The sequence below is a fragment of the Oenanthe melanoleuca genome, chromosome 9 (genome assembly GCF_029582105.1).
Source record: "Oenanthe melanoleuca isolate GR-GAL-2019-014 chromosome 9, OMel1.0, whole genome shotgun sequence".
In the NCBI taxonomy this organism is placed as follows: Eukaryota; Metazoa; Chordata; class Aves; order Passeriformes; family Muscicapidae; genus Oenanthe; species Oenanthe melanoleuca.
Window position 1 is genome coordinate 13,037,334 of NC_079343.1, and position 70,724 is coordinate 13,108,057.

The following is a 70,724-nucleotide window of genomic DNA, read 5'->3' on the forward strand; positions in this document are numbered from 1 at the left end:
AGTGACACCTCTGAGGGGGCACGAGGCTCTGGCACTGCCATTTTCCTCTGCCCTGAGCCTGGCTGGGCACTCCCTGCCTCTCCTAAGGGTCACCAAAGCCACCACAAGTGTTTCAGTCCCTCTGGTCACTGCTGTACCTCAGCCTTGGTGCCTTTGGGATCTGCTTCTCCTCCAGCAGCCCCCTGGGCTCAGGAGCAAGGAGTGGTGGGGATAACCAGGTGGGAAGTGTGGAGCAGCAAAGCACTGAGTCAGGAGCACTAACTCCATCACTCTGTGAAAACCACTTAACAGGGATGGAAACTTTCCCTGACAAACCCAATACATTTGTCTTGGTGCCAAGTGACCATTAAATGAACGTGATCCAAAAACCCCATTAGCCCATCCCAGTGTGGGTGCCAGGGATGCCCAGGGTGTGTGTGAGCTGCAGCAGCCCCAGCTCAGGGGCAGCACTCGTGGTGGGCACAGCAGGGTCACCCTGTGCCAGCAGGGACTCTCCTCGTGGCCTGCAGCCCCAGGGTGATGCCACAAGGCCTGGTGCTCCCACAGCCAGGCACCAGCACAGCCCCTGGCTCTCCCGTGCTCACAGAACTGAGATGCTCACTGTTGGGAAGGATGAATCATGAAATCCTTATGAATATGATTGCCTAGCAAAAGATTTTGAGAATATGGAAACCATAAATGATTTTGAAATGAAAGCCACCTTTGAGATCCCAAACCTTAGTTACTAAATAACTAGAAGACAATAGGATGGCTGGCCAAAAGTAATCCCCTCTTGATAGAACAATGGTCCAAAGGTCAGAGGAGACCCTGCTGGCTTGGCAGAAGGGCTCCAAAGAGTCGATTTTAGGGTTTAAAGTTAACACATGATGGTAATGTAATGATTCTTATAGGCTGTGTGTAAATGCTGTAGGATTTGTATCTTGTCGTAGATTGGTTAGTGGGAATCAGAATATTCAACATAGAAGAAGATTTATTGTGTTGTAAACGGGAAGATCTGACTTCTCTCTCTTACTTCCTTCTCTTACTTCCTCTCTTACCTCCCAGAACTCTCACTACCCCCCTCTCTCTGCCCTGCTCCGAGCTGTGGCTGGCAGCTCCCAGCAGGGCCCTTTTCACCCAGCCCTGTGCAATAAACCACGAGTTTCAAGAGCTGGCTCGTAGAGATCTCCCCGTCTGTCACGACTGTCCCGACCATCGCAGCCTCCCACACTCCCGCGATGCCCGCGGGGATGGAGATGGTGCTGGCGAGGCTCCTGGCGCTGCACGGGGCTGTGGACAAACCCTGCACAGCCCCCGCGGCGGGGCAGGAGCGGAGAGGAGCCCGGAGCAGCGCGGGCAGCGGCACAGAGCTGTCCGTGCCCGCCGGGCGGCACCGGGCGCTGCCCCGCACCCGCACCCGGGCGGTGATCCGGGCGGTGCATCCCCGCAGCCCCGGCGGTGCCCGGCGGTGCCCAGGCGCTTCCCGCAGCGATGATCCGGGCGGTGCCCGGCGGTGCCCAGGCCGTGCCCAGGCCGTGCCCAGGCGCTTCCCGCAGCGATGATCCGGGCTGTGCATCCCCGCAGCTCCGGCGGTGCCCGGCGGTGCCCAGGCGGTGCCAGCGCTGCCAGCGCTGCCAGCACGGCGCAGGAGGAGCTGCGCTGCCTCTCCCGGCCCCCAGCACTCCCAGTTCGCTCCGAGGTGTGAACTGGCGGCCGCCCCTCCGCAGCGCTCCCGCTTCAGCCTCCCCCCAGAGCCCTTCCCAGCCCCGCTGCTGTCGCTGCTCCGCGCTATATTTGGCCGCTGCTCTCTCTCCCAGTCCCCTGGTTGAGGGATGGGAGGGCTCGCAGGGAGTTTACAGGGCTGGGTGAGCGCCTCGGGCAGGGTCACGGTGGCCCGGCAGCGGTGGCAGGAGCTGGCACAGCTGTGCCCATCTCTGGCACCCGGTGCTGCCGTTCCGCAGGGCACGTCCCCAGCCAGGAAAAACCAGGATTTTCCTTACTGGGCTGCACTGGGGGAAAGAGAAGTGGCCCGGAGCGGAGCTCGGTGCCCGCGATGCTCAGAGGGTTTCCCGGGGAAGGCAGAGCTCCCCACGCAGCCCCAGCCCTCCCTCCCTCCCACCCCCGCAGCTCCGGGGCACGGCACGGCCGGGAACGGGCGGGGATCGCCCGGACAGCACCAGAGGGCGGCTGTGCTACCGGCACGGCCATCCAATCCAGGGTCGTGCAGGGAAATACTGACACAAGTGTCAGCTCCCTTTTCCAAGCCACTTAGAAGTGTATTTTTAAAAAATAAACAGCCAAAACACCAACCAAGTCCTAGCCCAAGTGCTTCCTGACAGAAGCAGAGCTGTTGGAGTGCAATCCACTGTCTTTCCACCTACTTAGTTAGAAACAGGACACTGCAGGAAATTATCATACTCTTTAATTTCAGTAAAAAGCTTTTCAATAAAAAGATTAAAAATGTCTCTAATGTGTGAAGATATGAGCAGGTTATAATTGCTGTTGACCTCACCTCATCAGCAGTATTTAATTGATGTCAGGGTCTTTGTCTGCCTGTGCAAGTTAATCAGCATCCCTGGGCCTCCAAAGAGCACATTTATAACCCCCTGAGGGAGGAGGAATCTTGCTGGGTTTGTTTCTCTCTTGGCTTTTTTCCCCCCTTCCCTTCCACACGTCCCTGAGCTGCTCCATCTCAGCTCTGCTGGGGCATTCCCTGCCTGAGCCTTGAAACCCAGCTCTGAAAAGCTGCTCCTGCACCTCCTGCTTCCCAGACACTGCAGCAGGATCCCTTTTTCTGGAGATGGATTTCACACTTTGGGAGGGAGCTGTTCCTGAGCAGCCTGTGGGGTCTAGCAGGGCTTTGCTGAGCTGCTCTGCCCCCAGCCCTGCACACCAGCAAGGGGCTGGCACCAGGCTGGTGCTTTCCTAGAGTGCACATATCCAGGGGTTTATATATAAATATATATAAATATATCCAGGGGTTTTAATACTCCAGCAGCCAGGAATGCACTGGAAGGGCTGGAGCAGTGCAGGAGGGGTGGGTGCTGCTCCACTGCAATATCCATATTTATCTGCTGGTTTGTTAAGTGCCAGGCTGGTTTTTTCCCTGCTGGCCACCAAGGAGCTGCTGCAGTGCCCAGGCTGCTCCCAGAGTGCTGCTGCAGCTGGAGGACAGGATCCATGCTGAGACCCAGGGCAGGGAGCTGGGAGCACACAGATCATGTCCAGACTGCAGGAAGGAATGGTTATAGGCAAGCTTTATTTAAATTAAGCAGATTTCTACCAGAATCAAACAGTCCAGGACCAGGACAGATCCCTGTTTGCACTGATGTGCCTTTACCACAAAACCTGCTCTGGAGAAGGCCCAAAGGCAGCAGAGAAACGTTTCCCTTGGCTGTGAGCAGGGAGCTCAGCTCTCTGCCCCCCTGTGCTGGGGAGACACCCCAGGATTTTGGATGCTGCCTTGGGGTCCCCATATCCATCCCAGGGGCATTGGGACCCCCACCCAGGGAATGTCCCAGAGACTGGGAAGGACAATGTGTCCCTCTCCATCTCCTTCCCCTCCCACTGCTGACACAGCTTTGGAGACAGCACCCTGGGGTGATTCCACACTGAGGTCAGGATTCCAAGGGTTTCTAAAATTACAAAGCAACTTCTCCATGGTTCTTTCACGGTGTTAAGCTGATTAGTACCATTTAAAAAGGAAAAAAAAAAAAAAAAAAGGTAGCTTAATTTTACATCTTAGCAAAGCTTCTTTGGCAAATGCATTGGGGATAAGAATCCCTCTTCCCACAGGAACTGAAACCATTAGGGGAGATTTGCTGCTAGAGCCAGTTCCCTACAACCACTGTGTATTCTGCACTTGTTATTTATAAAAACTCAGGGAAAATATGTCAGAGCTGTAAGGAGCTGAAGCAAGGAGATGTCAAGGTAGTTCTGTGTCACCTGCACAGACACAAACCCACTGCTGGTTTAGGCAAACCCTAAATCCTTCACTTAGCACAACTGAAGGGCTTGTGCCTCTCCTGCTTAGAAACCTCCTGCATTTCACTGATCTCCAGCTGGACTTCATGAGAAGCAGCAGCTCTGCCAGGAAAGCTCGTGGGCTGGAAGCGAGCCTTGGTGCTGGATTTCACATTCCAGGAGCAGCCCTGGGTGGGCTGGGCACGGTGCTGGCAGCTGCCAGCCATTGCCACTTCTGAGCCCCGTGTCCTGGCCCTCAGGCTGGCACAGCCCACAGGAGGCTGGAGCTGGGGGCTGGCAGGGGCTGTGGCTCCAGTGTGGGCAAACACGGTGTGACAGAAAGGGGAGGGACACCAAGGAGTGGCCGAGGCTCAGGGAAAAGCTCCTGCTGCAGGCACAGAGCCGCTCTGTGCTCGGCAGGATGAGCACCCCCAAACGAGGTGGGTGGAACGGGGCTGAGAAAGGAGTCGTGATGTTTGGGAAGTGCGAATTGGAGCTCTGGCAGCACACTCAGCAAACAGCGATCCGAGGTGAAAGGAAATCCACCGGGATGGGGCAGGGAAAAAGTCACGTTCTCCCAGAACCTCGGGGAAAGGGAGAGGCTCTGGGATCATGGGCTGTTCACGTGTGTCAGTAACAAGAAGTCACATTAAAATCATGAGGTGTTTTATTTTTGGAAAGATGATGTATTGCTCCTCCTGATCTTAACAATTTCCTAACCATACTAAAAGAATTATGGTCTTATGATGTGAGCTCCTAAATAATGTATCACAAATCAGTTTACAAAGACCCGACAAGGCACGGCTCAGTGTGGAGGGGTTTTTCTCGCTGTGGGGATGGGGATGCATCCCTTGGCTTCCAGTTCTCAGGTGCTGAGTGCCTGCTGCCTGCCCACCACTCACAGATCTCGGCAGCAGCTGGGCTTGTTGTTTCTGGTGGGCCCGTGCTCCCAAAGCAGTGAGGGAGCTGTGGGAACAACAGGTTATTTTGCCAGTGCCACTTGCACTCTGGTTCCCCTCAGATCTCCAAGAGCTGTGTTGGGCAGTTCCAGGCAGCGTTATCTCCTTCAAAGTGTGGACAGAGAATGATGTGTCACTACTGCACGGAGCTGGTCTCATCCTGACTCAGATTTTCAGTGGGTTTAGCACAGCACAGAGTGGCTTGTTCCCTTCCTACAGCCACTGCAGCCAAATGCCCCACGGGTAGGGATCTGGGTAAATCCCGGATGAACTCCTGCACCAAAACACCTTGGGGATGGGGTGGCTCAGGGAGGGGTGTGAAAGCCCCTGATAAACCTTTCCAAGGAGAAGTAACTGCTGAGAAATTACAGTTCTAGAGATTCACCCCTTCATGGGAGCAGAACCTCGTGCAAAGGCTGTGAGGGACTGGCTGGCCCTGGCTGCTTCCCCTCCTGAGCCGCCGGGCTGGGACGGGCAGAGCAGCTCTGAGGGACGGGCACAGCTGGGGCCAGGCTGGCACAGGCTGGCAGTGTCCTTGGCACCGGCTGGCAGTGTCCATGGCACAGGTTGGCAGTGTCCATGGCACAGGCTGGGTGGGCACAGGCTGGCAGTGTCCTTGGCACCGGCTGGCAGTGTCCCTGGCACCGGCTGGCAGTGTCCCTGGCACAGCTGGGGCCAGGCTGGCACAGGCTGGCAGTGTCCATGGCACCGGCTGGCAGTGTCCCTGGCACAGGCTGGGTGGGCACAGGCTGGCAGTGTCCCTGGCACAGGCTGGCAGTGTCCCTGGCACAGCTGGGGCCAGGCTGGCAGTGTCCCTGGCACAGGTTGGCAGTGTCCCTAGCACAGCTGGCAGTGTCCCTAGCACAGGCTGGGGGGCACAGCCCGGCTCTGGGCAGGGCAGGGGCTCAGCACGGGCACGGATATCCACCAGTATCAACAGAGGACAAGAAGGGGATGAATGAATATAATAATTTAAATGGAAATTAAAATTGCTGCTAATAGTTTGGCTGCCGAGCAGCCTTTCTGCTGCTCCCCGGAGGACGGAGCGGAGCTGCCGCATCTCCATGGTGACTGCGCGGCACCGCGGGGCGCTCGGCGGCACCGGCACCGCCGGCCCGGACAGGAGCGGGGCTCCCTTCCCTTGGGACTGGCCCGCAGACCCCTCCCAGCAAGTCCCAGTGCCGGCCAGATGTGCCAGGGCACGGGTGGCTTTGGCCTCGGTGCTGGCACTGACCGTGGTGGTGGCACCGCAGCGACGCTGCCCTGCCCGGCTCCTGAGCACCAGAGCCGCTGTGGCAGCGCAGCCTCCTTTATACCTATTTTTAAGTTGCTGATATTGTCTCTGCACCGGCTAAATATAAAAGTCTTGTAGCGTGTGGTGAGTAAGGTTTGGCGGGGAGCCACGGCGAGGCAGCAGAGCCCGGGGGCTGCCGGCGTGGGGTGGGGAGAAAAACCACCCAGCAGCCGGAGCGCTGCTCTCCCATCCTGCACGGAGAGCCCGGCCGTGCCCGGGGCGCGGGCATGGAGCAGCACAGCTCGGGACCCCGGTGCCCACGGAGCTGCGGGGCGGCTCTGCAGGACCCGGGCACTCGCCAGGCTGTGGGTGGGGGCTCTGCCGCCCCCCGCCCGGCCCCAATCCTTCCCAAAATCCCATCGATTGGGATAGAGCTGCCTTCCTGTCCGTGGACAGCCCGTGGGGACAGAGCCCGTGGGGACAGTGCCGTGGGGACAGCCGTAGGGACAGCCCGTGGGGACAGAGCCGTGGGGACAGACTTGTCGGGACAGCCCGTGGGGACAGGCCGTGGGGACAGGCCCGTGGGGACAGAGATCCGTGGGGACAGAGCCCGTGGGGACAGAGCCGTGGGGACAGAACCCTGCGGGTGTCTCCAGGCCGGGACAGGGGGCACGGTGCCCACGGTGCCCACGGCTGTGGGTGCTCTGCGGAGCGGAGCAGTGTCCCTGGTGTCGCCCAGCCCGGCGGGTCAGTGGCTCCTGCGGGAATTCTGCCGGCGGCAGCCCCCGAGGGCGGTGACGGACACAAGCCCCGCTCCTCCCCGCACCGACGGTGAAATTCCCAGCGCCAAGGAGCTCAGTGCCATCGGACCGTGGGGTCGGGAGGAGCCCGCAGCTTTTGGAGCTCCCGGTTTCGTTCTGAGGAGACCCGGCTGCTCCCGTGGGGGTGTCCGGGGGTGGGAGCGGCTCTGCGGGGACTCGGCCCCAAAGCCCGCGGGTGGCACCGGCCCCAAAGCCCGCGGGTGGCACCGGCACCAAAGCTCGCGGGTGGCACCGGCCCCAAAGCCCGCGGGTGGCACCGGCCCCGCTCCCGCCGGCACCGAGAGCGCCAGAGGGCGCCCGGAGCCGCTGCGGAGAGAGGGAGAGAGGGAGAGAGGGAGAGAGGGAGAGAGGGATGGAATGGGATTGGAACGGGGGGAGAAGGGGATGGGAACGGGGGGGGAAAGGGAGGGATGGGACCGGGAGGGATGGGACCGGGAGGGAAATGGGAGGGATGGGACCGGGAGGGATGGGAGGATTGGGAATGAGAGGGATGTTCGGGATGGCAGCCGGCAGGAGCGGGGCTCGGGGTGCTCGGGATGTTCGGGGGTGAATGCTCCGGGAGCCCCACGCGCAGCGGGACAGGGACAGTGTCCTGGGGACAGCGCAGCGGGGCAGCTGTGGCTGCCCGGGGTCCCTGGCAGTGCCCAAGGCCAGCCCAGCTGTCCCTGCCCGTGGCAGGGTGGCACTGGATGAGCTTTAAGGCCCCTCACAACACAAACCAGCCTGGGATTCTGTGACACTCCTTGGATTTCAATGTCTTTTCTGCCTCAGTACCTGGAGGATTTGTGGCTGGTTCGAAGGTGCTTCCAGCCCTGCTGGCCCAGGATGTGATTCACCACACCTTGGCAGGATGGAGCAGGCTGACGAGCCCCTGCCCGCGGGGTGGGGCTGCTCGGAGCCTCGGGACACTGAGCTCTGCACCCTCCAACAGCCCCTGGCTGCATCACTCTTGCTGTGCTGCCCCAGGACCCTGCCTGCACTTCTGCTTGCTCTGGACTCCAAGTTACTCCCAAGGAATCCAAACCCAGCAGAAATCGCTGAAGGTTTCCAGTCTGACCTCCTCTGACCACAATCTGCAGCACTCCTCCAGTGAGTCCCTGCCCACCTGCAGCAGCTCCTGCAGGGAAAACCCTCAGCTCTCACAAGCCCAGGAGGGGCAGGAGGCTCCTTCCAGTTTCCAGGAATTGTTCTGTGCTGGGTTATCCTGGCTGATCAAATTAGTCCCACTCTGCACTCTGGAGCCCCAGCCTGTCCCAGCTCACACCTGCCAGCCAGGCAGACCTGGGGCCTCTCATGTTCTCCTTGCAGGTGTAAGCTGTAATCCAATTCTGCAATGATCTTCCTGTTAAACCCAGCAGGTTAAGCTCTTTACTTCAGGGTGTGAATGTTGTTTAAAACTGGACCCTCATTTTTGATTCCCTGACTACCAGTTCTGTGTGAGGAGCAGCAGCTTGTTTGTGGGGCCTTGTTCTTTTCATTTTTAAATATAACTGAATCTCAAACCCATTGCAGACTCAAATTAAAGGCAGAGATTTTATAACACAAACAAAAATACACTCATGGCGTTGCTGTGCTAAGAATGTTGTGAGGCTGCACGTGGGCTGTCAGTGCTGCCCTGCCAGAGAGCAGCACCCTCACCCTGAGGGTCCAGCCAGGAGCTGCACCCAGCCTGGAAAGGGATCTCTGGAAGTCCAGGGTATCTCCCTAACTCCTCTGAAGATGCAAAAACCCCCATGGCAGACCCCTCTGAGACCCCCAAATGGTGCCCAAGAGCTGCAGGAGCTAAATTTAGCTCCTTGAGAGAATTTGCCAACACTGAGGAAAAAAATCACAAAACATGAGAGCTAGCAAAGTGTAAATTAAAATATTAAAATGTAAAATAAGTAGGTTTTTGGATTATTTATATTAAGGGCCATGTAGTCAAAATAGAAGAACCTGGGTGTGGTGGGCTCCTTCCTTCTTCTTCATGTTATCCATGTTAGAGATGCATCCTGGGAACCACAAATTTTAGATGGAAAAAAAACTAGACATTGTAAAGAGATTGCATGGCATTAAAAAGAGTCTGTAAATATTGTACAGGTAGTTTTAGGTATAAAAAATTGGGCACAGCCCGCCCGGGGGCAGTTCTGTGATGGTCGCCTTGCAGAGCAGACCTGAGTCGGGCTGATTGAAACATTGCAAAAGATAAAATAAATAAACAGCTTTGCAACAGCACAAGGTCGTCTGGAGAAGCTTTCTTGCTAAAAACTCCGAGAGAACCCAACTCCTGCCCACCTGCAGGTCCTCTCTGAGGAAATGTCACTCCTAGAGAGACCCTCGGGGTGGGACAGGATCCAGCTCAGGATCCTCCTCAGTTCCACGGATCCAACACAGCCTTTTGTGCTCACAGCAGCACAGGGGCTGAGCCAATTAGTGCCACCACAGCTGGCTCTGGAACCTTTATGCATTTGGAGGAAATAATCTGCATTTATTCCTTGCTGCAGAAAGTAATGCTACCTCTGGCTTGCTTTCCTGATGATTATTTTTCCTGTTTGGTTCTGAACTAATGAACAAGCTCTGGCTCCTGGTGCAGGCAGAACCTGGCCCAGCCATTTATCTCTCCTGTAGCAGCCAAATGGCATTTGCTGTCTCGAGCAGGAAATGAGCAATTAAAAGGCAACAGGAGGTTATTTTTTTTATTTCCCTCTCTCCCTTCCAGAATAATAAACATCTCCAAGTGAATGTGCTGTGTGCACTGATTACTCGGACAGTTTGGTGTGAGGCAAATTGTTCTTAAATAGGATGGCAATAAATGTGTTACAATTTGAAAAATCCCATTACTTTTTCAAAATAATTGGCTTTATATCTCTTGCAGAGCGCGGGGTAAGCAAAAAACCTTTTAAACTAATCAATAAGAAGCAAAATAAATTAATTTTCCCAGAGTGTGAAGGGACCCAGCAGTGCCAGTGTGTGCAGTGTGGTTCAAAGCTGACAGCTGTGGTTGCAGTGGTCACCACATCCCCTCCTGCCCTGGCACAGGCTGCCCTGAGGAGCTGGGGCTGCCCCATCCTGCCTTGGAGAGCAGTAACATCAGCACTGACAAAAAAGGGATTCATCATATCTAATGGCTCATTGTTAAAAACTGCGTGAATAAAATTACAACTTTTCACAGGGCAACTTACTCAAATACAATACTGAAATGTCAGCTCAGGCATTAATTAATAGATATTCATGGGATCTAACCAATCAAACTGCTTCTCAGCTGGGCTCCAGACAGCAGTTCTGTTGTTTCTGTTGGGCTGCAGGAGCTGAAAGTCTCCCCCTCTCTCATCTGTGTCCCAGCCAAAGCAATTCCCTGCTCCTGGGGCAGCCAGAGCTGCAGCCCTGCCTGATGGCAGGGAGGGAGGGCAGCAGAGCCTGTCAAACTGGATTATTCACAAAAAACCCTGCTAAGTGGATTTAAAATTGCAACCTGTCACTGCCTTCTGCAAGTCATTTAGGAAGAGCTGGAAACTGGAATAACAATTTTATCAGGAACAGAAAGCCTAAGAAAGAAAGAAAAAGAGGATTTGTGGGAGGAGGGAGCCAGCCTGGCTGTGGGCTGAGCTGTGGGTGGTGGGCTCAGGTCACACAGTCCCTGGGAAATAAGGTGGGGGGGGATGATGCCTGTAATTCCCAGGGCAGAACAGCAAAAACTGTACAGAATACAGAATTTTAGATGTATTTTTAATGTGGGATAGTTGTATTCTATTAGAGAGAGAAGTATGCATAGCATGTGTTACACACAAAACCACATAATCTATATTTATATATTTAAATATCTATTCAAAATCAGCTCCACCCACAGCGTTTGGGGTGCCTGGGGTTCAGCACAGCACCCAGGAATGGTTTGGGTCCCCTGCTTGTGTCTGCAGATGTGCTGGCAGCAGGGACAAGCCTCAGGCCTCTCCTGCTCCGTTTGAAGGTGCAGGAACAGCAGAAACTGCTGAGGCTGCTGCTCCTCCCTGCAGGGACTGCTCCCACCCTGGAGCCTCTCTGGCCCTGCTGAGAGGGGGTGTCAGTCCCACAGGGGTGTGAAATCCCTGAGAGCTCCAGGGATCTGCCCAAGCCAGCAGGAAACAGGGGAGGAAAAGAGGAAATGCAAATAACCAGTACCAGCAGCCCTTGGGTTGGGGTTACTTCTTTCTGGGTGAGATTTTATGGATTTTGTCCAAAACAATGGACAAGGAGAGCTTGTTCTGTCACCATGTGTGTTGCCATCACTTTCTCCATGAGCTCAAACTGTCACCTTCTGGTGACAAACACCCAGAGCATTGTCACCAAGTTGCAAGATACTCAGCACAGAAGAAAAAAAGGCAATTTATTGAATTTATTGTACTATTTAGCTATTTGAGTATTAACAATACTTCATAAAATAACATCAGGAAGAAATTTTCTGCTGTTAGAAATTTCTGCATGAGTCTGTTTTAGGCCGTATCAGGCCATTATTTAATCCCAATTTCCCATTTTTCATTGGTAATTGCTGTGCTGAGACTATACTCCACAATGGCCCTCCAGTACTAGGCCCTAAGAACTCAGATAAGATCAAGAGTAGAAAAGAGAAGCAAACCCAGAAGGGATAAACACTGTCTCACTTTGATGGAATGTCAGAAAAAATTCTAGGACAGTTTGAATCTGGCAGGACCACTCAGGCCTGGCTGTATCTCACAGCTCCTCATTCCTCTGGGCTGGCTCAGGGCAGGATCAACTCTGGGAAAGGATCAACTCTGGGACAGGATCAGTTCCAGGACAGGATCAGCTCTGGGACAGGATCAGTTTTGGGACAGGATCAGTTTTGGGACAGGATCAGCTCCAGGACAGGATCAACTCTGGGACAGGATCAGTTTTGGGACAGGATCACAGGACAGGATCAGTTTTGGGAAAGGATCAGCTTTAGGACAGGACCAGCTCTAGGACAGGATCAGCTCTAGGACAGGATCAGATTTAGGACAGGATCACAGGACAGGACCAGCTCTAGGACAGGATCAGCTCTGGGGCAGGATCACAGGACAGGATCAGATTTAGGACAGGATCACAGGACAGGACCAGCTCTAGGACAGGATCAGCTCTAGGACAGGACCAGCTCTAGTACAGGATCAGCTCTAGGACAGGATCAGCTCTAGGACAGGATCAGATTTAGGACAGGATCACAGGACAGGATCAGCTCTAGGACAGGACCAGCTCTAGTACAGGATCAGCTCTAGGACAGGATCAGATTTAGGACAGGATCACAGGACAGAATCAGCTCTGGGACAGGATCAGCTCTGGGACAGGATCAGCTCTAGGACAGGATCACAGGACAGGATCAGCTTTAGGACAGGATCAGCTCCAGGACAGAATCAGCTCTGGGACAGGATCAGCTCTAGGACAGGATCAGATTTAGGACAGGATCAGCTCTAGGACAGGATCAGATTTAGGACAGGATCACAGGACAGGATCAGCTCTAGGACAGGATCAGCTCTGGGACAGGATCAGCTCTAGGACAGGATCAGATTTAGGACAGGATCAGCTCTAGTACAGGATCAGATTTAGGACAGGATCACAGGACAGGATCAGCTCTGGGACAGGATCAGATTTAGGACAGGATCAGATTTAGGACAGGATCAGCTCTGGGACAGGATCAGCTCTAGGACAGGATCAGCTCTAGGACAGGATCACAGGACAGAATCAGCTCTGGGACAGGATCAGGTCTCAGGTTTTCCTGCTCAGCCCCAGTGGTCACTCCCAGCCCCTGGCTGTGCTGTGGGCACACTGGACAGTGTCCCCTCTGTCCTCTGAAATGTTCCTTTGTCATTAATCTGGTTCAGCTGGATGCCTCAGCTGCTCCCTCACATTCCCACCCGTGAACTATGCAGCAGCAGTGGTTATCTGCTGAATTAAGTAGTTCAGCTAAAAGAATCCCATATATTGTTTCCAGTCAATGGGCACTATGAATAGATTTTATGTAAAATTACTGGGAATGCATAAGCCATTTTGCCTAATGTTATGGAATTTCTTCTCCCAAACCCTGTGTGAAATGTAATTCATGTTCAGATACTGACAACTGAATCATACTCAGCATTCATATATAGTGCTTTATATATGCAAACTGCCATGAAACATTAATTAAGCAATAGATTTCCTAATGCTGAGAAAGTGTACTCACACCAGGCTCGGTGAGTTAAATGTTTAAATACTGTCAAGACTTAAATACTATTTACAGCGTTTCATTGTGCTGTGAGCTCGGTTATTGGCAGAGCTGTAACAGGCAGTGGCTTCTCCATACGGTAAGTAGGAGTAGGAACGGTGGCTTGGTCTTCATCTGCACCAAACTTTACTTTGAAATTGTACTTTTGCTACCAGAGTGCTATTTTAGAAGTGCAGTAACTGTAGTAAGAGCACAGGCTGTTTGCAGGCTGCTGCTGCAGCTACAACACGCAGGCAATGCTTTTATTGAGGTTTTTAATGCCCCAGGTGAGTTTTGTTCCCTTTTCCCCATCACTGCTGCTGGGCCGTGCTCTGGAGCAGCTGGGTGCCCCAGGGGTGTCCCAGCCCCAGCTGGAGCAGGGTTTGAGCTCAGTGCTCCTTTGGATGGCACAGGGACACTCAGGGCAGGGTTTTGGGTCGCTGCTGATCCATTCTGCTCACTGCTCAGGAGAACGGCGAGGCTGGGCTGCCCTGGGTCAGAGCACACCTGGTGCAATGCCCCAGCCCTGCCTGCAGAGCTGAGGGGCAGGAAGGGCTCTGGTGCCCTCCAGGAGTGGCTCACAGCCCAGGGTGTTTGTGTACAGGTGTGAGCAGGCACACACAGCACACCCACACCGAGTGCCCCAGTGCCAGCCCTGCCCAGCTCTGCCCCAGAGCACAGCCACCCTCCCTGCTCAGCAGAATAACAGCAGCTTCAGAGCCATGATTTAAACAGTGACAGTGCAGACTGAGCTCTTGACAGACTGACACATTCCTTCTGCACCCCAGGAATCACGAGATCACAAACCTCTTCCAAGCTCTTCTCCAGGCCGTGCAGACCCCAAACTCTTCTTTCCCTGCACTACAGGGGTGGGTGCTTCGATTTAAATAGCCAACAATAGAAAGACTCTTTAATTGATGAGTCACTGCAGCCAGGAGGGTCACAGAGTTTACTTTCTTGCTCCATGAATGTATTTGTTTATATTTGCAGAAGGATTCAATCTGATGTAAACTATGAAATGTGTTGTTTACTGAACAAAGACAGGTTCCAAGGCACTTGTTCACACCGAAATCAAACCCAGCTCTCAGATACCTATTTGCATTAGTCAGTCACCTCAGAGCCCACAAACCTGGCTGAGCACTGCAGCACTTCATCACCTGGGAGAACACCTAGAAGATAAATAACCTGTTCAAAAACTTCTGATGTGTCAGTAGTTCGCTATGAAACTGGAGGACATACCAGAGCTCTGCCCATGGTTTGTATTTGTGTCAGTGCCTTGAAAACCAGAGTGCAACCCAAAATTTGCTGATGCTATCAAGTTTGCTGTCAGCACTCTGGAGAACAGAATTAGAATTTTCAGTGATTTTGATAAACTGGTTTTTGACAGACATTTGTGCCTGGATGCCATCTGTGACAGTGCACTGAGTTTTAACTTCACATCACCCAGATCCTTTCTGGCAGGGGAAGCAGCTACAGGCTTTGCTGCTGGGGGAAAACCAGGCAAAAATCCTTCAGGGAGGAAAACTGAAACTCTGACCATCCTGACATTTTGTCTTGCTGACGGTGTTAAAATGCCACATCTGTCTCAGTGATACTGAGAGAGCCTCCAACTTCACCTCTGCTCGAGCAGCCAAGAATAGAATGAAAGGCAGCATCAGCAGGATTAATTGAACAGGTCCTGGGATCAGGGATCTTGCTGCCTGTCTGCAAGTGGGCAAACAAGTTAAATCCAACTCTGTCCTGGGAAATATGCTTATTGCAAATAAAGTAACACGTGTTTTCTTCCCCAGTTACCATGGGCCAGCTCCTGATTCCACACTGCTCTGCTTCTCTTCAGCCACGATTGCCAGGCCAGGCTCCACCCTGCAGGACCTGTCTGAGACTGCTGCAGGTCCCTCAGCCTTGGGAAGTGATGGACAGACAGAATCAATTCGAGTTTGGACAGGTTTTACCCAGTTTTTCCTGGTACATGACAAGACAATATTCCTGCCATGACAGGACTGCTTTGGGTGTTCTGCTGGGAGCAGTTTGGTGCCACCAGTGGACAGTGGGGTCCTCTTAATGGAACTATTAATGACAAAATAAAGTCTAGAGGAATGGAAACACATCTCCACTCAGTTAATATTTCCTACTCATGGCTGCAGCTGTGGCTGTGCATGCAGAAGGGGCCCCAGGACCTCGAGCTGGGGGCTCTGTGTGTGAGGAGCCTGCAGGGACACAGGCTGTGACAATCCCCAGCCCTCACACAAACCCTCCATGGCCATTCCTGAGTGCCCTGCCTGACAATGTGGAACATCTCAGAGCAAGGGGCATCAACATCCCTGAGCCCATCTGAGCCCAGAGGGCTCTCAGAGCTCCTCAGGCTGGCTGGGTTATCTGTGTTTGCTCCCACCTTGACCTGCCCAGCAGCTGAAGCCTGGGAGATGTCACCTTGGGCTGGTGACACACCAGTGGCCAGGCACAGTGATCCCTCAGCCTCGGCAGCAGAAACAGCAGCAGCCCTTGTGAAGCAGCAGAACACACAGCCTTGTGCTCAAGGACTGCAGGTCCTGACACCAGACTGAGCCCAGCAGGGCTCTCAGAAAACCCTTATCTCCCTCTTGATATGGTTAACATGCTCAAACAGAACTGGTATTTAACCTGAATGCTTCCAGGGAGCCCAGGCAGCTCAGCTGCACTGCAGGAGCTGGTCTGGGCACAGCCCACAGCTCAGAGCTGAACCTTCCCAAAATCTGCTCTTTGGATCCTCCCAGCTGCCTGCAGAGTGGGAACATCCCCAGACCTCACCAGAGCCCCAGGCAGAGCTGTACAGCACAATCCCAGCCCCAAAGCTACAGTGGCTCCTCACACAAGGAAAGGTCCAGCACCTCTGGGCCATGTGCTGGTTTTTGGGACCTCTGGACTCCCATCCCACCCCCAGAGACCCCAGCTGGACCCCACTCCTTCCACCCTGACAGCACACTGGCACCAGAGCTCCTTGCTCCTGCTCAGGAGAGGAATTAAATCCAGAGTGAAAACCCCAGATGGGAATGATCTGCTGTGTCTGGCACTCCAGCACAGGGCTGAGGCTGCATGTGACACAGAGGCACGGGGCACTGAAGAAAAGGCATTTTCTGCAGAGGGTTTTGCTGCAGACAGGAAGTTTGCCGTTTGAATTAGTCACCAGTTTCACTCCGGGCTGATTGCACCAGTTTCATTTCCATACAATAGCCCTGTTTCCATGCAAGTGCTATCAGATCACTTTTATGGTTCCAAAAGTTGTTCCAGCACACCTGCAGAGCCCGAGTGCTGCACACAGGAGCAGAGAGGGGCTGTCCCTGCCCTGTGTGCTTCCCAAGCCCCACAGCCTCCAGGGAAACTGCCCTGGCTGAGTGCAGGGGGCTGACCACCAATAATGAACACAGAAACAGACCTGAACCGTGACAATTATGCATATTTTGAATATAAACATCACGTCTAGGAGTGGGATATAAGCATGCCATGGAACACATTCTTTATATAGAAATATAAAGTGGCATTGTGACACCAATTCAAGGGAAACATCTGATAAGTTCTGGCAGCACAGGCTACTTCTGCAATAGTGACAAGATCTCTGGCAGGACTTTTGATGGAAATAATGAATTTTTTTTTCTGTCCATGTGTGCCACTTCTTTCTTTCTTTCTTATTTTGTGTACTTTATTTACACCCACCACCAGCTGCGATTATTTCTTAAAAAAAAAAAAAAAAAAAAAAAAGAAAAAGAAAAAAAGCAAGCTTGGTATTTTGCATTTGAGGATCTTTTGGCAGAGGAAAGTCCCTGTGGGGCAGCACTTCCCCAGGAGCTGGGCAGGAGCTGCAGAGCCCAGCTCAGCCTGAGCTCACCAGGGTCCCTCTGCTGCCTGGGGCTGCCACACTCATTTCACTTGCAGTGAAACCTGGAATTACCCTGGCTCATGTCCCTTGTACTCCCTATGAGCACACCCTGCTTGGAATTACCTAGAATTACTCTGGGTGCAGATAAGTTAAATATTATATTTAAATGCTGTTGGATGCCAGGTTATTTTTGTTATTTTTGTTTGTTATATTTTGTTATCTTCTCTGTCCTCAACTCCTCCAGAGCAACCTAAATCATCCTGCTGCCAAATCCAAAATAAAGATTTCTCTGTACACTAATGCACTAAAAACTAATTTAGGCCTCAAAATCTTGCTCAATTTCATACATTCAAAATGAGTAAGCATTGAAAAATTGCTCCAGATTTGTTCAATGCCAGAAAACATTTGGTGCAATTCTGTTCTTTGAACTCTGAGATTATTTCATCTTCTCAGTTTCCCTTGGTACTTATTCTCCCTTTACCTTTAGATTTACCATTAATATTAATGCCACATACTGACAGCATGGGAGTGACAGAACAGCAACTCTTCCCCAAATGATTTTGAATTTTCTCAGTTTAACAGTTTTATATTGGGCTGGGAGCCAATTTAGGCTGAAGTGAGTGTTAAGGTGTGTCTGTTATACCCAGGGAATGAAATGATGTGCAGCATCTTTACCTGTGACTTCCCTTGGCATTTTCTCAGCAGCAGGGCTGAGAAATTACAATACAGCATTTAGTATGATTTGTAGTTTAAACTTCAATTATCACCCTGCCTAGCTAGTGGCTGGCAGGGCGCTGTGATCTCAGGAGCCTCTTTCAGTCACAGGAGCCTCCCACGTGCTAATGAACTGTATTTCCATGTGCAGTCTCTGGCAGGGGCAGGAGGGGAAGCAAGCAGCTCTGGCTGCAGCTCCACATCTCACACACACATTCTGTCACCCACTGTGCCCCCAGTGCCCCCCGGCAGAGCCCCTTCCCCAGGCTGCAGCTCAGCTTCGCTCTCAGAGCCCCAGCAGCAAACCCGTGCAGAACCACCCAAAGATCCTGCCAGGGCTCCCTGCCTGGGGCAGGCACAGCTTCTCCAAAATCTCCCCCTGGAGCCCCTCAGTGGGGCTCAGCCAGTCTCAGGGGTGACATCCCCTGCTGGCACTGTCCCCACAGCTCTGAGGGTTTGAAGAGCAGGTTAGAAAGTCCCTTCAGGAACACCTGGAGCTTTTCACTCCTTCTTGCAGCATTAAATCATCAGGCACTGACAAACCTGCATGTTCCTGATCTAAACCACCCTAGTTTGGGCTTTGCCCACAAAGAACAAGGCATTAAAATCCCCCCCAAAGCCCTGATTTACTGGCACACAGCATCTGTGGCAGCAGCAGCTCACAGCTCTAACCATGCTCAGGAACAACCTCAGCCTGTACCAGCAGTTTTACTGAACAAGCAGGGTTACTGAGCACAGTAAAAGCTGCTTGTACATGTAAATATTGCATGGTGAACTGCTTAGTAACCAAATTTATGCTTTTCAGATGAATTTTATTTTGGCATTTTTAAGATAGCATCAAACCATCCTGTAATTGTTTTTAAAATATGCTTGATCATTTTGAAAATCAAATTAATACAGCCAACTCTGATGATTATATTTTGCCTAGACCCTGCTGCATTGTCATGCCTTCAAGTTGCCCAACCACAGCTAGTTTCAGGAAAACATTAATTTTTTCCCCTCAGAATCTAAACCACTACCATTCATGAAGCACAACCACCCAATGCAATGTACACTTCATAATTCAAATATTATGTGCTGCATCCTCTCATCATTTATTTAATTTCTGTGTCTAAACCCTCAGCCAGGGATTTTCAAACTCCAGCCCACAGATCTCTCAGTGGTCTGTAGCCATGCATCAGAATTCATTTCTAAGGAAATCAGATTTGATTCTTTCAGTTACTTCCTACAGACTCCTTGCACTACAAATTTCTTAGAGCTGGCTGGTAATGAGAGATTAAATTAATACATGTACTAGGGCACTGGAGAAATCATATTCCATATTTAAACTCAACAGCATAAAGATCAATGGTTACTTTGAACAAAACACATTTCCTTCTTCAGAAACAACAGCAATTAATAGCATAGTGTATAATTTAAAAATTGAGAGTAATTTTATTCTGTCACTGAAAAAAAAACCCAACACACATCACTGAGTTGGGATTAAATAGATAGGATTTAAACCAGTATTACAGTCTGGTCTTTATAGAATTGGCATGCTGGGAGAAAGTGCACTGTGAATAATTCAGATGTGAGTTTGCTACAGAAGTGATGTGTTTTTCAGTGTGCCAGGATCTGCAACAGATGTGGAGTCTGCCACAAGGTAAGGGTGACCTGGGGAGCAGGCAGAGCTGAGATCAGGGGGGAGCCAGGAAAAGTCAGGTGGGGGCCTGGCAGAGCAGCAGCTCACCTGGGGACACAGGTACACACAGGGACACACTGAGCAAAGCTGCTCCAAGCGCTGCCTGCCCACAGCAGGCTGCTGGACACAGCTCTGGCTCCTCGGGACAGGTTTGGCTTGCAGACACACCCCAGCAGCAGAGGGGCTCAGCGGGAGCTGCAGGGCATCGCCGGGGGTACAGCACTCAGCAGAGGGTCTGTGACATCACATCAATCCCCACTTGAATGCTACAGGAATAATTCCAGCAGAATTTAGCGTCTGTGAAAATTGTCCAGGAATAAGAGAACGTTATTTGCAAAACTTATGTCAAACCCTTTAGACCTTGCCCGGCCCAAGAGCTGTGTTTATACTGGGCTTGGAAACAAGGTGTGGCAGAAAGGATCTAAACGTCACCGTTAGGTGAACAAATACCGAGAGTTGTAAAGATACAACAGCAAAGACCGGAGAGTGCCAGAACAACTAATGACACTTTCTCGAAAGGAATGTCTCACAGAAAGTCCAAGGGACGATTTCTACAAACAGTGGCACGTAGCCAGTCCCTGTGACTCAGCCCTGCTGGTCACGGGCCACCAAGTGCCAACAGCAGCAACATCTGGGACGGCCACATGTCCCGCCGGAGCCACCGGGGGTCCCGGCACGGCTGGGGGGCACAGGGCACGGCTGGGCTGGCACAGGACACCCCGGGCAGAGCTCCCCGTGTCCCGGGCACGGCTGGGGGACACAGGGCACCCCGGGCACGGCTGGGGGACACAGGGCACTCCGAGCACGGCTGGGGGGCACCGGGCACGGCTGAGCTGGCACAGGGCACCCCGGGTACGGCTGGGGGACACAGGGCACTCCGAGCACGGCTGGGGGGCACAGGACACCCCGGGCACGGCTGGGGGGTACAGGGCACCCCGAGGCCGGTTCCCCGTGTCCCGGGCACGGCTGGGGGGCACAGGGCACGGCTGGGCTGGCACAGGGCACCCTGGGCAGGGCTCCCCGTGTCCCGGGCACGGCCCGGCTGCAGGCAGCGATAGGGCGGGAGCTGCACACACCGAGCCGGGCAGCGCCGATAACGGGCGGGGCAGGGGCACCGGGACTGGGGCACCGGGGTGCGGCACCCGGGCTGCCGCTCCAGCGCTGGCCCCATTTCCGCGCTGGGGGCGGGACCCCGGGGCGGGAGGGAACACGAGGTGATCCCGATCCCGATCCCGATCCCGTTCCCGATCCCGATCCCGATCCCGATCCCGATCCCGATCCCGATCCCGATCCCGATCCCGTTCCCGATCCCGATCCCGATCCCGTTCCCGATCCCGATCCCGATGGACCCGGACACGCGCGCTGATCCCGCGCGCGCGCGGCCCCGCGGAGGGCGGGGATCACACGCGCAGGGCGGGGCGCTGCCGCCGGCAGCCAATGGGAGCGGGCGGCGCCGCAACGCAGCCAATGGGCGGGGACGGGCCGCGCGCAGCAGCCAATGGGCGGGGACGGGCCGCGCGCAGCAGCCAATGGGCGGGGACGGGCCGCGCGCAGCAGCCAATGGGCGGGGACGGGCCGCGCGCCGCAGCCAATGGGCGGGGACGGGCCGCCATGGGCCGCGGCAGCGCCGTCCCGCCGGCGCGCCGGGAGCGGGGCCGGTAGCGGCAGCGCCGCCGCCCTCTCTCCCTCTCTCCCTCTCTCCCTCCCTCCCTCCCTCCCTCTCTCCCTCCCTCTCTCCTCCTCCTCCTCCTCGGCGCTGCCCGGCCCCGGCGCTGTCCCCGCGCCGCTCCGCCAGGCGCGGCCGCCGCTTCCCCGCCCCGCGCGGGGCCGCCCCTCGTCCCCTCCCTCCCTCCGCCCCGTCCCCGCCCGCCGCGGCAGCCCCGAGCGGGAGGCGGCGGAGGGAGGCGGGAGCCATGCGGGAGTACAAGGTGGTGGTGCTGGGCTCGGGCGGCGTGGGCAAGTCCGCCCTTACCGTGCAGTTCGTGACCGGCTCCTTCATCGAGAAGTATGACCCCACCATCGAGGACTTCTACCGCAAGGAGATCGAGGTGGACTCGTCGCCGTCCGTGCTGGAGATCCTGGACACGGCGGGCACCGAGCAGTTCGCCTCCATGCGGGACCTCTACATCAAGAACGGGCAGGGCTTCATCCTGGTGTACAGCCTGGTGAACCAGCAGAGCTTCCAGGACATCAAGCCCATGCGGGACCAGATCATCCGCGTCAAGAGGTACGAGCGGGTGCCCATGATCCTGGTGGGCAACAAGGTGGACCTGGAAGGCGAGCGCGAGGTCTCCTTCGGGGAGGGCAAAGCGCTGGCCGAGGAGTGGAGCTGCCCCTTCATGGAGACCTCGGCCAAAAACAAAGCCTCGGTGGACGAGCTGTTCGCCGAGATCGTCAGGCAGATGAACTACGCGGCGCAGCCCAACGGGGACGAGCCGTGCTGCGCCTCCTGCGCCATCCTCTGAGGCGGCGGCGGCCCCGCGCCCCGGCCCCGCTCGGGGAGACGGCACCGGGGAGAAGCATCATCGTCTTGGAAATGTGGCTTTTCTCGGCGTGTACGTTTCGTCCAGTCTTGGTCATGGCATATTTCCTGTCGGTGTCGGCGACGGGCGCGGGAGCAGCCGGTCCTGCCGCCCGGGCAGCGGAGCCACGCGGGGAGCGGAGCCCGCACCCGGGACAGCCGGACCCGTACCCGGGAGAGCCCCGGGACAACGGCGGGACAGCCGGACCCGTACCCGGGACAGCGGAGCCCGCACCCGGGACAGCCGGACCCGTACCCGGGAGAGCCCCGGGACAGCCGGACCCGCACCTGGGAGAGCCCCGGGACAACCGCGGGGAGCGGAGCCCGCACCCGGGACAGCGGCGGGACAGCCCCGGGACAGCGGGGCTCGCACCCCGGGGTACAGTCTCAACATCTCCAGGATGCGGTTCTGATCCCCCCGGTGCCCCGGGCCGGTTCTGATCCCCCCCGGTGCTCCGGGCCGGTTCTGATCCCCCCGGTGCCCCGGGCCGGTTCTGATCCCCCCGGTGCTCCGGGCCGGTTCTGATCCCCCCGGTGCTCCGGGCCGGTTCTGATCCCCCCGGTGCCCCGGGCCGGTTCTGCCCCCCGGTGCCCCGGTGCGGTTCTGATCCCCCCGGTGCCCCGGTGCGGTTCTGATCCCCCCGGTACCCGGTGCGGTTCTGCCCCCCGGTGCCCCGGGCCGGTTCTGATCCCCCCCGGTACCCGGGCCGGTTCTGATCCCCGGTGCCCCGGGCCGGTTCTGATCCCCCCGGTACCCGGTGCGGTTCTGCCCCCCGGTGCCCCGGGCCGGTTCTGCCCCCCGGTACCCGGTGCGGTTCTGCCCCCCGGTGCCCCCGCCGCTCCCCGCGGTCTCTATGCAAGAGAGTTGCACATGGAGCTGGGACTGCCCCGCTGGTGCTGCCAGGCTCGGGGCGCGGGCAGCGCCGCCGATTCCCTGGAATAATGCTCTATTCTGTTTACCTGCTGTATGCGATGGGAGTTTGCAGGAGAGTGGTAGCGTGGTGGTTTTTCTCCTGGTTCTGTTTGTTTGTTTGTTTTTTTAAATCAGCTGTGAAAATGTTACAGATCTGCACAATTTTTTAGGTGTGCGTGCGTGTGTGATTTCGTTGTGGTTTTGGTTTTTCCTCTGGCGGGGGGTGGGGGGCGGTGGTGCTGTTTGTGCCGGGGGTTTGGGTTTGGGTTGGCAATACCTGATTTTGATGACTAGCTCTCTCAAGTGCAAAGACTTCCCATGAGGGATGCAGGGCCAACAGCAGCCCTGTGTCTGTAGAGTGCCTTCAAAACTCAGCTGTTCCAGCCGGTGCCAACCTGTGAAAGCTCCACAGAATCCCATTATCTACTACTCCAAAAACTACTTAACAGTTTCCTTGCAGTAATCACACCGAGCAAGCCAGGACAAAAGGGCCTATTGTTAGTGGAATTTATTTCTTCTTTCCATCTGAGCCTTTTAACTGTTATTTCCATGTCTTGCAAGTTCTGGCTTTATTTACTTCAAATTGACAAGAATTTAGCCTTTTGGGATTTTGGGGGGAAGGGCTTTTTTTTCTTGTTATTGTTTGTTCTGTTTCCCTTTGATTTTTGTCGTGGGATGTGCCTCCAGCCAGCAAAGAAGGAAATTTTATCGTTGTGATGTACCAAGAAAATTCTAAAAACTGTCATTTTAACTGCGGCCATGCATTGAAGAGATGTCTATCCGTTTTGAGAATTTTAATACAAATGCTGTTTTTTAGAAAACAACTTTGTGCATTGTTATGTATCACATGAAACACTGACTTTCACACAGGCTCTTAATCCAGATTTATATCTCATAGCAGTGAAAGGTGGAGGGGTCGATTGAGCTGAGAGCAGTGGTTAAAAAAAGGCAAACCACAAGGTTGCTGTTTTACCTGATTCTGAGTCCTTTTTGGTGCAGGGTCTTGCTTGTGTTCAGGTCCTGGCCATGTGATGCCAGGCTGTGGGAAGGAAGCTGTGCTCAGGGCAGCTTTAGGCCCTTTTCCCCTCCAGGAAGCAGCATGGTTTATTGGGGTGAAGTTCTAAAGGTCAATTATTTATGAAATTTCAGTTTTTAGTCTCACTGCATTATCACTTTAAAATTATAAGCCAGAATTTGTTGTTTCCTGGTTGGCAGAGGGGCTGGGGTGGAGGAGAGCTGTGCCTCCCACCAGCTGGAAGATCCAAGGAGTTTGTTTGCCTCTTTCCTTCCTCTCTTTGCCCCTTCTTTAAAGGTGTCTGAATTCAAAACCTGCAACTCTTTTCCCTTCTCCCTCTATCCCAAGAAGTCTTGAAATTATCTTCATCTCAAAAACAAAGGTTGAGCCATGATGTGTAAAGGGGTTTTTAATCAGTCTGTCTGAAAAGTACCTGCCACAATTCCTCTGTGAATCTGGTAAATTCTCCTGTTTTGAGCAGGAAAACTTTGTGTTTCAGCACAAAGAGCAGTGTGCAGTGTCAGTGTGATGCTACCTTTTGAAATCCACTGACTGGAAGGAAAATTGCCATTTATCTTTTAGTCAGAACTCGATACTTGGTGTAGCAACATCAAGTATCCCCTGGAAATTTGGAAATGGTGTTTCTGCTCCTGAGCTCAGGTGTGTCCTTCCAGCCAGGACCTGGGGCTGTTCAGTCTCTGCTACAACCACAGTGAAAAGCAGAGAGGGCTGCAGGAGGCAGCCCCAGTGCTGGTCCCTGTAATACATTAATTCACCCCAAAACTGAGAGCATGGCTGCAGCTCATCTTCCAGAAATTCCTAAAAATTCATTAGAAACCAGAGGACTCCCATGCTGGAAAACAGGGGACTATCACTGGCAGAAGAGGTTTCTTCTCACCCAAGTACTGCATTGAAAGCTGAGGAAGCTGCTGCCACATCTGCAGCTTACAGACTGCATGTCCAATGTTAAAAAAAATAAATGTACATCTCAGTTACTGCCATGCTTCAGTTTTGCCTTAAATTCAATGGGAATGTGCAGTTTTCTGCACCCACCAGGCCTTGCTCTAGACCAGTGCACTGACATCTTGATGTGGTTGGTAAAAGCAGGTTTTTATTTATTGTGCCCTCCAGGTCCCTCTCGTTCCCCAGTGCCTCTTTCCCACTGCCTGGGCTGTGCTTGAGGGATGAAGCAAAAGTGGGTGTTGGTGGCACAGCACCCAGCTGTGCTCAGCCAGCTGAGCTCTGTGTTGTGCTGGGCCTTCCTGAGGTACATTCTGCTTTTGGCCAAAAAAAGGTGCATTTGTCAACAGTGAAGCATTGAAGCAGCTGTGGCACTGTCTGGTCAGGGTTTTGAATGTATTTAGGCATTCCATGTTCTCTGTGACTGGCAAGGACAGTACAAAGTGTAGAGCTCAGTAGTCTGATCTTCCAAATATTCTGAAGTGTTTTGGTGCTTGTTAAACATAGGCCTTGTCTATAAAAAGTCTGAAAAAACTCATCCTGCTTTAACTTGACTGAGTGATGAAAGCTATATTAGCTTGGACACTTGAGGGAAATGTTGTATCAATATAAAGGTACTCTTTATTCCTTTTCCCTGTGGGAATATGTTACACCCGTGTCAATACAGAGGTGGTATATCACTCTTTTCACAGTGAGAATTGCAAATATTTACTTGTTTTGGAAGAAAAATTACATTCCCAGCCAAAATACTTCCTGACATTGCAGAAATTGTGTAAACAAGGCCTTGGTTTAAGGCCAGTCTTGTGACCACATATTTTGCTGTACATAATGATTGTATTTTGAAAATCCGAGCTTGTTGTGTTGCACCCCGGTGTCCTGGTGTGCCCGTGCTGTGTGCTCAGCCAGCCCAGAGCAGTGTGCTGCTGCCCAGCATCGTGGCAGGACCTGCTGATGTGATGGTGCTGCAGCTGCTGTGGGCTCTGTGGGATCCTGGGGGCTCTGCCTCTCTCGAAAGAATGTACGGCAAGTTGTGTGCAAAGGGCATTTTAAATAAAGGGCAGCTGGCTCTTTATGACTTCCTCACTTGGGTGCTCATTGTGTGCAGGTGTTCTTGGGGGTCAGATTTCCTCAAGGAGGGGCAGAATGCAGAAGCTCGTGTGTTCTCTCAGAGTTTTGTGCTGGGAGGAGTGGCACAGTGCCCGGGGTGTGTGGCTGCCTCCCACGAGGTGAGTGGAAGCAGGGGCTCTGTCCTGAACAGGTTTGTATTTTGTACAGGCTCCTCTGAGCAAGCCCTCACTGCACCCTTGGCCAGGGCAGTTCCTGGTCTGGTCACACCTGAGACCTGCTCTGGGAGCAAGTGTGAGCTCAGCTCCAATGGGAAATGGTTTAAATATTGATATCCACAGCTTACAGCCTGCTCCTGCACACAGTGTGAGTGTCAGGCTCTCCTTCCTGTCACATTGCCACAGCATGTTGGAGAAGCTCCTCTTTGCAGGAATCCAGCAGCTGCCCAAACTGCAGAACTTTGTGTTTGGGGCTGGCAGTCTGTGTGTGCAGCAGATGAGAGGGATCTGAGAGCAAACTTAGTGCAAAAAACAAAAGATGTTCAAGTGAGTTGTAGTGATGAGAAATGGAGTGCAAGTGTGGTGCTGAGGCTGTGTGTGTCGGGGTTTGGGTTGGTTTTTTTTAATTTTGTGTTTTAATTTGTGTGGAGTTTGTTAGTCTGTAATCAAAAACCTTGCTGTGTTTCCCAAGGAAGAGTCAGAATGTGTATGTGAGTGTGTGTGTGACTTCACTGGGGCTGGAATCAGAATTCCTCCCTTCCCACAGATGATCTCCCCTCGGTGATCTCAGTTCTGGAGCATTCCTTATTGTGGGACACTCACTCATTGTGGGACACTCATTGTGGGACACTCATTGTGGGACACTCATTGTGGGACACTCATTGTGGGACACTCCTTATGGTGCTGAAGGAACCCTCAGGAAATCCTGCTGGATGCTGATGAGCAGAGATGTTCCTGCAGAAAGCTCCAGAGCAGCCATCACAATTTCTGTGTGGCTGTTCTGAATTTCTGAAGGGTCCAACTGCTCCAGCCAACACTGCTCTGCTGCTGTCCATGGCAGAGATGCACTTTGTGCTCAAAGCAAGAACTCAAATCCTTCATCTGCACTGTCCAACAAGTGCCAGATCCTGCCTAAACCTCTGTAAAATTAGAAGTCAGTTAACCAGAACTTACAAGTCATTCAAGTAAGTCTTAAAATATTGAAAGCAGCTGTTCTGTATTTACTCTGTTTTAGTTTTGGCAGTCTTGGGTCTTTTGGAGGTTTGAAGAACAGACTGATCAAGAAGCCATAGCTTTGTTTTGTGGTCCTTAACAGAGAGAGATTTTTAGGAAAATGGTGTCTGACATGTAACTTCAGTGATTTAAACCCCATTTATTTCTACAAAGTTCTGCAAGGGAATGCTGTAGACAGGGCTTGGTTAATAGATTTGGTGTCCAGGTACAGACAGACCCCAGATGCTTCTCCTCTGCTTGACAGACCTATAATGATTGCTGCAGCAAAGACACCAATGAGAATGATCAAAAGATTGTTGCAGTTTTTGCCTTTTGATGCAATCATGGTCATTTGTTACACTGGGGTAAAAGGGGATGTTTTAAGTTGCTTTTGAGAATGGTAGTAAATGGATTTCTGGGTGGAAACCAATCTGAAATGGAAGTTGGCTATTCTTTCCTCTGAATCAGGTGTTGCAAAAGGTGCAGGTTGGTGTTTATAGAAGGTGTCCCTTCCCAGTTTCTCATTCGTGGGCACATTCATCTAAGTTTTTTGGTTTTATAGTATTCCTAGAGTTATCCCAATTCCAGCAATCCAGGGGACATGTACTGTATCCACTCTTGTCCAGAGAGGCAGTTGAAAGAGAAATCTCTGCAGATATTCCAAAAACACTTTCTGTAGGAGCAGAAAACAGGCTCATTTTGGAGATTAAAAACACAAAATGTGCCTGTGCTGGGGGGTGGTTCCTGCCCAGCTGTGCTGCCTGGGGCTCCTTGGTGAGCTGGGGCTGGAGGAGCAAGGACTGATGAAATCCTGGGCAGGGTGGGTTGTGGGGCGGGTTATGGGGTGGTCTGTGGGGTGGGTTATGGGGTGGTCTGTGGGGTGGTCTGTGGGGTGGTCTGTGGGGTGGGTTGTGGGGTGGTCTGTGGGGTGGGTTATGGGGTGGTCTGTGGGGTGGTCTGTGGGGTGGTCTGTGGGGTGGGTTGTGGGGTGGTCTGTGGGGTGGGTTATGGGGTGGTCTGTGGGGTGGGTTATGGGGTGGTCTGTGGGGTGGTCTGTGGGGTGGGTTGTGGGGTGGTCTGTGGGGTGGGTTATGGGGTGGGTTGTGGGGTGGTCTGTGGGGTGGTCTGTGGGGTGGTCTGTGGGGTGGGTTGTGGGGTGGTCTGTGGGGTGGGTTATGGGGTGGTCTGTGGGGTGGGTTATGGGGCGGGTTATGGGGTGGTCTGTGGGGTGGGTTATGGGGGTGGTTATGGGGTGGTCTGTGGGGTGGGTTATGGGGTGGTCTGTGGGGTGGTCTGTGGGGTGGGTTATGGGGCGGGTTATGGGGTGGTCTGTGGGGTGGGTTATGGGGGTGGGTTATGGGGTGGTCTGTGGGGTGGGTTGTGGGGGTGGTCTGTGGGGTGGTCTGTGGGGTGGGGCTGGAAGCAGGACACACAGTGCAGGCTCCCCAGGAGCCAGGCATGGTTGTGTGGCAGGGCAGGGAGCTGGGGAGATGGGCTCCATTCCTCTGGTTTGGGTGTAGAACATCCTTTTGTGTGTGTGCTATGGATTTACTGGGGTTTCCCTCCTTACATTGCTAAGCAGATTCAAAAGTGCAGAAACCATTTGTCCAACGTGTGTTCTCCACCAGGGATGAGTTTGGTGTTTGGGCTGAGCTTCCCTAGACACTAATCACCAAAATCCCTTTTAAGCTGTGTGGAACTTCATAGTGCTGATTGCTGCAATGTGACTCAGGGTTTGGGAGCTGTGTGTGCTGAAGGATGAGATGAGTGATGATTTTATCCCCTGGATGAACTGCAGCACTATCACCTACCCCCATTTCATATGGGGACTTTGCTGCCAAGTTTTTACTGATGATTACCAAAGTTAAGATGAAAGCATGCTAACCAAGCGCTGGAGTAATTGATTTTCTAATGTTTGCAATCTTGATTTCCCTTCTCTTTGGGATACTCTGCTGCATCCCAGATCAGCTGCCTGTTTTCCACTGGGTTTCTTGTTTCAAATGTTAGGTTTGCTTCAGTGTGGGTTTTCCTTTCCCTTGGGTTGTTGGATCTTTTGGTTTCTCCTTTAATTAAAGTTGCTGTGTAGCACAAGCTGCACAGATTCCAGAAACACGTGCCATGTCTCCACATATTTTTGTAATAAAGTTTAAGGAGAACACTGTATGTTTAAGGTGTTTCTGAGGCCTGGACTCTCAGCAGAGAAACAGCTCAGAAAAGATTATTTCCAAGAGAACTGGGTCAGCCTGGAGTGAATTAGAGTTCAGAGATACTGAGGCATTTATTCCCTTACAGTATTACTGCACCACAGCCTCTGCTGACAGTTACAGATTGCTGAGCATAAATATTTATGCACATGTACAAAGTTGTATCTGGTATCCACAATTTGGGAAACATCCACATTCTTCTACTTCTAGCACAGAAAATCAGGAGCTGTGTGCCTGCACTCGCTGAGTATCAGCCCAGTAACACAGAAATTGAGGTGTGTGCTGGTAATTTAGCCAATTCTCAGCACCTGAAAAGAGTTCTCTGGGTTCTCTTCAAGCACTTTTGGCCTGGCACAGATTAGTTCAGCATTGCTAAGCCAGCAGGTCTCTGTGGTGGTGAGAGGTGAGGCCTTGACCTGTCTGAGCTCTCTGGTTTTGGGCAGCTCTGTCTGTGTGGGAAGCCAGCCTTGTGTCACCTCTGTGTCCCTGTGAGGGGCACAGGGAGCCAGAGCTGAGTGTGAGAGGCAGGACAGACATTCCTGGCTCCTCACAGGCTCTGGAGGCTGGGCCAGCTCCCTGTGTGCAGCTGTTCCAGCTGTGCTGAGGCACCAGCCACGGCTGGGCTTTGCAGCACTCAGCAGCTAACAGCAATGGACTGGTGAGGAGCTGGAGCTCGTTTGGAAAACACGTTTGTGCATACTCACGTGGAGACATAAATGTTATTGCAGCATGTACACACACCTAGGCAAATGTGTGAGGAGTCCCCAGTGCCAACAGTAGAACAGTTAATATCAATTCATGACCAAAGTTCTCTTTGTGCACTGACTTAACACTGTTTGAATTAGAACCTGACATTTTCTCTGATTCAGTGGATGTGTGTCCCTAATTCTTCATTCTTTTGCAACCCCATTGGAATCAGAGCCTTGTTTAAGCTAATTAGAGCATTACTTGAATTTAAATATTTCACATGCACGAAGTGTGATTTTTAAAGATGTAACTTCATTATAAAAGAAAGCCCCCCTTCTCCTGTGCCTTTAGCTGAATTCTCAGCTGTCTATAGTGTAAACTTGAACTTATTTTTCCCCTTTCCATGGGTGATTTTACCCTGAGGTGACCCTGTATGTAAATTGTGACTCTATCCTGAACAGCCAACAGGTGAATTATAATGTTTTTACACTGTTGTTTCAACAGCCAGAGGTCCTGTGGAGCCCTGGCAGTCGTGGCCAGCCAGGAAGAGAAGGGTTTGGAGCTGTGTGCCCTGAGGGGGCTGTGGGATGAGCAGGGTGAGGAACATCCCCAGCACCTGCAGCAGGCTGGGGCTGCACCCCAGCGCTCCCTCTGCAGCTGAATCAAGGGGCAGAAGTTACACAGAGCCTTCATTTGATGTTTTTGATTTTTTGGTGGCTGCCAAGAGCTGCATAAGCCCCTGAACTATGTCAGAGCTGGAGGGAGAACAAAGGTGCCCCGAGTTTGCCTTTCCCTCCTGCCCTGCTGCCTCCACTGCACTCTGGAGCTCTGTGAGCCTCCAGACTGTGGCTCACTGCAGGGACGTGTGGTCACACAGATGAAAACATGCATGTTCCAAAAGTATAAAAACCACAATTTTCAGCTTTATACTTCAGGAAGCAAGAGTGCTGCCTTGCCTTGGTGTAAGCACTAGACTGTAGAAACTTCTCAGAAGGAAGGATGAGTTCCTTTGGGTGGCCCCAGCCTCCCCTCTGAATAAAACTGGATATACTCTGGGATCCAGAGCTTGGATGGAAAACTTGTGCTGTGAGCACGCTCAAAATTGAATTAATTAGAAACTCTTACAATTTTTAGTCACTTGAAATGGGGTCAATTTCAAATCAATCTCTTTGCAAGATGAAACACACTGACTTCAAAACAGGCTTTTATGGTGATACATCACAGCACTTATCAAATTAACAAAGGGCTGAGCCAGCAGGTAACGAGGTGCTCAGCTGGGGCTGAGCTTTCTTCCAAGAGCAGGTATTATTTTTAAGCCTAATAACTACCCTTATGGAAAAAGCAAATTTTTTTAAAGACTCAGGGAAAGGTTCAAGCTGAAAAACAGTGATTGCAGGACTCAGGGAGGATTATGGTAATTTATTTCAATTAATTCAATGTGAAACAGATTATAGATCACTGTGCTTCACCATCTTGTGGAAAATCTAGCATTCAAAATGTGGCATAATCAGATTTTGATTTATGCAAACTCTCTCTGGAGCACACTACCCCAGTCTCCTGTTTTGCAGCAGTGGCAAGGCAATGTTTCCCTGAGGGAGGGTTTCTAGCAAGGCTGGCATCAGCTCTGGCTGCTGTGGGAGCAGGACACTGTGCCAGCTCAGCCAGGGGTGTGCCCTGCAGGGCTGCGGCCGCCGGAGCCACAGAGGGTCAGCCCGAGGGGCTGTGCACGGCTCACAGCCAGGGCAGTGCACGGCTCACAGCTGCTGTGTCCTCGGTTCTGGGTTCTGTGCCCTGGGTTCTGTGTGCTGTGCCCTGCGTTCTGTGCTCTGGGTTCTGTGTGCTGTGCCCTGCGTTCTGTGCCCTGGGTTCTGTGTGCTGTGCCCTGCGTTCTGTGCTCTGGGTTCTGTGTGCTGTGCCCCGTGCGCTGTGCTCTGGGTTCTGGGTTCTGTGCTCCTTGTATTGTGTTCTGCACGAAGAGATCCGAGCAGGCGGCAGCTCGCGTGTAACCAGCAGAACCTCGGGAAAGGAACCTGGGCAGGAGCAGAGCGGGGAGAGAGCGGTGCGGGGACAGAGCAGAGAGGACACAGAGCAGAGCGGGGACAGAGCAGAGAGGGGACAGAGCAGAGCGGGGACAGAGCAGAGAGGGGACAGAGCAGAGAGGGACAGAGCAGAGAGGGGACAGAGCAGAGAGGGGACAGAGCAAAGAGGGGACAGAGCAGAGCGGGACAGAGCAGAGAGGGACAGAGCAAAGAGGGGACAGAGCAGTGAGGGGACAGAGCAGTGAGGGACAGAGCAAAGAGGGGACAGAGCAGAGCGGGACAGAGCAGAGAGGGGACAGAGCAGAGCGGGGACAGAGCAAAGAGGGGACAGAGCAGTGAGGGACAGAGCAGTGAGGGACAGAGCAAAGAGGGGACAGAGCAGAGAGGGGACAGAGCAGAGCGGGGACAGAGCAGAGAGGGACAGAGCAAAGAGGGGACAGAGCAGTGAGGGGACAGAGCAGTGAGGGACAGAGCAAAGAGGGGACAGAGCAGAGCGGGACAGAGCAGAGAGGGGACAGAGCAGAGCGGGGACAGAGCAAAGAGGGGACAGAGCAGTGAGGGACAGAGCAGAGCGGGACAGAGCAGAGAGGGGACAGAGCAGAGCGGGGACAGAGCAGAGAGGGGACAGAGCAGAGCGGGGACAGAGCAGAGCGGGGACAGAGCGGTGCGGGGACAGAGCGGTGCGGGGACAGAGCAGAGATGGGACAGAGCAGAGAGGGGACAGAGCAGAGCGGGGACAGAGCAGAGAGGGGACAGAGCAGAGCGGGGACAGAGCAGAGAGGGGACAGAGCAGAGCGGGGACAGAGCAGAGCGGGGACAGAGCAGAGAGGGACAGAGCAGAGAGGGGACAGAGCAGAGAGGGGACAGAGCAGAGCGGGGACAGAGCAGAGAGGGGACAGAGCAGTGAGGGACAGAGCAGAGCGGGGACAGAGCGGTGCGGGGACAGAGCAAAGAGGGGACAGAGCAGAGCGGGGACAGAGCAGAGAGGGGACAGAGCAGAGAGGGGACAGAGCAGAGAGGGACAGAGCAAAGAGGGGACAGAGCAGAGAGGGACAGAGCAGAGAGGGGACAGAGCGGTGCGGGGACAGAGCAGAGAGGGCAGAGAGCAGAGAGGGCAGAGAGCAGAGCGGGCACAGCTGCTCCCATCAGCCTCTCGCCGTGTGCGGGTTTCTCTGTGTGGTTCATTTTGTTTGCGGGTCCCTCTGTATGCGGGTCCCGCCGTGCCCCTTGCTCTGCTCTCTGCTCGGTGCTGGCGCCCCTCCCTCAGCTGTAGCAGGGAAGCGGCTGAAGATCTCGGGACAATTCTCCGTTCTCAGTCTCCTCAGCTCTCCCCCTTCACTCACACACAGTTCTGCTTCCCGCAATTCCAGCCCAGCAGGAACAAATGCAATGCAATGGTTGCGGTGGCATTTGGGGGCGCTGGGATGGAAGCCCACGGTGTCACTGCCCTCGGGGTGGGTAAATGCTCCTTTTGGCTGCAGCAACCCCAGATGTGGGATGGGAGTGCAGAAGTGCCCCCAGAGCTGGGCACAGCTTGCCCAGCAGAGCGCAGGGTGCAGGAGCCGGTGCTGGATGATGCTTTGAGGTTTCCACAGGGATTATCAGCAATGCTCATTCCCAATCACCGGCGCTGCAGTCCCTGCTCGTTTCAGGGCTGTAGAACAGGGGCTGTGTGACAGCAGCTCTGCCTGCTCTGAAACGTAACCCAGGGGATGAACCGCAATACCCTCCCCTGGCTGGGACCTGAGGTCCTCAGGCTTTGTGCTGTACTGAGGGAACTTACAAAAGCTAATTTTAAGCAATCAATGCTGATTAATGTTCAGGGTTTTACCTATTTAAAGAGTGTTCTGATGAGAAGCAGTCAGCACGTTGCAGACTTCCCTTTGGCTGTTAAAAAGTTTATGGTTATTGAATTACTTCTAACAGAATGATAGACAACTTTATATATTTATTGTTTATGGGGTACTATTTTCGACTCTTTGTTGATCATGTTGAATACATGCGTCTTCTGTGTTTTCGGGCATGTCTGAGGGAGCAGGGCTGGTACTCGGCTATCACTCTGAGATTTCACTCCCAGGTTTCCCAGATGCGATTCCCTGTGCCCGGGTGTCCGCAGCCCTTCTGATGCTTCAGCCCGGTAACATCAGGATCCCTCCCCATGGGCTCCCTCCCAGCCTCTGGGCAGCAAAGCCCGGCTGCAGCGGCTGGATGGACCGAGCGGGGCTGCCAGGGCACTCAGCTCCTGCTGCCAGGGCTGCCAGGGCTGTGCGGGCACACAGATCCTGCTGCCAGGGCTGTGCGGGCACACAGATCCTGCTGCAGGGCTACCAGGGCACACAGATCCTGCTGCGGGGCTGCCAGGGCACACAGCTGCTGCTGCCAGGGCACACAGATTCTGCTGCGGAGCTGCCAGGGCTGCCAGGGCACACAGCTCCTGCTGCCAGGGCACACAGATCCTGCTGCCAGGGCACACAGATCCTGCTGCGGGACTGTGCGGGCACACAGCTCCTGCTGCCAGGGCTGCCAGGGCTGCCAGGGCACACAGATCCTGCTGCCAGGGCACACAGCTGCTGCTGCCAGGGCACACAGCTGCTGCTGCGGGGCTGCCAGGGCTGCCAGGGCACACAGATCCTGCTGCCAGGGCACACAGCTGCTGCTGCCAGGGCACACAGCTGCTGCTGCGGGGCTGCCAGGGCTGCCAGGGCACACAGATCCTGCTGCCAGGGCACACAGCTGCTGCTGCCAGGGCACACAGCTGCTGCTGCGGGACTGCCAGGGCACACAGCTCCTGCTGCCAGGGCTGCCAGGGCACCGAGGGCGCTCCCAGTGCCCCGCACAGCTGCCCAGATCCCGCAGAGCCCGGCACAGCCCCGGGGGCTGCCGGAGCAGCTGCTCTCGGGAGCTTGGCAGCTGCTGCGCTCAGCCCGGGGAGCCGCACTCATTGACTTCGGAAAATAAAATCTTTGTGTGTAGTCTGTCCTTTCTCTCAGCTGCGCTCGTTCCCTAATGTGTTTAGGAGTCGGCATTCATGTTTCACCATTTATGGCTGTCTCTTCTGAGCCCGTTTGGGTAAAAACGGAGAGGAAACATGGGTTTTAAAAATTCTTGGTTATTTCTTTTAAAACTTAGATCAGTGCCTACTCCCAGTTGTTCTTGAATTGGCAAGTTCCAGGTTTGATTCCTAAAGGGAGTGGGTGCATTAACTCGTGTCGTTGGCCCATCACCTTCCCCGAAGCCACAGGGGAAGGATTTCAAGAGGAAGGTACTTGATGTTTCTCAGCTGGAAAGTGCCAGCCAGTGGCTTAGTCTGGATCGATTAACGAGGTTTGTCCTGTTGCCAGGGCTCATTTTTATTATCCAGACTTCCCTTCTGGGAATAGCCTAAATAGATGGAATCAGTGCTTCTGCCTGAAGCGTGTGGCAGCTGAGATTTGAGGTTGTTTCTCCACCAACCCTCTCTCCCTCACTTTCTGATTTACAGGTTTGTAGGGAACTACCACTTTATTATAGAGACAAGGATTTGTGCTATAGTTCATGGGGACAGTGAACACCAACTCAGAACCTTCTACAAGGGTTATACAATCACAGTTACCAAGTACAGGAATTGAATCCCTTTCTTTTCTTGGCAGAGGTGCCTGTGGCAGGGGCTCAGCCTGGACAAAAGGAGGCTGGGGGAACATTCTCACCCTCCACAGGAGGATGCAGCCAGGTGGGAGTCAGGCTCTGCTCCCAGGGAACAGCGACAGGATGAGAGGAAATTGATATTTCAGATATTTAGGAATTCTATGTACTTTGTATCAGTGTTTTTAAATGATGTTGTGTAATTACTCAGTGGTGAGTGCTAGTATTTCTTATGAGCACAACCCCAACACCCCAGTCCAGAGCAGGCTTTTCTCTCACCATACAGTCTGCAGTTTCTGACATGGATGCTTCCCTTCACACACGGCTGGGCAGGCAATTTCTGTGCTGATCACCATAGAAACCTGCAGATCCATCACTTGGTCCGACTGTTCCCATGCTGTAGCAGGGAGCTGGCATCAGAAAATGCAAATAAGGGGCGGGAGAGAAGCTTGGTGAAAGCAGTGCCTTTCTTCTTTATTTTAGCAAAGCTGATCTTGATTCCAAGCTGCCCTTATTCCTGTTTAACCCAAACTCAGGTTTTCTCCTTAACAATGTTTTTGTGGAGCTTCTCTGAGCAGCTGTGCTGTCCCTGCTGCCTGTCTGGGATGGGGCTGTTGTCACAGACCTCAACATGGAAGTGGTTTGGTCTTTCCTGCATCTGATCAGACCCCAGTGGGGTCTTCCTCAGTCCCTTGAAGTGCACCAGCTTCTCTCCTGTGGGCTGGGGAATTTTTATAGCTTGTCTCAATTGGTTGCATAGGAGCTCAGGTAATTCTATTACTGATCAATAATTTTTTCAGTGCTATACAACTGGCAGCTAAAACATGAACGATTCCCAGAATAGTGGAAAAGGAGTTTATTTTCTTAATGAAAATATGAGGAAAGGCTGATTTACACTGGTTAAATAGTCACAGTACTTGCCATTACAGCTGGCCTGCACAGGAACACTGAGCGTGTTTTAGTTGCAGCTGACCCTGAATGCAGCTGACCCTGTCCCTGTCCCTGTCCCTGTCCCTGTCCCTGACCCTATCCCTGTCCCTGCTCCTGTCCCTGTCCCTGTCCCTGTCCCTGTCCCTGTCCCTGTCCCTGTCCCTGACCCTATCCCTGTCCCTGCTCCTGTCCCTGTCCCTGTCCCTGTCCCTGTCCCTGTCTCTGTCCCTGTCCCTGTCCCTGTCCCTGACCCTGATCCTGTCCCTGTCCCTGTCCCTATCCCTGTCTCTGTCCCCTGTCCCTGTCCCTGTCCCTGACCCTATCCCTGTCCCTGCTCCTGTCCCAGACCCTGTCCCTGTCCCTGTCTCTGTCCCCTGTCCCTGACCCTGTCCCTGACCCTTTCCCTGTCCCTGCTCCTGTCCCTGTCCCTGTCCCTGCTCCTGTCCCCTGTCCCTTCCCCCTGTCCCTGTCCCTGTCCCTGTCTCTGTCTCTGTCCCTGTCCCTGTCCCACAGCACCAGGGCTGTGTTTAGCCTGGCTGTGAGCGTGGCTCATGGAGACAGGAGGGGGCTGAGAGCAGGAACAGGCTGCTGTGCAGGGAAGCAGCAGGAAGGTACAGGAGGAGGAGAGGGAGGGCTGGTCTGGAGAACAGAAATGCAGCAGATGGGGCAGCGCTCACTGAGGATCCCTGGCAGTGTCCAAGGCTGGACACTGGGGCTTGGAGCAGCCTGGGACAGTGGGAGGTGTCCCTGCCATGGCAGAGGGTGGGATGGCCTTTAAGGTCCCTTCCAACCCAAACCAGCCAGAGATTCTGTGATTAAGACATGTGCCCAGGAGTTTTTAGTCACTCACAAAACCAGCAACCAGCCATGAGTGGCATGGCTTCTGTTCTGGCTGATGGTGCCTTGGTGTCTGTCAGGTGCTGGGGTTCAGAGTCCAACTCATTATGGTAACTCTGAGACTTGCTTCTTGGATTATGTAGCAAATCAGCCTGGAAAAAGCTGGAATAGGAAAAAGATGTGACTCTTCAGTCTGCCTGTAAGTCCTTGCAGCAGTAGGGTAAATAGCCAAGAAAAATATACCCTCATAGCTTGTTTACTTTTGCCTGGCTGAGCTAAAGAGTTTCCAATTGGGCTTTACAAACCTCAGTTGGTCTCACTGGGGATGTGAATAAAAATAGATCCTAAATGATACCATGGTAAAGCAAAGAGAAATCATAAAGAGGGGAATGAGAATGTTGCCATGCAAGCAGGACCTGGTGCACCCTGTGCTGCCAACAGCCCCAAGGGTTGGATTGAACAGCTCTGCTCAGGCTCGAGCCTGGAGCTGTGTGCAAGGCCAGACAGATCAGCATGAGGGGTCTGTTCCAGGGCTTGGTTTAGGTGGGATTTTATTGCTGGTGGGAAGAACAAGCACCTTCCAAGCACTCTGTGCAAGGCTGCTCTGCACAGCAGGAGAAGGTGGCTGTGACCAAAGGCCCTGGCAGGTCAGTCCTGTTTGAGCTGGGTCTGGCCATAGGAAATTCCCAAACATGATCCCTCCCCTAGCTTGTGGAGAAGCAGCTCCCAGGGATGGGTGGCTTTTAGTTCCAAGAAATGCAATATTCATTATGAAGAAAAACTTTGGTCCCAGCTGTGTTGAAGTTTGCTTGCTAGGGATGATGTGCAGGGGGTTGTGCTGCCTTTTTGTTCATCTTTGTAATAGAAAAAAGAGCTGAGAGGGTACAAGTTAAATGTGTAGATGTGGGTTCTCTTCAGGGAAACTCCCCCTGCGTCAGGGGACCAGATGTTGTCCCGAGATCTCTCTTTTGCTGTGTCAGCGTCACCACTGCAGGCACTCAGCATGTTGTAACACTGGGACTCAGCTTCGTGGTTTCAGAGGCTGGGAGCCCTTTGCACATGCTGAACTAAATAGTGGCTTTCAGGGGTCCAAACAGGGACCGTGCCAGCCTGGGCCTCACTCATTTCCTTTGGGTCAAAGTGAAGTCCGGGATCAGAGAAATGTTACGAAAGAAGAAATCTGGGTGGTTTTCCTACCATGTGTTCCTCACGCGTTGACTTACAACTGCGGCAGCTTTTCAGAGATTCTGAGAAGTGGCAGTGTGAGAGGAGAAGCTCTAAATTTAGCTGCAGAGCGCTTGGTTCAGCGCTGCCCCGGGGGTGTGGGACTTGGCCGGGCTGCGCAGGAAGGAAGGGCGGCTCCGCAGCGCTTTCCTGCCCTGCCGCGGCTGCCGCTGCTGCTGCCTTGGCTGCTGCTGCTGCTGCTGCTGCTGCTGCTGCGGGGTCACGGCGGCGCTGCAGCCGGGCAGGAGCGGGGACCGCACATCGCACTGGCACACTGTCACATTGTCACACTGTCACATTGTCACACTGTCACACTGGCACACTGGCACATTGTCACACTGGCACATTGTCACACTGGCACACAGTCACACTGGCACACTGGCACACTGTCACATTGTCACAGTGTCACACTGACACAGTGTCACTGCAGCCGGGCAGGAGCGGGGACCGCACATCGCACTGGCACACTGGCACATTGTCACACTGTCACATTGTCACACTGGCACATTGTCACACTGTCACATTGTCACATTGTCACACTGGCACACTGGCACACTGGCACACTGTCACAGTGTCACACTGACACAGTGTCACTGCAGCCGGGCAGGAGCGGGGACCGCACATCACACAGTCACACTGTCACATTGTCACACTGTCACATTGTCACACTGTCACATTGTCACACTGTCACAGTGTCACACTGGCACAGTATCACACTGTCACACTGTCACATTGTCACACTGTCACATTGTCACACTGTCACATTGTCACACTGTCACAGTGTCACACTGGCACAGTGTCACTGCAGCCGGGCAAGAGCGGGGATCGCACATCGCACTGGCACACTGTCACATTGTCACACTGTCACATTGTCACACTGTCACAGTGTCACACTGGCACAGTGTCACACTGTCACACTGGAACATTGTCACACTGTCACACTGGCACAGTGTCACACTGTCACACTGTCACACTGACACACTGTCACACTGTCACACTGTCGCACTGTCACAGTGTCACACTGGCACATTGTCACACTGTCACACTGGCAGACTGTCACACTGTCACACTGTCACTGCAGCCGGGCAAGAGCGGGGATCGCACATCGCACTGGCACACTGTCACATTGTCACACTGGCACATTGTCACACTGTCACACTGGCCATACTGTCACACTGTCACACTGGCACAGTGTCACACTGTCACACTGTCACACTGGCCACACTGTCACACTGTCACACTGGCACACTGACACACTGTCACACTGGCACACTGTCACAGTGTCACACTGGCCACCAGCACAGAGCAAGGCTTCCTTTTCCAGGAGAGCTGCTTTCCCAAAGGAGGAGGGATGGAAATGAGGCAGCTGGGAATTTGTTCAGGCTTCTCTTCAGATTTACTGCAGCACAACAAATGAATAACCTGTCTTGCTGGACTCTCCTAGGTCTCCCTCTCCCCTTGCAGGACTGCTGTTCCCTTTTGCTGAGCCACAGATTCCATTGCAGAGACCAGGTCTCACTGTTCTTCTCGTATTTACACATCTGTTGTGAGTGGCCGTGTGGGACCAGGCACAAAGTGGAGCAGAGGTACCAGTGCAGCAGTGGGGATGCAGATCTGCTCCTGGGCTGGCTCTGGTGAGCCTGGCCCCTCCTCTGCCCAAGAGTCACACAGGTGAGCACCTCTGGTCCCCTCCAGCTGAGCTGCTCTGTGACCATCGGCTCCTTCCCATGAAAGCACAGCTCTGCAGGGCAGTGAGCCCCTCTCTGCACAGCTGTTTGCAGCCTGCCATCGCAGGGCTGTCCTGACATGGAAACCCAGCTGCAGAGCTCAGCAGTGATGGGCTATCACTCCAGGAATAAGAGCTGCACCCTGTTGGGGTGCAGTGCATGTGCACCTCTGGGGCTGCACCGAGTGAGAGCTCGAGTCTGTGGGGCTGATGGGGTTAAACCAGAACGATGCCAGAGGAGTGGTTGATGGTGGCTCTGTTGCAGCCGCACAGGAGTCTGCCAGAGCAGCTGGCCCAGGAGCGGCGTTTGTGACTGACACCTCCGCGATGAATGATTGTCATCTGCTAGAAACGCTGACGGTGCCCGGTCCCCACACAAACCGCTCTGCTCAGAGGAGAATCACAGCCAGAGCTCGGCACTGCTGCTCTGCGTGACCTTCCAGCTGCCCTGGGCTCGGCCCGCGCCGCGCAGCTGCCCCCGCTCCCGGGACGCCGGCAGCCGCCTCTTCTACACCGCTCCGAGCTCTTCCTCAGGGTTCCGAGCTCTTCTTCACTGCCCAGAGCTCTTCCTCAGGGTTCCGAGCTCTTCTACACCGCTCCGAGCTCTTCCTCACGGTTCCGAGCTCTTCTACACCACTCCGAGCTCTTCTACACCGCTCCGAGCTCTTCCTCACTGCTCCGAGCTCTTCCTCAGGGTTCCGAGCTCTTCTACACCGCTCCGAGCTCTTCCTCAGGGTTCCGAGCTCTTCTACACCGCTCCGAGCTCTTCTTCACTGCCCAGAGCTCTTCCTCAGTGTTCCGAGCTCTTCCTCCCGGCTCCGAGCTCTTCCTCCCCACTCCGAGCTCTTCCTCCCCACTCCGAGCTCTCCCTCCCCGTTCAGAGCTCTCCCTCCCCGCTCCGAGCTCTTCCTCCCGGCTCCGAGCTCTTCCTCACTGCTCCGAGCTCTTCCTCCCGGCTCCGAGCTCTTCCTCCCCACTCCGAGCTCTTCCTCCCCGCTCCGAGCTCTTCCTCCCGCTCCGAGCTCTCCCTCCCCGCTCCGAGCTCTCCCTCCCCGCTCCGAGCTCTCCCTCCCCGCTCCCATTCTCGCCCGGAGCGCTGTCCCGCAGCTCTCAGATCGCATCTCCTCTGTCTGAGCGGATCCCCCAGAGCCGCCGGGCGGGCAGTGCCCGCTCGGAGCCGGTGAAACCGGACAGCCGGGCGGGAGGGGAGCGGGCTGCGGGGTGGAAGCGATGGCAGAGGTGCGATGGCCGGGAATTCTCACCCGGCGAGCCCAGCAGGAGCTCGCTGACTCCAAAGAAATGTTTGCGAGGGCTGTAGGGGGTAGCAGGTGAAGGAGAGCCGTGAGACATCAGCTCTCCATTCACCACTGCTGTCCCCCGGGGCAAACGGCCCCTCGGCTCTGAGCAGCCGGCAGGGACTGGGCTGACACCTGGAAGCAGGTGAGGCTTCAGGCTTGGCACCTCGAGCTGAATCTCTAGATGTTCCCGTGGTAATTGTGCTCCTGGTCTACTAATGATATGCAAGAAAATACCAATGGTTAGTTTCTATTTTGCAACTCTAAAATCATCCCTGCAGGATTCAACCTCTTCTTGTATTTTCCTTTAGATAATTTTTTCATGTCCCTACTGCTTTTTTTTTTTTTTTTTCTTTTTTTTGTCTACCATAAGAGATCTATTAGTTAAAATAAATTATTTAAAACATAACTGTCAGAATCAATTCCTGGAAACATGCTTTGATTTGGGGAATCTGAAGAGAGGTCTTTAATCCAAAGCTCCATCTGAATGTTCCCCTCAGCTTGAGCTTTTCCTGCCTGACCATCACAGACAGGACAATGCCACAAGCTACCCAGTCCATTCCTTCCCTCTCTCCCCCATACTGCTATTTTTTTTTAACTTTCTATTTGCAGCTGGCCAGTGGAAGATGAAGATGGGCCAGCACTTCTGCTGATGGAAAAGGCTTTATTAGGGTAGAGCTAAGGAATCTAAACAGCTCTACAGAGATCCTGCCACTTTCCCTCTTCCCTGGCAGTTACAGCTGGAAAACAAACAAATGCAGTGACCTGTGCTCCATCAGCTCGTGCCTGTTCTCTGTCTGGGGTGACCAAAGGAGTGTGCAGCCCCCGCCACCCCCAGGGCAGGGCTGGCTCCTGGGGATCCTGGCTGGTAGCCCTGGCTTTGCTGCTCGCCTCCAGGCCAGCTTGGCTGACCCTGCTGCTCACAGCAGCCTGTGGTGCAGCGGGTGTGGACTCGGGCATTCTCAGATCTCATTTAATTTCTGAGGCTTAACAGGGTTTGTCAGGCCAAGCCGTTTTCACCAAGCTGAGTGACAGTCACGGATGATACAGAGAAGGGCTCATTAGAGCAGCAAATTCAGAATTATGCATAAAGCAGCAATAACTGGTCCCTAAAATTCCCTTGGCATTTTGACACCAAACAGTTCTCCTAATTGAATGTGGGAGGGGAGCATTTCTGCTCATCTTTCCAAGCAGAAAATGATCAAATGCCCACCAGCCAAGGCTGGGCAATTATTTTCTGGACCCCACTAATGCAAGAGCTGTTTCCCAGAGCAAGGACAGAGGGGGGATTGCTCCACCAGCCTTCACTCCTTGTGCTGGTTGGGCTGTCGGGTTTGTGTTTTCCTCAGCCTGGCTGAACACTTCAGGAGGCTGTTGCAGAACATGAGACACACTGGTGATGATGCTCCTGGCTCTCAGAAGTGCCCATGAGCATACAAACCATGGCAAATTTCATCCCACGGTCTGGCAGAGTGGAAAGCACTCCTCTGGTGCTCAGGAGCTGCTGGGCTGGGATTCAGCATCACCTGCAGCTGCTGTGTCAGGATCCTTCCCATTCCTGCTTTTGATAGCAAAAACCTTCAAGGTTAGTGTTTCACACACTGATTCCTATACACTGTGCTAGGTCACTGAAATAGGCAAAGGATACATTTCACATTGCCCAAATCTCTGTTCGTGCCTCATGCTCACTGTTACAGACCTTCAGCTCTCCCCAGAGAACAGAAAATCTCTTTATTAAAGGCCAAGCACCGTCTGCACTCTTTGTTGTCAGGGACTGCCCCTGCTCCTGGGAACTCTCTGCACCTCCTTGGCCACTACATTTTCTGCAGTAAAACCTGGAAAAAGGATTTGCCCCTTGGTACAGGTGGGAATTTAGTGTCTTCCATCATTTCTGGTTTCCAAAGGGTATGAATGCAGGAAAGAGTTTTTGTATTTAAGCCCACCTGGCATTTGCAGTCCTCTGCTTTTGTCACCTCAGGCATTCTGGTTATAAGGATGGGAGCAGGATGCCCGATGCAAGCAGAGATTAATGGATGCTGATGAACTTCAGAAGGAACACAGTGAGGCAGCTGGACCACAAGGTCCTGTTTAAAATTCAGTCAGGCTGCCATGATGCTCGATTTGTCTTCACACATTAAACCTACAAAATGTAACAAACTTCCAGTTACACTTCTATTTTCTACCAGCAGAGTAATATTTGAATTAATATTGAATTTAATATTTTATGTGTATGCACCTGTCCATCATGGGCAGGATGACTGAACAGAGGACCAGCAATAAAATTCAATGCTCTTCAAACCCTCAGTCCCTCTTTAAAGCAATGCAAGTTCCAGACTAATCACAAAAGAAAGAATTCTGTCTGTTTATTTCTGTTTTTATGTCAGACTGCTTGGCTTGTAACACTTCTTCTAATTTTTCCTAATTTTCAACAAATGCAAACTAACATTAGAATAGGAAGAATGCCATCTGTCATGGCAAATCTCTTCAAATCAGATCTGTGGTTCATTTTGGTTGAAGAACTCTCCCCTGAGATTTATTTGTCAGTCCCTTTCATAAGCTGGAGATGTGTCTATGAAAGGTGTATTTATGTGAAAGACTGTCTGTCAGGTCTTTGATGGCAATTTGACTGAAGTTTGTTGATTCAGAGAGCTAATAAATAGTTCACAATTATTCTACAAGATCTGCATGACATGTCATTAACTGAACCAAGGAGAAAGGTGGGAACTGGAGCTCCACTTCTGTTGTTTGAAAACCTAAAACCAAGGAACACCAACAATAATGGCAATTTTTGTTGAAGTACAGCTCCTTTTGCTTAAATACTTTATTTCTATGATGCTTATTTAAAAAAAACCACCTTAATCTTCACCAATATGATAAATATTTGTTGGGCATTGGGTGAGCTGCATCATTTCCCAGTGCATTTGGAAATAGTGAGAAATGCTTGAAACTTCCTGTGGTGATCTGAGTGTCCCCTGACACCTTTTCCTTCTTTTGCCACGTTACACTGCTGCTCAGAGCCCAGAAGATCACAAATCACAGGGTCTGGCTGGAGCTCTGCTGCTCCCCATGTGGAGAGAGCTGCTAATTAAGCTGAGCTGCTTGTCCCAGTCCCAAAGGCAGACAGACACTGGCAGTGGCCGGTCATTTGGCTGCCACAAATTGGCTCCGTGTCACTCCCCACCCTGGGAGGTGGCACCTGAAGGGCTCTGGTGCCAGCTGCTTGCTGAGAAAGGAAGAATGTGAACATTTGTCATTTTCATTTCTTTCTGTGTCAGTGCAGAAACCCAGGTGAAATGGCTTTACAAGTCAATGCCATTTTCCTCTTTGCTGCAGTGTTGCAGGATTTGGGGTTTATTTTGGGAAGCCAATGAGTGCATGGCAATTAGAGACCCCATTTGGCTGCATTTAGGCAGTTTGGAGGATGTAATTAGCTCTGGAGCCAGAATAGAGATGTACATCTCCAACTGAACTTCATCAAAAACGTGACTTGGTGGCTGTTCAGTTTTGGGGTTTGATCTGAGGTTGTATGAATATTGCAGTTTGAGCATCTGCAGGGTGTGTGTGGGCCATCCTGTCCTCCCACCCCACTCCCTTAAACTTTTTAAATAAAAATCAGTTTTCCTTTTGATAGTCACACCACGAATGTTCCCTGAGAACTGTGGGTGGATCAGCTCGGGTGGCACCCTGGGGACACCAGGTGTGGTGCTTTTACACCAAATTCTCCTTGACACTCAGAGGGAGCAGAACTGGGGAAAGCTGAGTCCCTCAGAACACCCCTTCTGTCTTTTATTTCCAGTCATGGTTAACTGGGAATCTCATATATTAGACAGCACTTGGAAACAGGCCAGAAGAAAATAAAAAAATCCAACGAACTCTTCTCTTATTAATATTCCTTCTGCAACTCCTCTAGCTGTGGGGCTCCTGCCTGGCTCAGCCCCTCACCAGTGCCCTGCAGTGTGTGCCCAGCATCACTTTTCCACACCCCAATGGACTTCAGACACAAGCAGGAAAACCTTCCTTCTGGCCATGGAAAATAAAATTACCTCATCTCTGATACTGTTCTTCTGCAGAGTGGGTTATTGTAACAGGACATCAGACCTGGTGCCTGGCACAGCCCTGGGTGTCTCCTCAGAGCTGGGATCACCTCTGGAGGACATGCAGGTGGTTTGGAACCAGCTCTCTCCAATGCCCATCGATGAGAGACTGCAGGAGCTGTTCTTAGAGGTTTCCATGGCTGTTTATTGTTCCTTATCTCAGGAATGCTTTGTCCAGTGAACAGCGGTCTGCTCGCCAGACATCCAGGGCAGAACCTGCCTGGCAGAGGCAGGACTGATCTTTTATACTCTAAATTACCTACTAGGTATTTACAATTATTTTCCAATACAACAAAACTTTGTTAAACTGTCCAGCTCTGTCCCCATCCAATCTAAGAGTGCCAGCGTGTCACCCAGCATGCATGACACAGAGAAGAAGGAGGAAAAAGTATCCACGCCCCAAATTCTCCATCTTGGCCACAAGCCCCTTAATATAAACATTCTAGAAATCTGCTAATTCTACATTCTAACAGTCTAATTTACACTCTATTTTTGCGGCTTGCATTTCTTCTCTCAGTGTTGGCAAATTGTTCCAAGGAGCTGAATCCAGCCCCTGAGACACGTGGGTCTCATTCAGGGGCCTTTGGGGACCCTGCCAGGGGGGTCTCAAACCTCCCAGGGAAGCCAGAGGAACCCTCTGGGCTCCCACAAGCGCCAAGAGGCTGAGGAGCTCAACCTGTGAGCCCTGGAGAGCAGGAGCAGAATCCAGCCCATCCCTGCTCTGGGAGTTTAGAACCCGGCCAGGCAGTAAGGGCAAGTGTTGGGCTGGCCAGAGAGGGTTCATCCTTCTGAAAGGAGTGAAACTAAAATGTTTGAAATGCTATAAAAGTCTCTAGACAATATTGCTGTTTCAAGATGCACTGTGAACGCCAAAAAAAGCCCAGTGAGGCTGGTTTGTTGTGTTCAAAGCTTTTCTGAAAAATCTTTCACTTTAAACATAATAAACCCCAAGCACTTCTGAATAAAACATGGGGGTATAAGGCAGAAGGATGTACAAGTTTGCTAATATTTATTCTTACTGTATAACAAAGTATATGCTTTATGCAAATTCCTACCTCAGTGCAAGAGAGATCTGATGGAGAACAGCATAAAAGAATAATACATAGACAGAGGGTTATTCTTATTAAAAATAAAAGCTTAAGAAAATCATTATGGCTTTGGTGAAATTAAAAAATACTTGTAGCACTTCTCAAATGAAATTTTTTTTTTTTAAGGAGCATTTTAGTAGAAATTTTGTCTGTTTGGAATTTAAAAAAAATCAACTGTAATTTTTCTAGTAGCTCAATTCCCACATTTGAAATGAAGCATGCTTTTTTCATTAGAAAATTTCATTGCTGATGGTGAAACAGCATTAAATTTATCTAAAATTCCTCACACTTCATGTGAAACCTCAAAACTGTAGTCACACTTTGAAAATTCATGGGTTCTCTAAAACATTCCAAAATAGAAAGTTTTTGTTGCTGATTTTTATCAAGCTAAAATGTCTATTCCTGTCACAAGAATTTCAAATCATAACTAGTACATGCAGTGATTTTTTTTTTTTTTTTTTTGTAATATCATTTAATTTAAATGGTATTGACTTAAGATCCTGCTGAGAGATATTCTGATTTATTCTGTCTCTTTAAATCTGCAACAGAAACAATCCTGGGATTGATGAGGATGATGTGCATGTGAGAGAGGGAGTTACACACATTGTGGTTGTTTCTGGAGGGTTCATTCATTTACATGTAAAGGAAAATTCTATCAGGTTTATTGTAAATACTGTTGTAAATAATTTTAATGTTATTGGATATAATGCTTGCTGAACAGCCCTTGGTTTATGGCTGTGCCTTCTTCTTCAGACACAAAGGAAATTAGTACAAACACAAACTCTTAAATTTCTTTTATGAAGACAGGTGTTGTTGATTTATGTGTAATTCCCCATGAAATACTGGCTCGTGGTTCAAATTGAGTCTAACATTATTTAGCACTAAGAAGAGTTTAGAAATTTCTTTGAAACTGAAAAGCCTGATAGGCACAGACAAGGATACGTGCAAAGCAGGGAGGATGGATAGGGAAGCAACCGCAAATCAAATTATTTCAAGAAAACAAAGAAATGCTGCTGGGAAGATTTTGTGTTGCCAGAGATGACAGGAGAGCTGCACAGATCTCTAACATGGGCACCTCAACAGGAATGTCCTTTGGCCTGCAGGGATGTGTCAGGGCTGTCCAAAGGATGGAGTGAACCGATCCACAGGGAGCACCTGGCTGCAGCCACTGCTGGGGCTTGCAGGAACACCTGAAAAGCACCAAATACTTTTCACAGCACAACAGAAAAAAGAGGCCTTTTTGGGAGGAATGTGGGGCAGACTAAAATCGTTTGGAGTCAAGGACAGGATAAGGAAAGGCCTGTGGGGTACACACAGGGGTATCAGCTGTTGTCCTGAACCTGGACAAACGGCTGAGCTACTCTAGACATCTCCAAAGGACTGGAGATAACACCTGGGCTGGGGCAGAGTATTTGGAAGGCTAAGTACATTTGAAATAAAGGATAAAACTCCTAACAATGATGTCGGTGTATAAAAGTCTGTTCAGACAGAGTCATTCCACATACACGCTCGGCGGCAGCCCCAGATGTGAGCTGTGCACACCCTGCACCTGTGGCTCTGCACCTTTGCCTCACACTAATTCTGCAGCAATGCTCCGGGTGATTCTCCCCTTCCCACTCTGTGCTCACAGTCCTGTGGGCTGGTCAGAGCTGGGGTCAGTGGGTGCAGCATCCCCCGGCCCTGGTCCAGCCGGCTGTGGGCTCGGGTGGCAGCAGGAGAGCAGCGTGAGCTGCACTGCAGGGAGGACAGGAGCCGCCAGTCTGTCTGTCCAGCACTGACAGCTCCTGGGCAATGCCTCAGCGGGAGCTGCTGCAGCTGCTCCCCTCCACCACACAGACACGTGTCTGGCTGACAGAACACGCACACACCCAGACACTGCACGCCCGCTCCCCAGCCTGTTTCCCACGCCAAAGGAAATGTGAATACCTCAGGATGAGAATGCACTGCACTCCCACCTGTGCCTGACTCCCACGCCTTCAGTCTGAGTCTATTCACAGCAACCACCACTTCAAACATCTGACTCTGGATAGACTTACTCCTATATGTCAGCAGGTTGTGGAACCAAAAATCTGGGTTTCTATTAAGTTGAATTAACTGAAGAGTTTGGCTGAGTATTTCTCATTTCAATGGTTTTGAATTTTACATGTTGATTTTCAGAGAATGAACTAGAATTATTAAAAAATATTAAAACAGTAACATATTTGAGAAAAAAAGGTTTTTCTCCTGTTTTCATGATGAAACTGAGAGGGTTTATTGTGGAGATTTTGCTGCCCCTGGATATTTCCCTTTTACACCTGGAGCACTGCTATGATGGAGGGCTGCTGTCCTGCCTAGGAGCAGCCACACTGGCTAAGGACAGGGATTCCAGAGTGTGTATCTGTGGATGTGTTGCTCAATCTCCTTCCTTTCACTTTTTGCAGCACTTTGTGAGACAGGAAATAGAAGGTAAGGCCTAACCAGCAAACAGAATCTTGCTGGTTCTTTGAAGGAAGTCAAGAAGCCACAACAGAGAAGGACAAAAAACCAAAATAATTTTGCAGCTGCATTTGGGTGCACTGAAAGAGGAGAGATGGTATGGCCAAGTTCCATCGGAAGGGAGGCGCAGGGAACGAGCCGCAGAATTAACACAACGCGGATCATTTTGGCAACGAGGAGGAAAAATTCTTGGGAGATGATGTTAAAGAGTGAGGGTGGGAATTAACTGATGCCTGGTGGTAAGAAGGACGTGGAGGAAGCAGAGTCATGGCTGACTGAGAGGTTAGAAAGCCAGGTCAGGAAAAGGACAGCGGGGGTGAGGCAGGAGCAGGAGAGCAGCGGGACAAACAGGACTGAGGGGCTGCGGGAGCAGCGCTGGGACTGGGGGCCCAGCTGAGTGGAGAACAAGTCATTCAACAGAGGAAGCAGAAAAGATGATTAAGATATAAATCAGGATTCTTTGGGGATCTAAGCAAGAAGTAAAACAAAGAGAAGTCAATTCAAGGAAGTAAAGAAATGTGGGAGGCACGGAACAGAGTGGGGCAGCCTGAAATTGCTCCACGACCGAGCACACAGAAACCTCACAGAAACACATTCAAAAATATATTTCATTAGTTTTATCTCATATTAATCTGAGAAAGGACTATCAATATTTCTCAGTTTCATTTTATGATTATTTTTCCCCCAAATATTGTAAAAGCACAGGGAACAGAACCTGAAGAGCTCTCACTTCGTGCAAGGGTGTGCTGAATGAGACTGGAGGAAGGTGGGCTGCTCAGGGTGGCTCTGCACAGCTCTCCTGTCTCTGCCCCTGCACAAACCTGTGTTAACGTGTGAAACACCTGGATCTCTGACAGAAATGTCACTGGTATTGGAAAGCACAGAGAGCCATCTTTCCAGAACTCAGCTGTAACTCTGCCTCAGGCTCCTGACCCAGAAGGAAGAAAGGTACCCAGATTTTGTACCGAGTACTTTCCATCAGAGTTTCAATTCAAGTAATAGATTAAAACGAAAGCACAAACACAATCATTGAATTAAATGGATCATACATTTGCATACATACTTTGGAAACTATGAAATGCTTTCTATTTTGGAAAGCCCATTGTGACAGGCACTGCAGAAAGCAAACTCTGGAACATGGTTGTGAAAAGGGGGTTAAGGAATCAGACTGGAGCAAGTGTGAGGGTCCCTCACACCCAAAACATCTATTTTAGCACAATTAAGACAAGCTCACAACAACAAAATCAATGATCCTGTGGTGAACTAATGAGGAAAAGTGTGAGAAGACCTGACTAATAAAAATTGGAAATTGCACATTGTGTGAAAAGCAGTTATCACTTCCAGATTTCACAGCCTCTACTTTTGTATTTACTAGTAGAATACATTAGTAGAATAGCACCACTACAAAACATCACAGTTTGTTCCTCTGTAACCTTCCCGTGCATGAAAGGGAGGTTGAATTTCAGCCTAGGCCTGAGTCCACCCTTGTTTTCCATCCATTCACGTTGCTACAGACAAGGTTTATAAGCAGATTCCCACATGGGGAACAGAAGAAATGGTGTAAAATCTGTCTGTCCCCCCATTTAACCCAGCCCTGTTTGTGACTCCCTCAGCAGTGCCTGCGCTCAGGGACAGCACCGCTGTGTAATTAATGTCAGTTATTTAACAGCATCAGTTAATCAGAGCAAACAGCTGAAGCAATGCTATCACTTTTGCCATTTGCCAGCCATTTCCTCGAGGAGGAAAGTTTTAACCACCAGAGATAAATGCACATAGATTTTTAGCCGACAATGTACATAAATGCAATTATCCTTGTGAGTTTTGTGTGACAGTATCTAGAGAGCACTGGGAAGGCGAGGCACACTAATGACCATTATTCAGATGGGTGTTGGTGGCTCTGCTGTCACAGGTGCCCGTGGGGCGCTGGCCCACAGAGCTCAGGTACACACGAACAGCAGATCAGCCCTCAGCAGCACTCGCTGCTCTCGGGTGACATTTTCACTGGGCAGACACAGCTCCAGGCATCGCTCTGGAGCCCACCATGCCGAGCCCCCAGCCCGACTCCCCCTCAGCGCGCCGCCGAGAGGGGCGGGCGGGTGCACCCTGGAGTACTGTGTTCTGATTGGCCCGGCGTTCCTGCGCTGTGCAGTGATTGGTGCAACGTTCCCGCGCTGTGCAGTGATTGGTCCGACGTTCCCGCGCTGCACGGTGATTATACCGACATTCCATTGCTGTGCAATGATTGGTTGGGCATTCCCGAGCTGGGCGGTGATTGGTCGGACGTTCCCATGCTGTGCAGTGATTGGTCCGACATTCCCGCGCTGTGCCGTGATTGGTCGGGCGTTCCAGCGCTGTGAAGTGATTGGTCTGACATTCCCGCGCTGTGCAGTGATTGGTCCGACATTCCCACGCTGCACAGTGATTATACCGACATTCCATTGCTGTGCAGTGATTGGTCGGACGTTCCCACGCTGCACGGTGATTATACCGGCATTCCAGCGCTGTGCAATGATTGGTCGGGCATTCCCGCGCTGGGCAGTGATTGGTCCGGCGTTCCCGCGCTGGGCAGTGATTGGTCCGGTGTTCCTGCGCTGGGCGGTGATTGGTGCTCCCCGCCCTGGGAGGGAGCGCAGCTCTGAGGGGAGCAAAGATGGCGCCTGCAGTGTGAGGGGAGCGGGTCCGAGACGGGAGGGAGCCGCTCTCACCCGGAGCTGGACCTGCTCCACTACAGCCCAGTGCAGTTTGCCCTTTACATAAGCAGCTGCCTCTCCTGTCCTTCTCTACAAGCACCTTCGTTTTCATCCTGTGTCCTGCTTCAGAGCAAGGCATCCGGCTCCCACAGCCACCGAACTGTCACAAAAAGTGAACGAGCTGTGAGGGGTCATATTCTTATGCAGGTAAATAAAAATTCTAGGTCTCCACTTGCAGCCTGATACACCAAAAAGTAACACAAGATACCCCACAGTACTTAAAAGCTGACTAATCAAAATTACCTCAACAATCTTACTGCGTTACCAACATCATACAACATGTTTATTGCTTCTATTTCAGCAGAAGCATCAATACTTGATGAATTTTTAAAAGGTATTTATTTAAACATAACCATGGACACAGAAAATTTACACATTATGCATTTCTAATGAGTTCCTCAGCTAACTGCATTCTCAACCCACCACAATTTCTGTGTGTCCCCTTCTGTAGCCTGAATCACTGAGTAAAAGATTAAAAAAAAAAAAACAAAAACACAAAAAACAAAAAACAAACAAACAAACTAAAAAAAAAAAAAAAACCCAAGTAAATTTAAGGGGTATATGAAAAAAATAATTAAAATCTAAATTGAGTAGTGGAGACATGAAGTTGCCCTTAAGAGTGTAACGTCCCAATGTACTGAGAGTTTCTATAAATGAGGTTTTTTCACAGAATCAGCGCAGGGCATGAGGCGAGTGTGAGATGTGAGCTCAGGCTCAGGTGTGCTGCAGCTGGGCTGTGGGGAGCTGGGGGTGGGAAGAGAAGAGAAAAGAGAGGAGAGGAGAGGAGAGGAGAGGAGAGGAGAGGAGAGGAGAGGAGAGGAGAGGAGAGGAGAGGAGAGGAGAGGAGAGGAGAGGAGAGGAGAAGAGAAGAGAAGAGAAGAGAAGAGAAGAGAAGAGAAGAGAAGAGAAGAGAAGAGAAGAGAAGAGAAGAGAAGAGAAGAGAAGAGAAGAGAAGAGAAGAGAAGAGAAGAGAAGAGAAGAGAAGAGAAGAGAAGAGAAGAGAAGAGAAGAGAAGAGAAGAGAGAGAAGAAAAAGAGAGAAGAGAAAAACCTCTTCTGAGAAAAATTCCTCTTCTGATGAGTCTTTTATTTTCTGTCTATTCTATTTTTTACAGTTGTCCTGCCCTAGCATGGTGTTGTACTGTTTGTGCTGTAAATGCTCCAGAAAACCACTCAAATTTAGAGGAAAAACTACTTAATGATTGCTTGGAAACACAAAAACCCACAACAATACAAACCATGGTGTGTGTGTGTAACACCTGTGCATTTATCAGCCCTCTTCAGTGCTTTATTTATGTGTTTGCTGTAGATCCTGCACAAGAAAATGTAAAAGCTCTGCTGGACTATGAGCTGTTGGATTTATAACATTATTTAGCACTATTTAGTTACTAGAAGAAAATTATCCCACTCTCAAAACCTCACTTGTTAGATGGGAATACAATTACTGAATGTTTATGCAGGAGCTCTAAAGTACACGACAGAGATTTTATCCCTTAAATATGAAAGCCTACATGTAATTTGAATAAGTTTCAGGGAAGGTTTTAATTGCACACTGATAACAGGGAGTCTTTGTGGCGACGCTCTTTCATTGGATCATGATCAAAAAGCAAAATTATGTGGGGACCAACTTCCTCCTTGCTGTATTCCCTCTGCTGCTTTCAAGGCAATTATGACACATTTCAGAGTTCCAGAATTTAGGGGAAAGAAGATGGGGGAGGGAAACAAAATCCTGTGGTAGTTTTGACTCCCAAGAAATGAGTTTTTATTGACAGAGAGGTCTGGCTCCATGGCTGTTCAGAAACCAAACAATACCCAGCTCAGCAGCTGGAATGAGCAGGGGGTAGTGGATGTGTGCAGAGGGACGTGGGGTCCTGTGTGTCTGAACTGGCCATGCTGATCATTATTTTCAGCTTTGTGGTTGTGGTTCAGTAGCAAAGTACGTGCTGAAGTCAAGGTGCATGTAGCCAAAGACTGCAAACCCCACGAGTGGGCTACAGAGCATTGGTGAATCTGAGCAGCTGAAATTTTGTCTTCTTTTTGAGGCTCCTGAACAGTGGGAGATAAGCAGCTCTGTTATTTCAGATCGATGGTGAGATACTAAAAAAGCCATTGTTTAGGCTGGCAGCTTTATAAATGGCTGTGGGAATTGTTCACCTGATTCTCCTGCCTGTGCTGCAGAAACTGGTACTGGTACTGAATGCTGCTTGATGTCTTGTGGCCTTGGGAATGCAATTGTGGACAGGATTTTTTTTTTTTTATCTATAAATTTACCATGTTCTTCAAGTTTTTTCTAAGTCCATTCCATTGTAAGGCTGTTTTACCCATCCTTGGTCTGATCTGCGGTTATCAGGATTTGTTTTAAGCAGCATTACACACCCAACCATGAGACAGAAGGAGTGGGCAGGGGACCTTTCCTTAGGGCTGGGAATTCCTCCAGCAGACACCAGCCCTGGTCAGTGAGGAGTCACATCTCTCCATCAGAGCCCCCAGGCTGGCAGACTCTGAGCACCCTTTCATCCTCGTGACTTCAAAGTGCTCTCAGAGCTGGGCAGAAAGAGGCTGGGGGTCAGATCTGTAAGTGCAGAGGATCTGTGAGGCTGCCCTGCCTTTTCAGAGCGTGGGGTTTGAAACTTTACAGCAAACAGACGTGTTCAGGTACAGCACGGCCTCGAGGAGTTACTGCAGCTCTTTTTAGCTGTCTATAAATGCACCTTCTTGGAATTTCGTTTGAGAGGTGAATCAAACACTGCCTCATCTCCTGCTACACAGAGTTCAGAAATATTCAAGGTTCTCAAAGCATTGGAAGTGAACTGTGCAATTACAAAGTTGGCCTTAGCATTTTTGACATGGCCTGAAGATTTCATCCTCTTTTTCCGGAGGAGCTGAGAAAATTGTGATAGAAAAGCCAAAGCTGGAGCTGTGTTCTGGCTGTGCAGGTACCTGCTGCCAAAGGATGGTCAGAGCTAAAGCATGGTGTGCTTTGGTGGGTGAGAAGGGCTGCTGGTAGAAGTGCTGCTGTGGTGGAGTGCAGCCCTGGTGTCAGGGGTTTGGCCATGGGACCCAGCCCAGCAGCCAGCCTGGGGTGTGCTGGGGCTCAGGGACTAAACCAGTGTCCCCCAGCTCACACTTACAGCAGGCAGGGGCTCATGTTCAAATCCTGAGCACTGGCCAGCTGTCTGAGTATTCCAGCTGGAGTATTCTGGTGGAAATGCAGTGTTTCTGTATAAGCTGGTAAAAAAGTAAGGCAGCCTTGTTGTCTGAGGTGGAAGTGAGGTGTGTGAATGTTTGGCTTCTGTCTTATGGGGAGCAGCCCCTCTTGGATTTCATCTGTGAGATTCCTGGATTACATGTAACAGAGCAAAACTGCAGTTGAAAATAATCAGAGTAGATCTGAAGGTGTCAGGAAAGGAAGTGCCTTACAATGCCACAGGACCTGGGTTCTTTAAAAACCCTGTGAAATAACATTTTTGGAATTTCAGCTGCCTGATAGGGATACCAGTTAACCCCAGCCACACACTGGCTGGAGACAGTGGCTATTGAATAGCAACCATCAGCTGCAGGCAGGCTTCAGGTCTAGCAAAGTATTCAAGAATTCCTCAAGCTGATAGTGAAGAAAAAAAAAGAAGGAGAAAAGAGAATCTGGGATCTCTTACTTACAGGAAATTGGGAAAAGCATACACCTCACTGAGGAGCCAGGAAGCACACATGCACATGTATGTTCTTCCTGCTGAATTTTCTTACTGTTCCCAATCCATGGGAAGTTCTAAAAAGCATTCTAAAAAGCCTTTGACTTCAGGTTGAGCTTCCCTCCTTTCCTGCCAGGTGTGTGGCCAGAGCCACAGCAGGAGCTCAGCCAGGGAAGTCCCTGCTGGTGGTGTTTGCTCAGTGTTGCCACCTCTGCCCTGGCCCTGTTGGAGGAGCCAACCTGGGCAGGAGGTTTTGCTCTGGGATGTTTGCACCTTTGCACTCAGTCTGTGTATTTTAGGGGTTACAAGGTTCCATGTAGCAAAGCATGAAGCTTTTGTTGCTGTTTTTACCAGAGGAGGTGTTTTTCCTCTGGAGGCTTTGCAGATCTCCGTGAGAATCCAAGTTCCCTCTGAAAGTTGGAGCTGTTTCACAGGGGTTGCTAAGGTGATTTGGTGGGAAGGAAATGCACTGGTAATTTGCTGTTGTTTACAGGAGAATATGTATAAAATTTTACCTCCTGAGCAAGGCAAGTGTCTGTGTCTGACAGTATTCCAGAAAGGCTTCACTAGAGAGGAAAATAACTGTACAAATGCCCAGTTGGTTGCCCCCAAGGATGATAAAATGAAATGTCTGCAGGGCAGAGGCAGAAACATCTCATGTCACCTTTTCTTCCTTTCAACCATAATGTGAAACATTTTCATCTTGCTCCCTTTTCTTTGATTTTTAAATGTATTTCTATATGTGAATGGTTTGTCAAGTGTTTACTGGGGAATATTTAGTGTTCCAAAGTGGATATTACACTGAGTCATCACAAATAGCTTTAATGCTATGAACAAATCCTGCTGCCCCCATGCAGCTTTCCTCCCAGGAAAACAAGAAAGCACAACAAGTCTTTGGTGGAGGAGAAAATCCTTCTTGCCTCCAAACACAGGGCTGCCTTATTCCCCAGATTCAGTAATTCCACGTGGGATACCAGAGTGTGCTCAGCATCCTGCCTTTTCCAGTGCTCACTCTGGCATGTTTGAGAAGGAAATAAAGCTGTGGCTCGTGGGGGAGAAGGTTTGAAGAACACATAAAGCCCAGAGCCAGTGCAAGGGAGTGTCAGGTGAGTAAATTCCAGAGGGGAGCTGTGGCAGGGAGAGGCTGTTGCTGCTGTGCCATCTCGGTTTTACCTGGATTCTTCATTTCCCTCTGTAGAACTGTTATTTCAGGATACTGACAGCAGGTGATCAGGTTCTTCAGCTGGGCTTTCTCACCTGGCAGAATTCACTGCTGATTTACCTCTGCAGATCTGTTGAACTAACCAGTAAAGAAACTGCTGGAGAACTCTGGATGAATTTTCCCACATTTTTAAGGACAAACTTGAGAGGTGGCTGGAGCTGTGGGTTTGCAGCCCTGTGCGTGGGACTGGTCACTGCATGGACTCAGTCTGGGCTCTCGCCCAGGTGTGTGATCACAGGGCTTTGGTTTGCAGCACAGTGATGGGCTTTACTAACCCAGAAGACCTGACTCCAAGTAAAAACACTCAAAATAAACACCAAAATAAACACATGAAATATTTACTGCCTTCTGCACAACGAGTCTGAGCCATCTGAAAACCTGTCAGAATTCAGACATTGCTGAATCTCCTGAGTCTGCCCTGCATTTATCTTATCTGCAGTCTCCGTAATTAAAATAAATTTCCAAATCTTATGATTTCTTCTATTCTGTTTCCTTTCATATCCTCTTAGTTTGTCTTGCTCTATTACTCTTAATACAACTTTGAAAGCAAAAAGCATTCCCATGTCCCAGATATCAGATTGATTTTCCCCAATGTTCTGGGCACAATGGTGATATTTAGAGGTTTAATAAAGAGGTGAAGAAAGGGAAAAATAACTCAGTACTTTTCTGATAAGGAATGCAGATGCATTCCTTTGACTTTGAGATATCATTAAACCCTTTACCAAAAGCAAAAATATTCTCATTTGTATCTTTTTGTGCATATTCTTACCAAGGAGAGGTGCAAAGAGGGCAAGGGAGAATTTTACAGCTCCTTCATTTTCTTTATGATTACTAAGATTTGCTTTTTGTTCTTCCAAGCAGAAGAAGAAGTTGTTTATTTTTTTTTTCTTTTTCCAATATAAATATAAAAAGCTTCACATCTTGCATTCTGTGAGTTTCTGTAGCTGTTGCAGGATGCCTGGAAGGAAAGCTGCTTTAGACAGTCAGACTCTAGAGCAGAGAGGGATGGCTTTGGAAGATGACTGGCATTTGTGTAAATAGCAAAACTCTAATTTCTTCACCGAACAAAAGTCCTCCCGAGAAAAGCTTCTTCCAAATTTTAGGCATTTGAATGAAATACAATCTAAAAATTCAAATGTTGCTTGGCAAGTTCCATTTGTATTCTGCAGAGAGCTCGTGCTAGCTCTCTGCATACATGCAGGTCTCATTCTGAAGGTAATTTTGCTTTTTTCTCTTATAGTAACTGAAAAAGCAGCAATTAACTCCATCTGTTCTCACCAGAAAAGGCAACATAAATGAGATTTCAAAGGTGCCAAAATAAGATTGAGAGGAGGTTTCCATTGGTTTTACCTGGTTCCAGGACACTGATGCTCCAGTCTTGCCAAAGATATCCCTAGAAATGTTTTATTGATAAAAATAGTCCTGTCTTGCACGTGTTGTTCCAAGGACATCCCTGCCATTTTCTGGCACTGTCTGAATTTGAATTCTAAAGAGCAGCACAAAGACAAAGCTGAGGGAAAACAAATTTTAAGAGCAACAGTTCTTTATCCACCATGCATTGATTTTGGAGGTCGTTTTTTGTTTGTTTGTTGGCTTTAAACCTGAATTAATCTGCTTTCCTGTTTCAAATGAAGAGTTTTGCAGTGGTGAAGCAAGCAGCAGGGCAGTGTGGTGTGGGCAGGCAGCTGGCAGTGGGTGCTTCCCTTCCCTTCCCTTCCCTTCCCTTCCCTTCCCTTCCCTTCCCTTCCCTTCCCTTCCCTTCCCTTCCCTTCCCTTCCCTTCCCTTCCCTTCCCTTCCCTTCCCTTCCCTTCCCTTCCCTTCCCTTCCCTTCCCTTCCCTTCCCTTCCCTTCCCTTCCCTTCCCTTCCCTTCCCTTCCCTTCCCTTCCCTTCCCTTCCCTTCCCTTCCCTTCCCTTCCCTTCCCTTCCCTTCCCTTCCCTTCCCTTCCCTTCCCTTCCCTTCCCTTCCCTTCCCTTCCCTTCCCTTCCCTTCCCTTCCCTTCCCTTCCCTTCTTTCACACTTACCAAAGTTGCAATGACATTCTAATGCAATCACACTGTTCTGTTCCAGTGAAACTACACCCCAGTTCTGTTCAGTGAGTAATTTAAACATCAGCATTTTCACAGGCTGGTGTTTCAGGTATTGGTTTTCATTCTGATTTTTGTGTGATCATCTGCTATTAAAAGAAATCATGCAAATAATCTAAGAATAACAAGCTAAGTTAGCAGGACACTTTGACTTACCATAGAGAAATCCAAAATGCCAATGCAATTTTCTTTTTCAAGTCCACATATTAAAAACCTTTCTTTTAAGGCACCTTTGATTAAATTAGATTAGGAAGGTTATTAAAACTGCCAAATTTCTTGAGAAGATGCTCTATAGCAGATTCTTGCTAAGAATTTTAAAGCATGCTATTGATATAATAAAATAATTTTTACTCTTTTTGATATAATCAGAAGCTTATGTATCAGTCAGACATTAGTAAGTGGTGCTCAACAATGCATTCAGACTGTTCAGATTCCTGCAGGGCTCATCCTCCTTAGGCAGAGAACTGAGTAATCCAGGAACCCCAGTTCATGCGGGAGGAATTTGGGTTAAGGAGTGGATGTGGGGGAGCGTTTCTGTCTCTCTGCACTTGGGCAGCTGAGGGAGAAGCAGATGGCTGGAGCAGCACTCGGTGCTCTCAGTTCTGTCCCCGTGTCAGGGCAGGGAACAGCGGGCTGAGGATGCTCGCTGCAGTTTCTGAAGGATGGGGTTTCCATGGACACACTCAAGCCACCAGGCTGGTGTGGATGCAGAGCTCTGATTTCCCTCTGCTTGCAGCAGGATTTGTTCTGATCAGAAACTTGTGCTGCTGCTGTTTCTCCCCCCCTCCCACCTGTTACTGCAGAACAACTCCTGTGTGTGATGCTGAGGGACAATCCTGATCAGGGGGCTCTGTGTCTGCTGCCCACAGCTGGGATTCACACACCAGGCACACTTCACCTAAATGTTATTCCAAATGAATGATAGAACTAATTCATTTAGGGTGCTGCAAATGCCTAATGCTGTGAGAACCCCTTGTTTTCAGACTGTGAGTACACGTGAGTGTGCCTGTCCTTCCACTGTGGGGGGAGAGGTGTTTGTGGTGGAAAAAATCTCTGTAGAGTAGGTAATGGGGATAAAAACAAGATAGAGGGGAAAACACCAGTAAGCTTGTTGAGTTCATGGCTGGTGTGTTTTTCTTGAGAGGGGAAATCCCAAAGGGGCTTCACAGGAGGAAATACTTCATTGGAACATGCATCAGATTGGTATTGTGGGCAAAAGGGCTTCTGAAGCTGTGTGAGAAAAAGCTTTGGTCTCTGAACTCCTGCTGGAGTTCTGAAAACTTGTCCTGTCCTCACTGCTTGTGCCAAGGAAGGGATTTCTCTTAGTTCAGTGGCACTAGCTTGGCTGCTGCACACAGGTCCTTATGCTTGATTTACATCCTGCTGCTGGCCTGTGAGTCTGTGCTCATTAAAACATCACTAACATTGCAGGAGGAGCTGGGATGGTTCAGGACCTATGTGTTAGCCCTCGAGGGGAGATGGGGGAACACAGGAAAAACCCTGGGTCCACTTCTATCCCTGCCAAGGAGATGGCATTAACATTATTGCAAATGTAATACAGCCAGAGCTGGTAAATGCCTTTGGGAGGATGCTGCTATGAAATAAACTCTTGAGCAGTGGATGGGTCATTATGAAAAATACTTTCCCATAAGGACCTATAATTTTAGAAAGCATTATCCCTGAGAATAATAATGTGCTGTGGTTGGTATATGATTTCCTTTTAACTCTCAGTATTCAGATTTTATTTTGTGAAATTACAAAAACTTTCCAGGTAATTTTTCCCTTTCAGAGCCCAGCTAGATCTGAATGGAAAGCTCGAGTAATGTGTTGATAACAGCATTAACATGCACTTGGGATCAGAGCTTCTTTGTAAGCTGTGAGTGAAAATAGTGAGTGTTGCTGTTTTCTGCTTTCATTAATGAGCTCTTTATCTCAGTCTCCATGCTGCAGGAGCCAGGTGGAGCTGGCATTTCTTTCTGCTCATCAGAACTGCTGGATACAATGGGAATGTGTGATTAAGGACAGGCTGAAAACCTGAGCAGGGGCAATGTGACTGTACCTCTCCTGCCTTGGGGCAGTCTGTGTTTGTGAGGCTGCTGTCAGGATTTACAAGTTTTAGGGAGTTGGATATTTGACTCACCAGAAACCAAATGCATCCCATAAATAAGTATGAATGTTTCTTTTCTGAAAAATCACTGAAAATAGCTGAGTGTTCCAGATGAAATTGTAATAAAGCCTGGAGCATCAGTTTATAGAGTCAGCTGCCTATGGAGACACTTCTGACAGACTTCCAGCTGTGAGTGGTGTGCTAAAGCTCCAAACCCCAAAGATTGTATCCATTTTGTAATGTTTTGGATTGTCTCACTCCCACAAAATTTCCTTATTGGAATTCCACTGAGTGTGTGAACTCAATAGTAATTAACAGCAATTTACTCCCCGTGGAGTTCTTGAACTTCTTCAAAGTATTTTCTACTCCCAGTCTCCTTGAAAATCTGCAAATTTTTTATGGTCTTGTGGAATGTGCAACCTGCATTTGTCACATTTTGTGCTGGTTGCACAAAAATGTGCTTGCAGTGGGACCAAGGACAAGATTTTACATGGCTTTAAATTGATTGCAAAATGCTAAATTCCTGAGCACAAAGAAAAGTGAATCAGTCTTTCAGTTCTCTCCTGAAGTGGTGATAAGTTTCTAGATTAAGCTTTTGGAGAAGAATATAAAAAATTAGAAATGTGCATGACCAGCCTTGTACTGAGTCCCTAACAAGGATGGATACCATTTACTCCTTGCAAATCCTCCTGCCTGGGGAGGTCAGTGCACAAGGATGCTGCAGTGGAAAAGCTCAGCTGGGAGGGTGTGAACTGTGCATGGACCAGCAGGTAGAAGTGTGGGCACATCAGGTGCTGCTGCCAGCCTGGCAGTGGCATGTGCTGGAAAGACCTTGGGTTCAAAACCAGAGATGGACAGTTCTTGCCATGTTGTCACACGATGGTTGTGTCTGTTACCCAGAGAGATCCTGAGAATCAGGATCATTCCATTCCCAGGAGGAGCAGCCCAGAGTCCTGGGTACCTGGTTTAATTGATTTCTCTCAGATTTCTGGTGCCTTGCTCATCTCCTGTGGTTGTTGTTATGCCAACTGTGCCCTTTGCTCCCAGCTCTGCTTTACCTCTCGTATCTGGGACACCTTGAGGAAAGGTGACAATCCTTATCCTGGGCTGTGCTAGCCCTCACACAGACACAGCTCCAGACTCCCTTGTGCTCTAAACAAGTTCTCTTCCTGTGCAATGTGAATGTCTGAGAGGTCTATTAAAGCATATTGAGAATTCTATTTAGTAGCAACTTGGGCTTTCTGTGCTTTTATGACCCGGTTATGAGAGCAGAACAGATAAGAGCCCCAATGCTCATTCTGCAGCTGTTTCCCTGTGCAGAGGAGCACTCTGTGCTGAGGAGGGTTGCAGGCTTGGCAGGGCTCTGGGCCTGGAGGGGCTGCCAAAGCAAGCAGGAGCTGGGCTGTACCAGCCTGCTGCAGAGGCTCATCCTGCACCTGCTTAATGCCATCCCATTTCCTGGGAATTGCTGCTGGTGTTGGCCTGGTGTCACAATGGTTTCCAGCTCTCAGATGCTACTAGAGGGGAATGTATGTCCAGCAGGATTCTGCCTTGGGCCTCGTCCTCTTCTGCTGTCGTGGCTTGGAGAGCGTGAGGCCAAAACCCCACAGGGAATGTGGAGGTTGCCCCATCTGACATAATGAAATTCATCTTCCTGGGCCATCAGGCTTCATTAGAAATATTTTGATTTATGCTCAGAAAAGCTGGTGAGAGCTTCAGAATCCTTTTATTCTTGTTTTCATTGTAGCTGCTGCAGTGAGCTGCAGTGTTGATGTTTGACAGAGTGGAATGGAAGCAGGTTGTTAAATATTTGCATTAGGTGCAGACCTTGTGCTGCTCCATCCCAGAAGAGTCTGACTCTGTCTTTCACTCTGCAGGCTAGGCCATGCCTCTGGTAGCAATTCTGAGCAATTCTGAACCACCACCCAAGGAATTAGGAAGTGTCATGATCTAATCATGCTCTCAACAAGCTGCTATATCTCTGCAAACAGAAGAAGAAACCACAGAAGAATTCATTTGGAATGTTTTTCAGATGAAAGATACTGCTGTGTGCTTGAACACAAATTATTACAAATACTGAAGCAATAAAGAAGAAATTAATTGGTTTTGTAATATTTTTGTTTTCCTCTGTCAATTAAAGTTTGTTCTATTGTATTGCTCAGTGTATAGTTAATTGCATTTCTTGTGGGGATAAGAAAATAATCAGTGAAGAGAATATGGAGAAAGGAACAATGCAGTTTCATTTATTCTGATTCTGAGACCCTCTCCTGAATCTCAGGGAAAATGAGAAGATCCTTTTCCCACCGTTGTGCCTGATGTAAGGGCAAATTCTGCAAAAATGAAATTAACTATTTTTCACAGCTTTGGAGGTCTTGGAGCCATGTTCTTGTGAAAACTTGAACTTTTCCTACAGCTTCCAAGAGGTGCCCCAAGAGTGAAGGGAATGTGTTCAAAGCTGACCTGGTAACAGCAATAAAGCCATCAGTCTCGTCCTGATTTTTGTTTGTATTTTGTCTGTATCCCCCCCTTCCCCTATGAATGTTAAAGTCATAACCAATCTGGGGACATCAAGAGCTGAAAATTCATTTGAATTTACGATTAGCTAGTTGTGGAAAAGATTAAAATTTGACAGATGAAATAATTTGTGTTCCTATGAGTACACACAGCTTGTTTCTCACTTCTCAGCCATTGTAAACTCTTTGTGGAGGTATTTTCCACTTCTCTATCTTGAATTGCAGTAAAATGGAAAATATTTGAAATATGTCTTAAATTTTCAGTGGCTTCTATTATAAGCAGAAAAAAGGGGAAATAAAACTACTTGCTCAGGAAAGACTCAGAAGAACAGACCAGGCCTGCCACTGATTTTCTTTCTGAGAGCAGGACTAGATTCTTATTTCCCATAAGACTGAGAGCCTTTTAATATGACCTTTATTTTGTGTTTTATGAAAGTCAATGGACTTTACTTTTATTGAAGCCCTTCTTTTTTATCTCTATAGGAAAAAAAAAAAACACAAAAAAAACCTCCTACCATGAAAGAGTCTAATTGTGACATTTAAGTTTATAAATGTGCTTAATAGTGGAGCAAATCGATAATTTAACTTAAACTGCTGTGGACAAGCTCTTTCATCTTATGCATAAAACTGGGGGGATTTTTTTAAGGAAACAATATGAAGATGCACCCTAAAACTCCATTTATCATTTCAGTTAACTCAGCATGATTCTGGGATTTTTATCTTTGGAGAACAATAAAATAGAGTTAAATGTTTATTTTTATTGTTTAACACTATTTTAAAATTTGCTTTCTGGCATCAGTCAAATATTCTGTGGCTGCTGACCATGGCCCAGGGTTTGTACTGAACTGGGGAATGGGAATGAGAGCAGCGTGTGCTGCAGGAGAGACCAGCACACCCTGGGGAGATGCAGCCTGCCATCAGGAAAGGAATTGGATATCAAATAGAATAACATCAATTTCACTGAACAAAGGGCAAATCTGAATGTAATCCCAACTCATTGCAGATGTGCTGTTACTGACTGCTCAAAACTGGGAAATGAGCATTTGAAAGTGATGCTTGGATTTGGTATGAGCTGTTTGTGAACTGCTCTGCTTGTTTTATAGTCAAATCTACTTCACCTCACAATGCACAGTGTTACAATACTCATTTTCAAGAGAAAAAGCTGCTCAGCTTTCCTCTGGCATTTTCTCAGATTGTTTGAGGGCGTGTGGCTGTGGTTGCATGTGCCTTCTCTGCAGTCTGTCTGTCTGTTCTCAAGTCATTGGGTGCTCAAACAGTGCAGGGATTGATTCAGCACAGAAATATTTGGGGGGTTAAACTAAGGAGGAACTGAAATCACTGTGGAGCAGGAAAAGCAGAAAGGTGGTGGCCAAGGCTGCCTTCCTAGCTGTGAGGGATTCCAGACAGCTCATGGCAGATTTCCTGAGGGCTGCTCAGCCCCACAGATCCTGAAGGGAGCAGAAAGCAGCACAAGCTGCTTTGCCATCAGCTTTGGGAGTGCAGGGACCCCCTCAGCCACAGCCCACCACCTGCTGGGTGTCCTCAGTCTGCCCTGGCAAGGACCTTATTCCTCTGCTTATATCTGTCTTACAAATGCATTGCTGTGTTTTCCAGCCTCACCTGCCCCCTTGTACCCAGTTCTCCTCTGGGGTTGGAGGTGAGAGTGCAATTTCTGACCCTGTGTGGGAGAAATCAAACCTGTGTGGAGTTTCATTTAATGAGCACGTGGCAAGTTTCCTGCTGAGTAACTCTGTGCTAACAAACAGTTGCTTAACCTCATTTCTGAGCTGTGTCTCAAGCATCCTGTGACTCAGCTGAGAAAGATTTTGTTGTATGTTCTTCCTTGCTAATTGAATTTCTGAGCTTCACACATTTAATATCCTAAGGATATTAAAGGAGGAAGGGTAAAAAACCCTCACCTTCCAATACTGACTGTGTACTGAGTTAGAGAAACTAAAGCAATATGATCATCATGTGGTAGAAAAAGAATACACAGGAGCCTTGGGGAGATGAAAAGTCATGTTGTTTTTAGCAGCATAGGGATGACCAGTAAGGCAAAATATGGGACATTTCCTTTGTTGTGGAAACATGATGCAGAAATGAAAAAGAAATCCTTAAAGCTGAGGTGGATTTGGCTGGTGGAAGGGTCAGCTGCAATTTAGTCTGGGCTCTAGAAAATTGATGGATGAGGTTAGAAAGTTTTCTGAGACATTTTTGAATGTGAAAGTTCAAATGGGAAGGAGGGGAGCTCGAACTTTGGCTGTCCCAGGTGCAGAGCTGGTGCTGGGTGTGAGGATCCCATCAGCAGCTGAGAGGGACCTTGGCCCCTCCATGGGGCACTCCCAGCTCCCAGGGAAGTGGAACACTCACACCAGCTTTCAGGAGGTAAATTTAGAAATGGATTTGTGTGTCTCACTGTGAGTAAATCCAAAGTCACCCCTCCTCAGGAGGAGCAGCCTGGTGTCACAGGTGTTGCAGTGCCAGCCCCTCAGCAATCAGCTTTTTCTGAGGGTTACCTGCCAGCCCCTGGTCCAGTTTTAATCTGACTCTGCTGGAAATGTCCAGGTGCACAGCCCAGCCCTGAGGGATGGTGGTTATGTTATTCTGACTGGCAGTCCCTAGTTGTTCTCAGAATTCACAATTTGGGACAAAGGAGAATGAGCAATGTCCACTAAATCAATTTGAAGTATGTAATGATGGTCTGTAATTAAGTCATGATCTCTTTTTAAACTACAGACCTTATAAGAGCCTGACCTTTCAGAATTCAAGGCCTAAACTAAAAGGGATTTACAGAAGTATTTTTTATGTAACCATTATTTAAATCTTCCACTCTGTAATTAAATTTTGTCTCTTTGCAAAGGAGAATGAACTGTTCCTGAAAAAGCTTCTCATATGCTGAGCAGTATAATTAGAGAACTAGTTCTGCAAATGTCACACAAAAATGACCTTTAATGAAGCAATATCAAATGAAAAAGCTATTAAAGCTATGCAGCTTGAAGAATAGCTAAAAGTCAAATTATTGAAGTGAGTCCTGGGCCTGCTGCTGTTCAGATCCCCCATGTGGGCTCCTTCTTGTGTGAAACAGAGAAAGGATGGGAACAAGTGGTCGTGTGGTGTACTTGGCACAGGAAATTGTGTAAGAGCTGGTGAAGGAAGAATTTCCCTTTGTGCCACCCCTGGCTGCAGAAAGATGCCAGGACCTGCTACCTGCAGGGGCTGGGAAGAAGGAGCTTGTCTTGAAGGACAATCCCTGTTGGAATTACTTCTCTTGGTGTTTCATCTCATGGATTTAAAGTGTTTCTCATAAGTCAAAGCACAAGATATAATTTTGAGAACAAATCACAGCATCAAAAATCATGCTGTGAAACACAGACAGTATAATGACTCCCAAACTTTTTTGTTGCTCGTTGCAGTTTGTCCTTTTTCACATTTACTATGTGCCTAAAGAATTAGCTCAGACCAGGCTGATTTTTCCTTAAAGTTTGAGTCCATGTGTGTGGAAATATTACTGGGAGGGGAGAAAAAAGAGACCAAGTTCACCAATATTTCTAAACGACCTTTCCAAGAGAAATCTGCCATTTCTGATTCAGGCTGCAACGTGGGATGGAAATTTCTAGGTTGCAATTTTCTTTCATTCTGCATGAGTTTATTGGGGGAAAAAAGCACTGCTGGTCTGTCAGAGTCCTCAGACACTTCATGCAGGAAGCTGGCACCAAAAGTTGATTTCACAATGTTTAACTTTGTGATGATTCATACTGCAGAAGTAGTTAATCCTCCAGATTTCTGCCAAATTGCACTGTGTGCTGGGGCTGCTGTCATGTCTAAGATCACAGCAGGTTTTTGGTTGTCTGCCCTGCCCAGAGTGGCACTGGTCCCCTTTTGGTCCTTGCAGAGAGGATGGAGTGCCACGGCTGACCAGGCTCCAGGCCCTGGGAGCTGGCTTGGTGTCCTGCTCTGGCACAGAGACACAGCCTCTTACTGTGCCTGTGTTTAATGTCTTTAAGTGTCCATCTCTCTCAGAAGTGAGAGTTTGTCCACACAAGGTTTTAGGACAGCCTGTGCTGGTTTCCACAGAGCCCTCAGAGGTTTCACCCTGTCTGTGCAGTGCCTGGTGCTTGTGAGAGCTCTCAGCCCACTGGATGATTTCCTGCAGGCTGAAATTCCCTTCTGTGTAAGAACACAGTACTGAGATCTGATCTGCCCTCAGACTGAAAGGAAGGATTTCTGCTCCTCTCCACTGCCAGCAGGTAACAAATCCACCTTTGCTGATGTGTTTGGGTCAGGAGCTGTTCACACCCGGAGCCTAAATTCCTTCTACACCTTGACCTCTTTCATCACTATCAGGAGACCATCAAAATGATGTGACAGTAAATGGCTTCAGCCAATCTCTCATGCAAAATGTATTTCAATGCATTTTGCTGCAGTGCTTTTCTCCCCAGCTGCACACTTAGCTGCCAGTGTTTTATTTAATCTTATTTACCTCTATTTACTTGATCCAGCAGTGCAAAAGCAAAGCACTTTATGGAGGAAATAGAATTTGTTTGTTTTTTTAATGACAAGGGTTTTTTGCCTCTTCAGTCTTGTTTACTTTGAGTTAGTGAATTAGTCTTTGCCTGTAAGTGGCTGAGCTGTCCCATTCAGATTCTTGGGTTTGAAGTCAGACAATTGCTCCCTGCCTTGTTTGGGGGGTGCTGCCCACAGACCTCTGAGCCCTTCAGCCTGTGCTTGCACTCTGGGCAGAGCCAGAGCAGCACCAGGGCTGCTCTGTGTGTGTTTGGGGAGACTTGCACCCAGCCAAACAAATGCTGTGCTGACTTTAGATGTCAGGAGAGACCCTGGAACAGATCCCTGACTCACGCAGGAAATTTTCTCCTCTTTCCTCCCCAAGCCTTTGTTTGCTGACTCCTTGAGGGTGGGCTTCTGCTTTGATGTTTTATTGTCTCTCAAATCACTGGTTTTACTTTTAGCACCAGTAATTTTTGGAGGGAGGGGGGAAGGGAGAAAAAAAATAGATGTAGTAATTATTAACGTATTTGGTTGGATTATGAAGTCTCAAAGCTCATTAAAAATGAGAAACCATGGCAACCTCCACAATCCCTCCTACACATATTATATCTACCTAACAATGTGCAAAGTACATTTAGTGAAGAGAAATAAAGCATAAAGGGGAAGAAAAAGCATTCACTTTGTGTATTACTATTTTTAATTCTCAGCTCCTGCATACCAGCACACTTCAAACTCTCCACGTGAAAAATGAGTAACTGATTATTGGATCTCTTCTCAGGATCGTTCTTTATTCTCCTGGGATTTATTGTGCTGCATTTTTGGTAAAGGACAGGTTTTATGGGAGGTTGGTAGCTGAAGAAAGAAAAGGTTTCTCTGGTCTTGTCCCCTCCTGACACATTGGGAGTTTGGGGCAGTCCTGCCTGTCCTTGACCACAGGTATAAATCTAACATCAGTACTGTCACCTAGCACAAGAAAGGTGAAATTGCAGCTCTCCTAAGATCAGTTAAAGGATTTTAGAGAATACTGGGTCTTACATCTTATTATGCATATTTTCTGGTTTAAAATACAGAACATGAGTATCTGAAACTTAATTAAAGCTGTTACAGTGGTTTGTGTGGACCAAGATAAGTGGTAGATAACACAAAAGCCAAGAGGCTGTGACCTCCATCAGGCTTTCCTGACAAAGATTTTTCCTTTTCTGTGTCTGCATTGATGCAGGATGTTTTGGTAAAAACTTGGAATAATGACCCTGACATCACACTTGAGCTGCACTGGCCTTCTCAGGAAGTTCTTCCTGCATTTCAACTCTTCAAAAGTCACACTTTCCACAAGGGTCATTCATCCCAGGCTTATCCACCTTTCCTACACAAAGTGCCTGAATTCTGATTTTTCTGCTGAGTAACTCAGAATGAAATCCTCTGTAGATTTTGTGGATAAGTATGGGAGCATTCATTTATAGGCACAGCAAGGGCAAAACCTTTATTGAAGCTGGTTAGCTGACTGCTGGAATTCCCTGGTAGGAAGGAAAGAGCTCCTGGTGCTGAGAGCTCTCCCAGGAGGATGTATCAGACAGCACAGAGTGGGAGTGCTGAGTGTGCTCACAGAACATGCAGTTCCCAACTGAAATAGCACATTTAGCACCCCAGAGACTGCCTGGGGACACTGATGCTTTCTGGGCTTGCTTTGCAGAGAAAAATAATATTATTTGTTTCAGCAGAAGGCTGTTTTTATATTGAGGTGGTGCAGCAACCTGGGGCTAAAGGAACCTGTAGGTTTGCATAGGGGATGTACAAATGGCTCAGAGAGGTTCTGAGGAACTGTTTCACCAAATGCTATGCACAGGCAGTTAAGAATCCCGAGTCCAAGGTTAGTTAATTTTATTTATCTAATGTGCTGTATGCACGCTGTGCTCATGGCAGCAGTGAATGGAATTTGGGGGTACACTGAGAGGCAGTTTAGCACCAGGGAGCTGAGCATGAATGACCTGCTCCCCCCTGTGCAGCCACTACAGCACCTGGGTTTTACTGGCATAAAACCACAAAGGGATAGAGACTGAAGAGATTTTTACCTCTGTGTGATTTCATAAAATCTGATCATTATTGCTTCCTTAATGGGTTCTTTTTAGCAAAAGTCACTATTGCTTTAGCAAAAGTCACTATGGCTTTTCAAGAATGGAGGAATTCTGCTGGTTTTCCTGCCAGCTTCTCAGGAATGGCACGTTCTGTTCCTTGGCTGAGGGAATAATGCCAAAATTATAAGGGTTGGTTGTAACTGGAACAATGAGGAAAAAGGGATGGCATATTTGGGATAATAATATTAGAGAATAATGTAGAATGTTGTTCTAGTGTGTGTGTAGTCCATGATCAGTTTTTGGAGGGGTTTGAGAGCCTGTGGCTTAGGGTGCAGACAGATCCCTCAGCAGATGAAGGATGGAGCTGTGATGGTTGATGCACCAGCTGTGCACTGACAGTCACATCCTCTGCAGTGTGGTTTTTACTGACTGGCCCAGCTCTTTGATTGTGTAAGCATTATAACTCTTGTTATTATTGAACTATGTAAC

At 50.0% G+C, this 70,724-nt stretch overlaps 2 protein-coding genes across 2 annotated transcripts; both read left to right on the forward strand.

The window, feature by feature from the left end:
• The first annotated feature begins 20,969 nt into the window (after positions 1-20,969).
• On the forward strand, positions 20,970-22,092 carry RAP2B (RAP2B, member of RAS oncogene family). Its single transcript, XM_056499063.1, has one exon. It carries the CDS (start codon positions 21,302-21,304, stop codon positions 21,851-21,853), a length of 552 nt encoding a protein of 183 aa, XP_056355038.1. The 5' UTR covers positions 20,970-21,301; the 3' UTR covers positions 21,854-22,092.
• LOC130256955 (nascent polypeptide-associated complex subunit alpha, muscle-specific form-like) lies at positions 21,967-41,659 on the forward strand. Its single transcript, XM_056499129.1, has 2 exons — positions 21,967-22,288; positions 40,785-41,659. The coding sequence occupies exons 1-2, from the start codon at positions 21,967-21,969 to the stop codon at positions 41,657-41,659; spliced, it is 1,197 nt and encodes a 398-aa protein (XP_056355104.1).
• Positions 41,660-70,724: the final 29,065 nt, after the last annotated feature.

Coding starts and splice junctions, on each gene's coding strand:
- RAP2B (XM_056499063.1), top strand. CDS start 21,302: ATGCGGGAGTACAAGGTGGTGGTGCTGGGCTCGGGCGGCGTGGGCAAG.
- LOC130256955 (XM_056499129.1), top strand. CDS start 21,967: ATGGCATATTTCCTGTCGGTGTCGGCGACGGGCGCGGGAGCAGCCGGT. Junction 22,289..40,784: donor AGCGGGGCTCGCACCCCGGG/GTACAGTCTCAA, acceptor GTGACCTTCCAG/CTGCCCTGGGCTCGGCCCGC.